Genomic DNA, 62,106 nt, shown 5'->3' with positions numbered 1-62,106 from the left:
GTCAGCCGGCTTGTTGGAACTCTTCTTTGCGGATGACTTCTTCCTTCCTTTTTTCTTCTGGGAGGCCTCGGCTTGAACCGCCTTCCCCTTAGGATCTTCTTGTTTCGAGCTTTCTCCAGTAGGAGCGGATGAACCTGTTCCTTTTGAGCACTTCGTTCTGGAGGACTTCGGCTTGGCCGCTTTGGCAGTCTTCTTGCTCATTGGCTCAGAGGTAAGAATGTTAGCGGGTGGGAGAGGTTCACCTTTACCAAGTTCCACATTAAGGAACTTAAGAATTTTTACAATCTGCATTGCGAAGGCCTGAACCCGGCCATCCTTCTTTATTACCATTTCACAGAGCTGTTCGAAGATAATGGCTCCCCAATCTATCTTGTCACCGCGGACAATCGCCATCATCATTTTCAATTTGAGTTTGGTCAGGTTATCAAAGTTACCTCCTCTTTCCTGAAGTGAACGAAAGATTATGTTCAACAACCATTTGAACTCCGGTTTGAGTTTGTTCTTCCGGCTTGAATGAGTCACCAGATCCTGGTCGTCAGCCGATATTACCAACTGGACCGCGTTGGATTCTGCATCGGTTAGGCTTGTCTTGAAGTCCAACCCGGTATTTGGCAAACCGAGTGCTTCAGAGAAAAGCTCCTCCGTGATGTTAACCTCTTTGCCGCTGACGGTGGCGGAGACTTTCCTCTTCGTTAGAGTCGCCGTCGCTAGAAACTCCATGACCTCCGTCGGGTGCACGACGAACGGACCAGAGAGAAACGTTTTCAATCCCGCATCCCTCAGCGATTGCAGCACGGCCTTGTTTTCCTCCCCGGCGTGTTCGTCGATGTCGTTGAAATCGACCTGCAACATCCATTGAAATGGTGCTTTACCTAGAGCCATGTTGATCTTGTGAATGAAAAAGATGAAGAACAACGATGAACGGAAGTTAGAGAGCTTTTTAAGATGTTGAGATTTTAGAGAGAGAAAGCTTGTGTAGAAAATGAACTGTTTTGAACTTATATAGGAGGCGGTTTCGAACGGTTGGAAGAAAAACCGTTACTTGGTTATGTTTTTGGCGCCAATTTTCCCTCCAAAAGTTACTGCAGTAACTTTCGGCGGTAAATGCGGAGAAAACAATGGGCAGTAAATTTTGTGCGGTAAAACTGTGGGCGGTAAGTTTTTCAAACTTTTCAGGTTTTGTTTGAGATTTTGATTTACCGGAAGCTTTGTTAACCGGAAGTTTCGTTTAACATGAAGTCTTATGTTTATTGAAGTCAAAACCGGAAAGAAAAATATTGTGAATAACCGGAGACTTTAAAAATTAGAAAATTTTATAAATAAGTCCGAAGCAAAGAGTAGTGAAGCGGTTTATGGTCGTACAACAAAATAACCAAAAACCGGAAAGAAAAACAGACAATCTAATCTAGATCGATCCAATCCCCCTCTAGCATTCTGACAAGCCACTTGGTCATGGTGTTGTCGGGTGTCCGTTCCTCAATCCTCGATATCCATCTATCTAGCATAGATAGAGTCAAAGTGTTGGCCGGTCCGACAGGAACACCGGGCCCGAGGTTGCGACGATGAGTCTCCAAAAATCAGGAGATTTGTGGAGCGAAACCGATCCTTCCTCTTGGAGCGGTTATGAGCTGCTTCAAGTTGCTGAAGAGGTAGGAGGACCAGTTGCTGGATGATTTGCGGATGATGGCTATCATGATGTCGAAAGCCTCCCGGTTATAGTTTTGGTTGGGCATTCGGCCCATGATAGACCACTGAACCAAATCATGAAAGACTTGGTAGTGAGGAGCGAGTTTTTCTTTCTTCCCGTGGTCGTCGACCGGTTCGATGGAAGAGGAGAAGATATAGCCGAAGTCTTCCTTAGCCGGAAAGATTGGCGTTGGGAAGTCAGAGAATCCTTCGGTTGGAAGGTTGAAGAAAGCAGCAAAATGCTCTTCGGTAAGCCGAAGAAATTTTCCGTCAATGATGGTCCTTATACTACCATCATCAAGAATGTGCCCATTATTGAAGAACTCGCACACCTCCTCGACGAGAATGGTGTCTGAGCCTTCAAGAAAGTGTTGAAGCCCTGATTCTATGATCGGTTGAAAGATAGTATCGTGAAATCGGCCATCTTTTATTTCTTCGAAGTTGACTACGATTGAGTTTCTTAGTTCAGTAGTCATTTTGGAGAAGTGTGGGAATGAGAATCGAAAGGAGTTCTTTGAGCTTTCAAGCTTTAGAGAGAGAAGAGTAATGGAAGCGTGTTTGAAGATGAAGGATTGAGCCCTTTTTATAGCTTGAATGGTTGGGTGCATTAAATGAGAATATTTTGAAAAATCAGACCATTTATGTCTGGTCATAAATGTTTTGTCAATTTTCAAGGGGATAAGAGTATGTCTAGGCAAATCGGATCAGGCATGCTTCTTCAAAGCGGATATTTCTGTTTCCAAGAGTGATTTGATTTGGTTTGATACGGCGCATTTAATATTGGTCATTTACTTTAGGATTTCTTTGATTTTTGACTGAAATGGAAAGAAATGATCTTCATTAATTCAAGGTATCAAACCGGTAGTACAACAAAATTACCGGTTTGGAAAAGATAAGAAGATGAGATATGATTTAAACATTAGATGACCCAGCCGCTTGATTCCTCTTTGCCTTAGCTACTTCCCACCGGTCGATCAGCTCTTGAACTCTCTCCTTAGTGAGCACGTGTTTCGGATGGAGAGTGACAAAGGGTCCGGAGTGGATATCCAGACTGGCACAAAAACCGATTAGCTGAGGAGCGTAGCCGGTTTTGTTTGAAAGAAGCATCTTCTTCAGGTTGCTGAAGATGATCCAGGACCAATTTACCGGTGTCCCAACCGTAATGGCGATCATCATCTCGAAAAGCCTTTGGGTGTAGTAATCGCCTTTCTCTCTACCCAGAACAGACTTTCCCAGAATCTCACAAAGAAGATGGTACTTGTGAGAGAGTTTTGGCTTTTAGCACCCTAGGGTCTAACCGGGATGTTAGAGTTGGTGAACCGATGACACATTTCTTCCATGGTCACCGGGGAGTAGGTTAAATCGGTTACCCCTTCAGTGGGCAATCCGTTTCGCTGAATAGAAAAGACTGACCGTAAACTCGTGCAACGATTATATCTCGATGCACCTCTTTTGTGGTCTGTAAGAATTCATCGACTACTAGGTAGTCGAGAATGAATCTGTTTTGCAGAAATCCTCTTAGCCCACTTCTTTCAACGACCAAGAACATTTCTTTTACATCGTGATCTTCGTATTGGTAGATCGAGTTGAAATCGGCCAATAGAATTTTCTTTGCTAGTGAGTTGGAGTTCATGTTCTTGAGAGAGTTTTTAAACTCAAGACAGTTTTTGTGAATAGTGAATTTTGTGAAGATTTGTGAGGATTTGAGGGTGATTTATATAGCCAGGAGTTCGGCTAGATCAATAGGTTAAGCATGCTCAATGATGTCATCAATTAGTTAATAGGCTTTAACTTGTTGAAGTGTATAATGTTTATTTCCAATGCAAAACTAATTATTACTTAAGATATTCATGATGACAAAAATCTATTGACAAAATGTGAGTCTCCCTCTCTTGATGATGGACACATGTCGTCATCTCGATTGCGGTAGACTGTTTTTATTTATTACAGGCTTCATTTCTCAAGGTATGCATGAAAACGCGGTTGGCTGTCCCAAGTTAACCGGAAAAGTTCAGTCCATCGAAACCAGAGTGTATTTGTACTAATCGGTTTTCCATGACCGGTTTTAGTTGGATATTTTGTTCCGATTGTGAAGAAATGTTGAGACACATCAACATTTGTTCAACTTTGGGTTAAGTATATCCACTTTCACCAAGTCATTTCGACCTTATAGTAAGTATACACGTGATTTGACATCATGAAGTGATTAGGCATAACCGAAGACTTCCTCCCGGTTAGCATTCTTGAATTTTCAATGGCCTATTTGAATATGGTTTGAGAAGCGAGAGCTTCTTCCTGAACACATATCCCAGTTTCTCATTATTATGTATGTAAGCAATATGCATGCACAATCATGATATAAGTTGCTTAACATCGGTAATTCCTAGAATATTTCTGAAATGACAAAACTTAGCTTCCTGTAGCGGTTTGGTAAAGATGCCAGCTACTTGTTGCTCAGTCGAGACGTATTCCAACCGGATGTATTTCTCCTGAACATGCTCCCGGATGAAATTATGTCTTATATAAATGTGCTTTGTTCTTGAGTGCAACACCGGATTGTATGTAATCGCTATCGCGCTGGTGTTGTCACAGAATATTGGTGATTCCTTGGCAACTACGCCAAAGTCCCTTAGTTGTTGTTAGATCCAAAGGAGTTGTGCACAGCAGCTTCCGGCTGCTATATACTCTGCCTCTGCGGTTGATGTTGCAACTGAGGTCTGTTTCTTGCTGCTCCAGGTAACTAGCCGGTCACCCAAAAACTGGCAGGTACCACTTGTACTCTTTCTATCGATCTTGCATCCTGCGTAATCAGCGTCTGAGTAGCTTATGAGGTTGAAACTTGAGTCTTTTGGATACCAAAGTCCCACTTCTTGAGTTCCCTTCAGATATTTTAATATTCTTTTGGCCGCAGTGTAATGTGATTGCTTTGGATTGTCTTGGAATCTCCCGCATACTCCAACCGCAAACAAAATGTCAGGTCGGCTGGCTGTTAAGTAAAGCAATGATCCAATCATTCCTCTATATGTTGTGATGTCAACGGCTTGACCATCCTCATCTTTGTCTAATTTTACGGAAGGGCTCATTGGTGTAGCCACCTCGGCGCATGTATCCATTCCAAACTTCTTCAATAGTTCGGCTATGTACTTTGGTTGGCTTATGAATGTTCCGGCTTCAATCTGCTTAACCTGAAGTCCTAGGAAGAAACTCATTTCTCCCATCATACTCATTTGAAATTTGTCAGTCATCATTTTTGAAAACTTATCACATAGTTTTGGATCGGTTGATCCGAAGATAATATCATCGACATAAATTTGAACAAGTAATATGTGTTCCTTTCTCTCAAATTTGAAAAGTGTTTTGTCAACTGAGCCTATTGTAAATTTGTGATCAAATAGGAATTGTGTTAATGTATCGTACCAGGCTCTTGGAGCCTGTTTCAAACCGTAAAGGGCTTTGTTCAGCCGGTAAACATGATTTTCGTGTTCTGGATTTTTGAAACCTGAAGGTTGATTAACATATACCTCTTCATTTACTTTACCGTTTAGAAAAGCACTTTTAACATCCATTTGAAAAACTTTGAAATTTTTGAAAGCTGCATATGCTAAAAATATTTTAATGGCCTCAAGTCTAGCTAATGGGGCAAATGATTCTTCAAAATCAACGTCTTCTTCCTACTTGTAGCCTTGAGCCACTAGCTGGGCCTTGGTCCTCGTAACTAATCCATCTTCATTGAGTTTATTTCTGAATACCCATCGTGTTCCTATAACCAGTTTATTTTTCAGTCTAGGGACTAGGTACCAGACTTTATTTCTCTTAAACTCGTTTAATTCCTCTTGTATTGCTAGGATCCAATCGAGATCTGACAATGCTTCATCCACCTTTTTCGGCTCAATTTGTGATATGAAAGCGGAGTTTTCATAGTGTTCCAAATTTTGTTGCCTTGTTCGGACGGGTGAGGATAGATTACCTATTACTAGTTCAAGAGGATGATTTTTATTCCTTTTGAGGTTTATCCGAGACGTGTCTATCAAGCTTTCGGTTGACTGATCAAGGTTAGACTGATCGGTAGGCTGAGCAGAGTCAGACCAACCGATTTCTTCAGTCGAAACTGAAGAATCAACTTTCTGCGGTAAGACAGCTTGAGCAGACTGAGGTTCAGCATCAACCGCTTGGTCATTGACAAATCGTCTAACAACCGAAACCTCGTCTTCATCATCAGAATAGATATTGAAATTTTCCATTCTGTTGTGAAGGTCGAAGGGTAATGTAGTGTTTCGTTCAACCGATTCATCAAAAACAACGTGGGCTGTTTCTTCAACTGTTAAAGTCCTAGTATTATATATCGTATAGGCTTTACTTACAGCTGAATATCCCAACATTATTCCCTCGTCAGATTTAGCATCAAAAGCGATCAAGTAATTCTTTCTATTGTTGTGAACAAAACATTTGCTACAAAAAATTCGAAAATACCGTATGTTTGGAATTTGATCATAGTATATTTCAAAAGGTGTTTTGGAAAATCGTTTAGTTACTAAAGACCGGTTATCAGTGTAACATGCGGTATTGATAGCTTCAGCCCAAAACTTTTAAGCAATACCCGAATCAGCTATCATTGACCTTGCGGCTTCCTTGAGAGTTCGACTTCTTCTCTCAGCCAGGCCGTTTTGTTGAGGAGTTCTGGCACTAGACAACTCGTGTCTAATACTGGAATCATCAAGAAAAGTGGTTAATCTGCTATTTATAAACTCAGTTCCTCTATCACTTCTGATTTTGTTTACTCGAATAGATTTCTCATTTTGTATTCTCAAAATCAATTTGATCAGGTTTGGAGTTGCTTGATTTTTAGAGGCTAGAAACGTTACCCAAGTAAATTTAGAATAGTCATCAATAACTACCATAGTATAATGCATGCCTCCTAGACTGGTTACTTTAACCGGACCAAACAAATCCATATGCAAGAGTTCTAAACACCGTTCAGATTGATAATTTCCTTTACTTTTGAAAGATGACTTTATCTGTTTACCCATTTGACATGCAACACATACTTTATCTTTTGAAAACCTAACATTTGGAAAACCGTGAACTAGTTCTTTAGAGCATATAAAGCTTATTATTTTGAAATTCAAGTGGTTTAGCCGTTTATGCCAAAGCCAGTTTGGATTACTTCCGGCTATCATGCACACAGGTTTTTCAAAATCAGTTTTCAAGTTGACTTTGTAAATATTTCCCATTCGGTTACCGGTTAAAAGGATATCATTTTGCTGATTCTTAACTCAACATGCATTTTTATGGAATTCAACTTTATAATCCACATCGCACATTTGACTTATACTTAATAGATTAAAATGCAGTTCTTCTACCAGTAATACATTATTTATGGATAGGTTACCATGGACAATCTTACCCTTGCCCACGGTTTTACCATTCGAGTTGTCACCGAATGTTATGACTGCTCCGGTTTCATATTTGATGTCAGTTAGTAGCTCATCGTTGCCGGTCATGTGTCTTGAGCATCCGCTGTCCATATACCATTCCGAGTTCTTTAGCCGGTTGCTTCTCCTAACCTGCAAAAGAAAATTATTTACACCTTTTTGATACCCACATTCAGTTGGTTCCATGGTTGATTAGTCCCTTTGGGATCCAAACTTGAATAAGTCAGATCACTTTCCCGGTATCTGTTCTTATAATGTTTGGCTTAACTTTTTGACCATTGCTCAAGAATGCCTTATGTTGTGGTGATGAGTGTCTTTGAGACCTAGATCTGCTCGTTTTGTTTTGTTTCTGGTTGGCTTTCCTTCTCTCAGGATGAAGCCGATTTTCTGATTCAGTCGGACTTACATATTTTAGTTCTTCTTCCGGTTTTAGATTATGTTTTTCCTCATTTTCGGTTGTTGAACTCTTGACAAATCTTATGAATGGAAGATTGTCTTTTGTGAGTTTCATCCCGTTAGGTTGTTTTGAGTCGTTTTGTTTGTTTTGTTCGTAACCGATACCAAATCTACATTTAGGGTGTCTTTTATAATTGCACATTTGTTCTACGGCTTGACGAGATCTCTCCCACGCAGCCGTAACATACAGTGCTCGTTCATCGGTTTCAGTTACCGGTTGAACTGTCTCTTCATTATCTAAGGATAGTTCATCCGGTTCATACATTGCAGTTTCGCATGTTTTAACAGTGATACTACTTGACTCTACGGTTTTAGGTTCTACCGGAGTCGATATGTATGCAGATATGTTTCTAAACTTAATGACCATTTCGTTGAGTGCAGAAATCAAATCTTCCTTAGTAAACTCATCAGAAGAGAAATCAAATACCTCTTCGTCGTTCGCCATGAAGCATGTTACCCTTTCTTCATTATCTTCGTTGTCGGAGTACGCCAATTCGCTTCCACCGTCGGATGCAATGAGTGCTTTCTGAATTTCCTTCCCTTCGTCGGCATGTTGATCGTCGTTTCTCTAGTAGTTGTTCCGTTGGTTGTCATTTCTCTGGTAGTTGTTCCCTTGGTAATTGTTACCCTAATACCGGTTGCCTTGATAGTTGTTGCCTTGATAGTTGCCTTCCGGTTTTCTATCGTCTCTCCTTGTTTTCTACATTTTGACCTGAAATGTCCAAAACCGTCACAGTTATAACATCTTTTATTTGATTTATCTACATAATTATAATTAAAGTTGTTGTTAGATGGAGGCTGATTCTTCTTCATCAATCTCCCAAATTTCTGAGCTAGCATCGCCATCACATCTTCACTGATCTGATCAACGTTTTTGACTGGAGCCGGAACGGTTGATACTTGGACCGCCGGTTCCACCGATGTAACCAAAGCTCTGGTTGCGGTTGACGTGGATGCTTCATCTTCGATCCGAGACTTAATCTCGAACTCGTAGGCTTTTAGATCCTCAAATACATCATGCAACTTCATCTGCCCGAGGTTGCTTAATTCCCTCATCACCATAGTCTTGATATCTCATGTGCTCGGCAGTGATCTTAAGACTTTGATGATTACTTCACGGTTGTCGTATTTCTTTTCGAGTGTTTGAAGCTCGTTGACCACACTGGTGAACCGGTTACTAAACTCCTTCATATTTTCCCCCGGTTTCATCCTGATATTTTCATATTTTTGTGTAGCCACCAAGATTTTGTTCTCCTTTGTTCTTTCATTTCCTTTATGGATCTGAATGATCGTTTCCCAGGCTTCCTTTGCATTATCGTAGGCTAATATTTTGTTCAAGGTATTATCATCTATAGCTTTATAGATGTGCCTCATACAATGGTTGTCCAGGTTACTCCGTCTTCGATCTTCAGTTGTCCATTCGTCTAACTCCTTGTTCATCTTGATATGCCCTTCTTTCAGGACTCGGCTCATCTCATCATCCAACGTGATCAGATGTAGATACATCTGTTTCTTCCAACTGCTAAACGCTTCACTGTTTAGCATTGGTGGCTTGTCGCTGTGGGTCATGCTTCCCATCTTCTTCGGTTGCTTGAGTTCTAAGAACCTGGCTCTGATACCACTTGTTAGAATCGGGGACGCCCTTGGAGGACCGGGGTGTTTCCGGTTTTAGGAAGGGTGGCCTCTTACAACACACACAACACTTTGGTGATAGTCCGGTTAGGGACTATAACCGTTCTCAACACTTCGCAAACTGTCACAGACTCTTGAACCGGGTTCAAGGGCGGAAATGTCTGTTTCAGTCTGAAGCAACGTATGCGACTTAGATGATGTTTAGGAGGAGTCGGTTTTAGAAATATTAGTGGACTGGTTTTTGATATAAGGAGTAAGATTGATTTTGGTTTGTGGTTAGGTTAGATGAGTAAGCATTAAATGAAGTAAATAACACGAGACAAGATTTTTTATGGATGTTCGGAGCAAACCCTCCTACATCACCCTTTCTACTCAGGTTATGAGAAGGATCCCCACTAACTTTCAAAGTTACAACAATAACACAGCCGGTCGAGCCCAACTCGCTACTCGCCGGTTATACCAATTCACTCTTGATGTAATACACAAACACACACAAACAAAGCTTCCGGTTAATGACACAACGGTTTTGGATCGCACGTAAGATTTCTTTATCTCTCTAAGATTTTCGTAACTTGTGACGCCATTAATGAGGTCTCTTCGTCTTCCTTTTATAGTAAGGATGATCCCAACGGTTACTTTCTTCTCTCACCATGGGATTGGTTAATCCAGTGTCACGCTGGTGCAGGAAGGTTGCTTGCGCGTTTCACCTTCCTCAACACTTGGCAAGCATGCAGACACTCCTTAGGTAAAGATGACGTTGCCGGTTTGCAGATTAGGACACGTGTCAGGCATGCACCTTCCGGCTGTCGAAGTCAGATCAGTAAATCATCATTGCTTTCCTCGCATGCTTCTGATCGGATCTTATCTTCGTTTATCCCTTCGAGACACGTCTATTTCGTCATATTACGTCATCTTTGCAGAGTGTAGTTTCCGGTTATTTCTTACACAGTATAGTCCGACTGGGATGTGGACTTGTCTTTGCTAGCCGGTCTCTCTGAGAAAGTTGAAACCGGTTCCTCTGATCTTGACTTGATCACTTGGAACTGGATTTCTTTGAAGTGTTATTCAGCCGGTTTATGAGGCTCCAGCCGGTTTGTGCAATTCGATCTGTTCCTGCACATAGAAGTTAATAGTTGTTTAGTTTTTCTGGCCGGTTCCAAAAATTAACTTTACTTAATTTTTCTATCAATTTCTCCCTTTTTGATTATTTAGAATAAATATTCAAAACTTGTAATGTATGGCCGGTTTGAAAATTAACTTACTTATTTTTTCTTTCCATTTCTCCCTTTTTGATTATTTAGAATAAATATTCAAAACTTGTAATGTATGGCCGGTTTGAAAATTAACTTACTTAATTTTTCATATCAACTATTAATAGATAATAAATAATAACTATTAATAGATAAGAAATAATATTTATTATACCTGACAAAAGATTTCCACACGATAATGATGAAGATTAGTGATGAGTTCCATTTTCCTCTTCGCCTACCATTGCTATCAATTATCATATGCTCATTCATATCAAGTATTGAGATCGAGTGTAATTGACAAAAACTGTTAACTTGGTCCAAAATATCATGCCATCCATCTTCTTTAAATTTTTGTAATTGATTTTTCGAACTCGCAAGAAATTTTGCAATCAATGAAATTGCTTGAACTATATTTTGATCTCCTCTTTGTAGGCAAAGTGATAACTCACTTGTAATTCCCAATAAATTTTTCATCAAATGCAACACAAAAACAAATTTATAAAAAACTAACTATATAAAAAATATGAAAATCTAATTTAATAGATTTCAGCCTAGTTTTATGAGAATATAAAAAAAATAAAAAATATAAAAAAGAACAAAAATACAAAAACGTGATAAACATATATTATCAAGTGAATAGACACTCGAGATTACGATTATAGAATATTAATGCATATAAAAATAATATATCAAATTCTTTATTTAAATACCGAACAAAACCAATGTAACTATTTTAACTTGTTTATTAATATTAATTTATATTTTCTTATAAATTTTTGAAATAGTTTAAAATTAAGAAATATAAAATACTATTATTATTTTAATCAAATTATATAATTATGAATTAGTTTATAGATAAATTATATTTTAAAATGTAATAGATAAAATTAAAGGTGAGGGCAAGATCACCTAACCTCATGTTTAACTTCCAGTTACAAAGCCAGCTGGACTAAGAGTTACTTGTCAAATATATATATATATATATATATATATATAAAAACAAATTATTTTAAGGTTGGGGAGGCCCGGGCCCCCCAAGGCCCCCCTTGTAGGTTCGCCACTGTTTGAAATATTATTTATTTTTCCTAACTTTGATGTATCTCATTCTTTTCAGGTACAATTGAGATCACGCCTTCATATACATGTATTCATCTCGATTTACCTATTTATTTTCTCATACCATGATGACAACCTAAACGCATGCCCTAGGAAAAGATTCATACAAACCTTTAGTCGCATAATTAGGGTTGGATTTATCTTTAGACGCATGTACTAGGGTGGATTAAATAAACGAAGTGTAAAAGAAATATTTTTTGTAAAATGGCCAAGAGCTTATAATAGAGACCTGGTCATAAGAGACATAATTGTTGTTCTTTCTCACGTGTAACCAAGCCCCGAACCTTAATCAGAATCTCTTTAATCCGCATTCGAGAACGCACAATATTTTATTTTCCTAACTTCTTAAAGATAAAATTGGGTGGAGACTTTAAAAAGTAAAAGCTAGTCTAATCGATATCATTAAATCCTATTTCGGTTCAAAGTAATTGAAATCATCTATATTATCATTTAGATGAATCAAAGTTGGATCCACGAGGAAAGAAAGCTTTTTTATGGGATTTACTACGGGAGTTAAAGAATATCGCCTTTGGTGTTTGGATGCAAAAAAAACCATTATCAATCGAGATGTTACTTTTGATGATTATTCAATGTTAAATAAGGTAACACCAGACAAGCACATCAATGCCGCCGGAGAAATTTTCTCTAGATATTTATTTTCTCACTTCGGGCACGACTGAGACATCAACGCCGCCAGAGCTTCCAATGTCGGAATGATCTCAAATTTTTCCAATAGGTGCGTCTATTTCCCCCTTACAATCTGTCTGAAGGAATTTCAATTTGACTAGAGGAATCGGGAGATATCTCGATTATAGTTTATGGATCGAATATTTGGGTCGCTGTCGGCACGATCGGCATGATCGGCACAATCGGCATGATTGACACGAACGACACAAACGACGTGGATTCTCGTTGTGAACGCACTCCTACATCGGAAGTCGGCTGCCATCCTCTAACGCCTTCGATCGGTTGTCGTGCGCCCTCTAGAACGTGTTCTATTGTGCAATGAACGGTTCTCCAACCGTCAACCGGAGCATTTCGTTAAATTTAGAGACGTTCATGAATATATAACCAGATATAACATAAAAAACGTTAAAGAATTTATGAATCTAAATTATTCGAAGTTAGAAATAATCTTATTTTTTAAATAATCTCTTCTAATTTAGACATGAATAAAAAAAATGTGAGAGAAATAGTGTTTCGATACACCATAATCGATTAATGATATAAAAATATTTATAAAAAAACTAATATGAACCTTGGAATGAACACTGTTTATAATTAAGATTTTTTCAATTTATGATAAAGAAATTTTGTATGAATAAAGTTTGTCCACGAAGATTGCAACATTGGCTTCGAAGAATAATAACTTTTTGGATTTCAGTTGATCTAAAATTTAATATTATCGAACATCATAAGACGTTTTCTGATATCTGAAGAGAAATAACTTTTTTATTACAAATAAAACACCAATTGCTCAAAATATGGAATTTGTCACAAGGGTTTCGATATAAGTAAGAAGCACTTAGTAGACGAAATTAAAAAATAGAGGCAAAAGCCTTAATATTTTTATTAGGATTTCTTTATTGATTGCACGAGTTCTTATTTATGGAGGAACCCATTTTACTGTTAAGATTATAAAATAATGAAAATATTATTAAATATATATTGTCATATAATACTTAATATTAAAACATTTTAAATCAAATTATGAAGTATGTTTGATTGTGTAGTTTTCTTTCTTACTTTCACAATTTTGAAAACTATTAATTATGTTCTTAGGATTTGTTAGATGATTTCCCTCTTAGACTAAATCATAAATAAACATAATTTTATTCAATCTCTCATCATCTAAATTATTCAATTCATTAATCAAAGCATTAAAATATTATTTATTTACAAAAACTAAAATTATTATTATAAATTAATATATTTTAAATATTTTAACCAAAAACTACTCATCTTTTCAAAATTATCACATTTAACATTTTTTAAATAAATTAATATTTATTAAAATAATCATAAAAAACTCTAAGAGAATTCTCAAAAACATTAAAATAATTTTTTTGGGTCTAATATTAATGAAATGTACATTTTAAATAGAAAGATGGCATTGTCATGCATCTACTTACAAAAAAAAATTAAAGAGAGGCCTTACTATCAGTTTGAAAACCTTTGTATTTATAAAAAAATTTATTATTTTTAATGATTTTTTCAATTTAAGAAGTTAGTACTACTCAATATCTCGATAAGGATTCGCACCATAATTGTCCCTTTAAATTATCCTAGTAGGTTATACTATACTCACAAAAAAAAAAATTTGTAAGCTTCTTGAGGTAATTTAAAGGAGTGTAGGTACCTTGATAGTTGGATTTGAACCTGTCCTTACATCCCAAAGTATGAGACATGAATCTCACCCACACTACAGAACTCTTGTCCACTTTAGTACATACAAAAAAAGAATTTACTTAAAAAATATCATAAACTGCATATAGATTGAAATATCAAGCATAAAGATCAATTTACAAATGTAATTTCTCTACCTTGAAGGGCAAAATTGTACATCCTCAACTGTATCTTGATGTCCTAGAGTAGTAATACTTTCAACAGAACTCCCACTAGCCTTGGAGTTTTTTATGGTTCTACCACTACATGATGGTGTCTTTAAGGCCAAGGTGGAGATATGATCTTCAATATTCCAAAGAACCACCAAGTTGTCCTTACCTAATATAAAAAAAAATGGATTTATTAAATATAAGAAAAACAATTTGTCCTAAAAACATTTCAAAGGTATAATGAGTTTCCAACCTCCAGAAAGCACAAAATGTTCAGTTTGGCCCATAGCAAGAGCAAATTCTGCATTTTCTTTATGCCCAATAAGTACCTGCATGTTAGGTAATGATTCTTTTATGCATTATAACTCTATTATAAACTACAACTCAAAATAAATAGCATTCAAAGATGTTTCTTAATATATGAAATAATTAAGTTAAAATTTGCAAATTTAAGTGTATAAGATATAACTGTAAATATTTGTAGAAATGATTGTATCATGACAACATTTTATTGTGTAACATCACGTACCAAATCTGGACAAGAATTTCGGGCTCCATACACAGCTTGTCGATTTGGCTGGCTCTCAACATTCCAAATTAGAACCTGAACAGGAACTGAATGCTTTAGATTGAGATAGAAAAAATTCAATGGATCTTAAGTGTCTCAATATAATTCAAATATAGAAGAACGCAACAAGATGCATACATTTGGACCGTCAGTGTGAGTGGCCACAATATTTCTATTTTAAGGAAGTTCTTTGATTCGATTCACCTATGATGATTCCATATACAATCAAGATTTGTGTTTAAAGAATGAAGATGAAATGATATATAATATTATGGATAATAGCGGCCTGGAATCTTTACAACACATATATACACTAGTGATCATATTTATAGAACAATCTATAAAACTGAAAGGCTATAATGTCAATCTAGAATAATTAATGCATATTGCAGATAAGGCTAACAAGATGTCAAGAATATCGGACCTCTAAATAATAATTTCAAATTAACATGTTTAATTTTAGAACATCCCTATATTCTAATTATGAAAATATATAAAACAACTAAAATAATTAATACCTCTCCAGGGTGAATGATTGTTTTGAATTTCTTCACAAATGGAGAACTAGACTTTTCATTGAACTGCAAAGATCATGCAACCAAAACATACATTAATCCATTGGTAGAACATTGAAAAAGAGAATGAATTATTATTTTTACAATGTCAGGATTGATACACTTAGCAGTGTGATATGTTGAGCTGAAGCAACCCTATGTTTAACAATATCACAATTTATGATAACAAGTGTGTTTGGCACACTACCATCAGTCTAGCAAACGAAACATAAACAAACAACAAAATATCAGAACTAGCTAGGAACCAATTTTTTAAAACAACAACATAGATATAAGATTAATAATGTGGAAATATGACAAGCAGATGCTTCATTCCCTAGCAAGCATTTATATATATAGTGATAAATATCAATTCCTACTTGCTAGAGTTCAATTCATAGGGATAGACATAATATGAAGAGAGACGGAGAGAGTTGAGAAGCCAAAGTTCCAATAAATTTATTTATTGGAATAATGCTATAATTTAATGTGTAACAAGTTATCCCCTATATATAACATATAAATTTTTTCTTTTAAAAGGTCAAATTTTTTAGAGTGATGTGTTCAAATTATAGCAAACTTGTATAGGAATAAATTTTGATCACCTTTTTAATTATATTGTTTATAAAAGGATGATCTTAAATTTGACTCTCATAATCGCCAAAGTCGAACTATCTAAATATCAGTAACGGTTCTTATGCTAACAATTATGTATTTTTATTTTTTGTATAAGGTGAAAAAAATCAATAGAAAATGCGTTGGTTAAGTAACACACAAAACTTTAAACATGGAAAGTTATTAACAAATTTTTAACTCTATTAATTAGAATTTTATTCATAAAATCTATAAATAAGATATTTCGAATTATCAAAATAAATTTTAGTTATCTTGGTTTGATTCTTCTAATGTCTAGGCAAGACTTTTTAGACTTGTCTTTTGGTTATCTTTTTTTTAAAAGGTCACTAAAGCTCGAACTCATGACCATAAAAAATGAGATTTGTGTTCTATTACCGAGTTATATAAACTTTCTTATAAGTCTTTTTCTTAAATAAAGTAATAAACATTTGTGTTCACGACCCTTGCTAATCATCTTCACAATATAAGGTTTGAAATCAAATAAAAGCAAATAAGTGAGAACAAGATAGAAATAAGAGACTTAAGTTATCAATAATTCAATTATATAATGATTAACCAACTTTATTTGAGATGATAGGGCTTAATTTTTTTTTACTTACTTTTTTTCCTTTGATTCTCTTTGCTCGTAACTTTTGAATGCCCTTCACATTCACGTCTTTTTGAAATAAAAGTTGATATGTTTTCCAAAAAATATGCTACATTTTGTTTTAGTTTCTCGTCTCATACATCTAGTCCTTACTCCGTAGTATTCTTATTTACCAATTGGTTATAACACATTTTGTAGTAGACTTTTGATTATAACAAACCAGATAGTCGGGTCAAACATTTATTGGATCTTTATTGGATGATTTGGAAATAATGCAATATAAAGCATGACATTTAAAGGAAAAAATTGTTCGAAATGAGAGGATCTCTATGCATGTTCATCTCGATAAAAAATGAAGGGGTTGTCATAGATGAGACTACTATGATTTCATAGGAATCTAACACATTTTTCTTTGTTAGTTTCTTTCTATTGATCACCCCTCGCGTTTATAAATTTATTTAATTAAATCATTTTAATACAACATGACCTTTAATTAAAAAAAGGCATATTAATTATTATAGGTTGATTTTACTTAATTGATTTATGTATGTTTTTTTTTTTTGCATTTAAAGCCATGATAGCCATCGACGATGGAAAACATTATTTTGTCCATTAAACCCAAATTTTCCCAATGATCATTTGATAGTTAAGGAAACTTTGAAGTAGAGTCAAAATATTAAAGCAAGGGTGAAGTGAAACATATCGTGTTTAATTGTCTTCTTCTTGTTGTTATCGCATAGGAAACATGTGGTAGTCAATGTGAAACACATCATTTTGAGTTTATAATGATATTCATACTAAAAGAATAAGAACTCTCAAGGGTCTTGGTATTCCAAACTCACTTTGAAGGAAGATGGATAAATAAAACTATTACGAAAAATAGAGTTGTGTTTTAAGAACTAGTCATAATGTGAACCGAAATTAATTGTTACGTAAGATAGTGCATCGATAAGCTAAAACTAGATTTCTTCGTCAAACAAAAGACAATAAGATAAAGTAACATTTAATCTCGTAAGATTATAACATATTTAGTTTGCTTACTAATTCTAAAGTGGAAACCATTAAATTTTGGGATGCCAACAAAAAAAAAAAGTCTCATTATAATTCTTGTCAACATTGGATTTTTTCACAAAAGTAATTAAAATAGAGTTTGTGTAAATATGCAATAGATGAAGAATTGAAGGACTTGTTGGAGCTACAAAATGGAGGAAATTTGTCTAATGTGTGCTTAAACAAACTATTATTTTTTTTTTAATTTGGAATGTTGCAACATTTAACTTAAATAACTATCTGGACAATCTATATAAATTTTAACCATCAAACCATCAAAGTTTCGAACTATCGGTTTTTTTGCATAGTCCTACTTCGAACTCTTGTTTCGAGTGTAAAAGATGATCATTTTAACCATCAAACCACTTATAATTATTGATATCTTTTATTTATAATTTTGTGTATGCAAAGTGATATATATATTTTATAACTTATAAAATATCGAATTTTTAATTTTCTTTTAGTGAAATTAAAAAAAAAAAAAAACATTACACCTTTCTTATATTAATAAGCTAAAATTATATTTTCAATATATAAATATTATTTATCATTTTGTGTTAAAATTAAAATGTAAATAAATAATCAAAAAAAAATAATTAATTTTTAACAATATTTTTAATAAAAAAATATTAGTTACCATCAAATATAAATTTTAGACAAATAATCATAAATAATAATTTATTTTTATTTAAATATATCGCAAATTAATTTTTAAATAGATTATTATTATTATTATTATATATAATATAATTTTAAAAAATAATTCATATATATATATATATATATAATAGAATAATATAAAAATAATTAATACAAATAGAATTAAATATATACATATAAATATTTATTAAAAAAATTATAGAAGAACATGTTAATATAATTAAATTAAATTTTTATTTTTAAAATTGATTAATTCTTAAATGGTTAATGTTTCATTTATTTTTTAAAGATAAAAATAAAAAAAGTTATATAATTTTTAAAAATGGATGATTATTATTCTTATATAACTAAATTATTATTTTTTTAAATTTATTAAATTGTTAAGGTTAATTATAAATTTTATTTATTAATTAGAGAGAGAAATGAAAAAGGAATATAAAAAGGTTTTGTCTGTTTTCTTATTCGAAACGATCCACGGTTTGAGACATCACGATCCTTTGTTACCGATCTTTTATACCTCAGCAAACTAGTCATAAAACTCAATAGAGATCACAATCCAATATTAACCGACTCTCTTGTCTTGAGTGTGGGTCTCTTATCCACAAATATAGTTTATTTAAATTTGTATTTGCAAGGATTTTAACTCTTGTCTTTAGTGTGAAAAATAATCACTTTAACCATTATAAGTAATTTATGTGTTTTATTTATAATTTTGTGTACGCATTGCTTGTTATTAAAAAAAAATAGATTTTTATTTTTTTTTTTGATAAAATTCACAGATAATATTACACCCTTTTTATTAATAAGCTAAAGTATATTTTCAGTATAAACTATATTATTTATTATTTTGAATTAAATATATAATGTAGATAAATAATTAAAAAGATTAATTTATTTTTGACTATATTTTCAGTATAAAAATATTATTTACCCGTCAAATATACAAATAATCAAAACTAATATTTTATTTTTATAAAAGTATATCGAGAATTAAGTTTTAAATAGATTCTTATATATATAATATATAATTTAAAAATATATATATATAATATAAAAATATAAAATTATAAATACAAATAGAATTATATATATATATATATATATATATATATATATATATATATATTACAAATTTTATAATATGTGTTAATATAATTAAATTAATTTTTTATTCTTAAAATTGATTAATTCTTGAAATTTTAATTATTTGTTTAATTTATTAGTTTAGAAAGAAATAAAAAAAATAATAATATATATATATATATATATAATTCTATAACATTTTTTTAAATTATATAATTAAATTATTTTTTATTCTTAAAATTTTTAAATTATTAATATTTGACAATTCATTTTATTTATTAATTAAAGAGAAATTAAAGAAGGAATATTAAAAGTCTTATTTGTTTTCTTATTCCAACCTACTCAGGACTCATACACAAAATGTACCCATTTACTTTCAAGCTAAGATCCAAACACCCATTTATTCTTAAGCTAAGATTCAAATGGCAAATCAATATTTAATTAATATATATAAAATATATTATTAATTAATAATAATTTAATCTATTACTTATTTATTCTAATATTATCCAATATAATCTATTATCTACTGTAATATTATCTCTTCTATCTAAGTCAAATATTATAAAATTTGGTTACTAATCTAGAAAGCATTTAAGTGTAGCCAATTATTGTATTCTTAAAATGTCCTACTAATTATAAGTTATTAAAAACATACAGAATAATTGCTATTTTAAAATTGAGATTCTATCATTTTTTTTTCAATCTCTCTAATTTAAGTTCATATGAGTCTATGACATGTCTTAGAGAGTATATGCATGCACCAGAAAATTATAATTTAGTATTACCAATTAAAGCAACATGTTTGCATGTAAATAAAATTCCATGAAACTTGATTTTGATATATATATAACATAGATAATTAAACCCCATCATACAATTTTGTAAACTTATTTTAACTATATATAATTTGTTTGATTTGGCGGCTAAGTCTCTTTCGTTGGTATATCGTGATGCTTAGGATTTGGTCCTCCTAGTGCCAACCTTTAAGTATGTATGTCTAATGACCAAAAATCGACATTATTTTGGTGATTCTTCTCCCATTCAGTTAGTTGGAACCCATATTTTCATGAAAGGATGTGGCTCTCTAGTGTCATAGACTGACCGAAGTTTACTGTGAATATCAAACTTATAACCATCACCATCAGAATGAGAGCTTTTGATAATATGAGATTTGTCATAGTGTTAGTTTGATGAGATTTTAAGGATTAACTTCAAACTATTTATATTGAAAAAAAAGTAAGAGCCGTTTTTGTTAGTAAAAAATATAAAATAAAAAGGATAAATAGATGTGGTTTACACATGGATGAAAAAGATTGTGTGAATCTATATTAAGTCTAGTTTGGTTGGAAAAATTATTCTAACAACATGAATAATTATATTAAATTTGAGTTATTTTTCTTTTCAGTAACATAAATTCTATTAAGATATTTTTTTTAAAATTTTTTTAAAGTGAATAATTTTTTTTTATTAATCCTAATATCTCAAATAACACATATACTTTACTTCATGAATCAAATCATGATAATTTATACATTCACTAATTAGAGACAGGAAATGAAACAAGAAATATAAAAAGTGTTATTTGTTTCTTATTTAAACTGATTCACGAATTGACTCATTACTCTTTCGCTAAAATCTAAATTAACTTGTCTCATCCCAATTATCCCATTTTTATTATTATTATTATTATTTATATATATATATCCAATGTTACCCGAGCTCTAATTATTCGCGAAGAGAAGTACCTTACTATATTCATGACCAATCCGATCTAACCAGTTCTCATTTGCAAGCAAGGATTCTAACTCAGGTTCTTATCCACAAATATAATCTATATATAATTATATATATATATATATATATTTATATATATATTTAATAATATCTAATCTAATATTTTAGAGATTTACTACACGCTGCATGTACAATCATTGATTATCTCTTCTAAACTAATAAATATTCTCTCTTAAAATAAATTTATCTTTCTTAATTAATTTTTTTATTATTTTTTATTTTCTTTCTCCTATAATATATTATAATAATATATTATTTTTATATTTTATCTCTCATTATTTATTTATTTATATATATATATAAACTTTAATTTTTCTTAAATATATTTTATCTCAAGATAATAAAAATGAATATCTATAATTTATATATAGTGTGAGAAAAAAATTAATGAAGGAACATTTAACTTGCCAAACTACATATTTGTTCATTAATTCCAAAACTAACCTATTTAACTATTCAAATTAAGTTATTTTTTTAAAATTTATTAATTTATTACATTTAAATTCATTATATATATATATATTTTAAAATTATTATTTTTATAAATTTAATATATTTAAATTATTATTTTTATAAATTTAATTAATTATATTTTGATATATATATTTTAAATTATTATTTTTATAAATTTGATTATTTATATTTTGATATATATTTTAAATTATTATTTTTTATAAATTTGAACTATTGTCTCGAGTGTGGCCTCTTATCCACAAATATAATTTACTTAAATTTTCATTTGTAAGGATTCGAATTAGGGTGTTCCATAGGTCAGTTAACTGGTTAAACAGTTCCGTTTAAGTTCAGTTTTACCTTTTATTTTACAAACCGGTTAACCAGTCAATATTGGTATCAGTTTTACTAGTTTTTGTTTACTTGTTTTGGTCGGTTATCCAACTTAATCGTTAACTTGATAATTCAATTTTATAAATTAAGTATTAAATTTATTAAATATATTTTTATAATGATATTTCCTAGATATATTTAAAAATATATTATAATATATTATATTATTGTAACAATATAATATATTTTCAAAGTCTCCATTTGTATACTAATAGCCATAAATTAATTTTTTTTAACAATTATACAAATTATAATTTAAAATTTAAAATAACTTATATATATTATTAAATATTATTTATAATATATGTAATATTTACAAAATAACTAATATAAATATATAATTAAATTATTACCGGTTTATCGGTTAAACCGTTATAAAATAGTTCAACCGAAAATCGAACCGTTTAACCAATAAAAAACCGGTTAACCGGAACCATTAAAATCGGTTAACCAATAAACCGATAATATAAAACCGGTAAGTTATCGATTTGGTAAGGTTATTGTTTTTTCGGTTTTTTTGCACAGTTCTACTTCAAACTCTTGTTTCGAGTGTGAAAGATGATCACTTTAACTATCGAACCACTTATAATTATTTATATCTTTTATTTATAATTTTGTGTATGCAAAGTGATATACATCTTTTATAACTAACAAAATTTCGAATTTTTGATTTGTTTTGGTGAAATTCAAAAAAAAAATATTACACCCTTTTTATATTAATAAGCTAAAATTATATTTTCAATATATAAATATTATTTATTATTTTGTGTTAAATTTAAAATGTAGATAAATAATATAAAAATAAATTAATTAATTATTAATTATTTTTTAAATAAAAAATATTAGTTACAGTCAAATATAAATTTTACACAAATAATCATAAACAATAATTTATTTTTATTTAAATATATAGCAAATTAATTTTTAAATAGATTATTATTATATATATATAATATAATGTTTAAAAATGGTTCATATATATATAATATAAAAATATAAAAATAATTAATACAAATAGAACTAAATATATACATATAAATATTTAGTAAGCAAATTATAGAAGAAATGTTAATATAATTAAATTAATTTTTTATTTTTAAAATAGATTAATTCTTAAATTGTTAATGTTTCATTTATTTTTTAAAGATAAAAATAAAAAAAAATTCTATAATTTTAAAAAAATGGATGCTTATTATTCTTTATAATTAATTTTCTTTTAGTTTATTAAATTGTTAATGTTGATTATACATTTTATTTATTAATTAGAGAGAGAAATGAAAAAGGATTTTAACTCTTGTCTACAGTGTGAAAGATTATCACTTTAACCATTATACCACTTATGGTTAATGTGTTTTATTAATAATTTTGTGTATGCATCGCATGTTATATATATTATAACTAAAAAATTGAATTTTTTGGTTTTTGATAAAATTCACAGATAATATTATTTTATTAATAAGCTAAACTATATTTTCAGTATAAACTCTATTATTTATTTTTTGTATTAAATATAAAATGTAGATAAATAATTAAAAAAAATTAATTTATTTTTTACTATATTTTCAGAATAAAAAATATTAGTTACCCGTGAAATATAGGTTAGTATACCAATAATGAAAAATAATATTTTATTTTTATAAAAATATATCGAGAATTAAGTTTTAAATAGATTGTTATATATATAATATATAATTTAAATATATATATATATAATATAAAATTATAAATACAAATAGAATTATATATATATATATATATATATTACAAATTTTATAATATGTGTTAATATAATTAAATTAATTATTTATTCCTTAAAATTGATTATATCTTAGATTTTAATTATTTGTTAAATTTATTAGTTTAAATAGAAATGAAAAAAGAATAAATTTTTTTTATATAATTTTAAAAAATGTTGTAGAATTATATATATATAATATATATATATATATATTAATATTAGTAAACATTTATTATTCTAATATAATTAAATTATTTTTTTATTCTTAAAATTTATTAAATTATTAATATTTGACAATTCATTTCATTTATTAATTAAAGAGAAATTAAAGAAGGACTATAAAAAATCTTATTCGTTTTTCTTATTCAAACCTAATCAAGGTTTGACTCATACAAACAGTGCCTATTTATCCAAACACCCATTTATTCTTAGGTTAAGATTCAAATGGCAAATCAATATTTAACTATTATTATATATATATATATAATTAAAATAATATATTAAAAATTATTCTTAATTAATAATAATCTAATCTATTATTTATCTACTCTAATATTATCCAATATAATCTATTATCTACTGTAATATTATCTCTTCTATCTAAGTCAAATATTATAAAATTTGGTTACTAATCTAGAAAGCATTTAATTGTAGCCAATTATTTTTATTCTGAAAATATCATGCTAATTATAAGTTATTAAAAACTTATAGAATAATTGCTATTTTAAAATTGAGATTCTATCATTTTTTTTAATCTCTCTAATTTAAGTTCATATGAGTCTATGACATGTCTTAGAGATATGACATGTCTTAGAGAGATATGATTTAGTATTACCAGTTAAAGCAACATGTTTGCATGTAAATAAAATTCCCTGAAACTTGATTTTGATCATATATAACATAGATAATTAAAACCCATCATACAATTTTGTGAACTTATTTTAACTATATATACTTGATTTGGCGGCTAAGTCTTTTGGGTGGTATATCGTGATGCTTAGGATCTGGTCCTTCTAGTGCCAACCTTTGAGTATGTATGTCTAATGACTGAAAATCGGCATTATTTTGGTGATTCTTCTCTCATTCAGTTAATTGAAACCCATATTTTCGTGAAAGGATGTGTCTCTCTAGTGTCATAGACTTATTGAATATCAAACTTATAACCATCACCATCAGAATGAGAGCTTTTGTTGATAATATGAGATTTGTGATAGTGTTTGTATAGATATGAAATAAGAGAAAAGTTTGATGAGATTTTAAGGATTAACTTCAATCTATTTATATTGAAAAAAAGTAAGAGCCACCTATTAATATTAATTAGTTTTTGTTAGTAAAAAATATAAAATAAAACGGATAAATAGATGTGGTCTACACATGGATGGATAAGATTGTGTGAATCTACAATAAGTTTGTTATTTGAGTTTTTTTTTCAGTAACATAAATCCTATTAAGATATTTCTTTTTATTTTTTTTAAAGTCAATATTTTTTTTTATTAATCCCAATAATTCAAATAACACATATACTTTAAATATGGGCATCGTTCTGATAGCAAATCATTTATACAGATACGACGAGAAATGGTAAGACTTATTTTTCAACTTTGTTTTCAAATTAATTGAAATTTAACTTACATTCTCAGGAAGTTCAAGAAGGATCGGTTCCATCCTATGAAGATTTGTTTTTGGCGACTAGGACCAAAAAAGATAAAACTGTTGATCCACACATTCTAGAGAAAGTGGTAAGTATATATATAAAGAGAAATGATTGGGAGAGGGAATTTGGTGAGAGAATAAGAGAAGGAATGACGTGGACGGCAATATGATTGACTGAAAAAATTAAATAATTTCTCTCTCTTCTCTCTTTCCTCCTACTTTACACTTTTTCCAACCAATAAGGTGATGTCAAATCATTCCCTCTCCTATTCCCTCCCTCAAATTCCCTCCCCTATCACTCCTCATATATAAAATATGTTTACTTTACATTTTTATATATTATTGGTATTAACATATTTTGTTATAGGATGGATTAAGAAAGTTGCGAGCTGAACGTCCCGACATTTTTTATGTCGATTTGGCTGAAGATGTTTTTGGTCCTCAAGAGAAGGGAAAAATTATAGGAATGGGATCGGTTTTAGCTTCTAGAGTTAGAGGGCCTGCAATGTCAAAAAAAACTTATGTCGAGAGAATGTGACAATGCAAAGAAAATTCGATGATATAGAAAGCAGAATGAAAGAGAGGATGAGGACGGAAATGGCTCAAATGAAAGCTGAAATGGAAGAGAGGTTGATGAGAGAGAGAGCTGAAAATGAAGAGAGGTCGAGGAAAGAGAGAGCTGAAAATGAAGAGAGGTTGAGGAAAGAGAGAGCTGAGATGATGCGTTTTATGTCACAGTTTATACCCGACGGTGCATCGATAGACCCTACATTGTTTGCTCAATTTACTAATTTTGGCAGTCAATCATCGGGTGAAGGGTCATCAACCGCAATTCTACCGGCGCAACAAGACGACGATAATTCTGGGGAAGACGCGAATTAAGTAAGAATTTGTGTTAGTTAATATTGGTGTAGTAATAGTACTTTGATTTTAAATGTTGGTGTTAAGAAACTTCTTTTGTTATGATTTTGGTAATATTATGATTTTGGTTGATATTGGTTATGATGATTTTGGTTAATATTGTTTATGATGATTTTGGTTAATATATTGGTTCAATTGTGTGGTACGGTTAGGTTAGTAGTTATATTTTTGATTTTACAGGTATTTGTATTATTAAATGTAAAATTATTATTTATATAGGATGTTGCGATTGGTCTTCTACCAATCTCCAGAAGGTAATGGATATCGCGATTGGTCTTCTACCAATCACCATAAGCTAATGGAGGTCGCGATTGGTCTTCTACCAATCACCAGAAGGATAATGGAGGTCGCGATTGGTCTTATACCAATCGCCAATGACTATACCTTAATTGCTAGTGGTTCACATCCAATCGCCATTAGATTATAGTGATTGGTATAATACCAATCGCCGCTACGAATTATGACATCAGCTAGGAAACCTCTACCGATTGATGGCGATTGTGTTATAACCAATTGCTTTATGTCTAAGGCGATTGGTTTCAAGGCTTATGGCGATTGAGAGACCACTAACTATAGAAACTTTTTTTTACTAGTGTTTACTTCATGAATCAAATCATGATAATTTATACATTTATTAATTAGAGACAAATGAAACAAGGAATATAAAAAGTGTTATATGTTTTCTTATTTAAACCTATCTACGAATTTACTCATTACTCTTTCGCTAAAATCTAAATTAACAACGTGTCTCAACCCAACTATCCCATTTTTATTATTATTATTATTATTATTATTATTTATATATATATATATATCCAATGTTACCCGAGCTCTAATTATTCGCGAACAAAAGTACCTTACGTCAGATCTAACTATGCATTTGCAAGGATTCTAATTCTGGTTCTTATCCACAAATATAATCTATATATAATTATATATATATATATATTTAATAATGTCTAATCTAATATTTTAGAGATTTACTAGCATGCACAATCATTGATTATCTCTTCTAAACTAATAAATATTCTCTCTTAAAATAAATTTATCTTTCTTAATTAAATTTTTATTATTTTTTATTTTCTTTCTCCTACAATATATATTATAATAATATATTACTTTTTATATTTTATCTATAATTATTTATATATATATATATATATATAAACTTTTATTTTTCTTAAATATATTTTATCTCTTAATAATAAAAATGAATATCTATAATTTATATATTAAATTATATAATGAGAGAAAAAAATTAATGAAGGGACATAAAGTTAAATATAATATATAAATATATATATAAAGAGAAATAAAATATTTAAATAAATTAAACAGAAAAATTAATTATTATTATTATTATTTTATTTTCTCTCTCTTACCATATATATAATAATAATAATATATTATTTTTTATATTTTTCTCTCATTATATATATATATATATATATATATATATATAAACTTTTATTTCTTCTTAAATATATTTTATCTCTAGATAATAAAAGGAAAATTTGAGTAATTGACCTCAAAGATCGACTTATTTGAAGTGGTAGCAAAATATAATTTTAAATGCCTTCGTGGTCTTTTATATTTTTTTGACGAAATTGTCCTTTTTGCGAAACGCGAAAGGCTTAACGTTTTGCGAAGTGGATTAGGTTTAGTATAAATACTGTAATTTTTTCATTTCCTTCATTTCTTTTCTCTCTTTTCTCTCTCTACTCTTGTTCTCTCTTTAAAGGCGACGACGACGGGGAACACATCATACAGATAAGAAAACTCTAACCCTAAATCGATTTATCTTCATTTCAAACTCTAACTCTAAATCGATTTATCTTCATTTGAAAACCCTAAATCAATTTATGTTTATCTTCAAAATTGATTTAAGCTGTTCTTATTGTTCATATTGGTTAATATTGATTTTACTATCGTTGTTCATATTGTCAATGATGAAATTTGCAGATAATCTCGTCGATATGAGTTCCGTTTCAGGAAAGATTCACTTATCGTTTCGCGTTTTGCGAAGTACTTTGCGTTTCGTTAAGTACTTCACGTTTCGCTAAGTGCTTCGCGTTACGCGAAGCGGCACGGTCGGCACGCGAAACGGCACGGATGACACGCGAAATGACACTCGAAGCGACACGATCGACACGCGAAACGGCACAGTCGGCACCCATAACTTCTTTTTTGTAACTTGTAATAATAATTTCTGACATTTTGTTCTTGTATTAACGTGATTCTGGTTGATATCACATCGATACCTATCACAAACCACCTTAACATGTTCCATTATATGTTTCCGATAATACTCAATATGTTCCGGCACTGCCTCAAAACGATTCTGCAAAGACACAAAATTTATTATTATTATTATGTATTAGAGAATGAAAGTTAATACAAGATATTAACACTTACCGTTACCGACTTCCAAAGATGATCTATGTTGGTGGAGATCAAGTATGACCAATGTAGGAGATGATGTGATATCACAGTCAGATCCTGAACCACGATCCAAATATGTCTAGACCATGTAGTGTTATTGTCGCAACACACTCTCCCATTTGGTGAGAATTTTATTGTTATTTTCTCACCCGCGCTCAACATAGTTCAAAATTTAGGCCGTAACTTTTAGCAACAAAATGAATTTGAACCCAACTGTATGCAGTCACAACAGGCCATTCATTGATAGGAAACTAACGCATGAGATTCAGAAGTTTCGAGAGGGTCGTGTTCCTATTTTTCCCCGTCCCTTTCTCTTTAATGTAGAACCTACAAAAAAAATTATATAACATTAGTAAATGAATTTTTATGTTTTCAAATATTATAATTTATACCTTCAGGTTGGGAGGATAATGTCGTCATCATCTCAACCTCGAGTAACGTCGGATCTACATGGTCGGGTGTGTCATCTGACTCATTAGAACCACCCTCCTCGAGAAGATCGGTGCTCCTCTGAAGATCGGATCTCCTTTGGAGATCATCGAGATGCCCAGACATGCCCCCTTTATGTTTCTGCTTTGGTGTCTTCTTTGTTAAAAAAAAAGATGTTACATAATTTTAACTAATTAAATTCAAATAAAATACAATGAAACCTTAATAGATGTTCGAATAACGTGGGTTTATTGTTGTCACAATTTTCCTACCAGGCCTTGATGCCATATATGGAACGTAGAACACTTGTTTCGCTTGATTTGCTAAGATAAACGGTTAATGATTATGATTTTTCAAAGTGCGGTTCACATCAACCCTTATAAAACCATATTTATCTATTTTTATTCTCCGATCTCCCGAATGACATCAAACCATTTGTATTTAAAAAGAATCACTCGTCTTCCGCTAAAGTATTCGACTTCTATAATGTCTGTCAACACTCCGTAGTAGGACAATGTTTCGGTATCATTGTTACCCAATACAGCACACCACTATTTTGAGTTGTTAAACCTTCATCGTGTATCTTAATGTTGAATTTGTATCCATTAATTCGACACGACACGAATCTCTTCGCATAACAAGTATGACCACTTCCTAATATTCCTAGATCCTCATAAATATTTTCTCCAAGTTGAGAAACCTAGTTTGAGATAATTAGATTAGTCTAAGTATAATGTAATACAATAAAATTATATATATAAGATTATTGTAACTCACTCTTATCTTGAAATAGGCTATGTAATGTCTATCACGTTCATCAATTGGTATGGAATGATTATCATATTCTCGGTTGAACTCACTACATATCAATTTAAATGATAATCGGTCAATTCACGCATGTAAATGGAAAGATAAATATACTAGTAATATTTTGAGAATTACTTGTAAATAGGTTCTACCTCCGGAAAGTTCTTTAATATGTATGAATGAGTTCTATCTCGATCATCCGGTTCGTACGTGTAACTAATTCTCTTTGATAACTCTTCTAAACATATAAATACAGATAGAGTTGAATCTCGCACTGAAGTACTCAAAGGATCTTGATCTTCCAAATATCTCGCACATAAACTAATACTTTCATTCACTAGATGAATCTTTGGGAAAATTTTTATTTTTAAGATAATTCTTCAATGTACTCATATACTGCTCAATAGGATACATTCATCGATAGTGTACGGGTCCTCCAAGAAAATCCTCGAATGCCAGATGTACGGGCAAATGAACCATTATGTAGAAAAAAGATGGCGAAAATATTTTTTCAAACTTGCATAGCGTTATACCAATATCAAGTTGAAGTTGATCCAAGTCATGTATATTCAACGACTTACAACATAATAACCGGAAAAACTTCGATAGATTCACAACTGCATCATAGACATCTTCCAAAAGTAAGCCACGTGTTGCTAAAGGAAGAAGATATTCTAATATGATATGACAATCGTGACTCTTTAAACCCCGAATCTTCTTTTTATCCAAGTCAACACATCCCCCAATGTTAGAACAAAATCCTTTCGGTATCTTTAATTTTTTCAAAAATTCATAGAATTTTTTCTTTTGATTAAGAGAAAATGCGTATGGGGCAGAGGGACATTGGAGAACTCCATTGACCTCAACGGGATGTAACGAGTGTTTTATGCCCATCAATTGTAAATCTTTCTGAGCCTTCAGTCCATCTTTCGTCTTCTCTTTCACATCTATCATTGTTCCGACAACGCTATCGCAAATATTTTTCTCAATATGCATGACATCTAGATTATGTCTCAACAATAGAATTTTCCAATATGGTAGAGTAAAGAATATAGATAATTTGTTCCAATTATCTCCTCGCACATCATGACGGATTCTCGATTTTTTTGAACTTAAAACAACGTCTTTTAAACTCTAAGCTTGCATGTAGCATTCCGTACCTGATAATAGTGAAGGGGCCATTCGATATTCTGTATTACCGTTAAAGGCTTCACGTTCTTTTCGGAATCTGTGGTTAGGGGGGAGGAAACGTTTATGACACATATAACACTATTTCTGATAATTGGTCAATCTCATTGAAGCGGTACCAATATTACAACATGGACACGAAATTTTCTCTTAGTACTCCAACCGGATAGATTTGCATATGCAAGGAAGTCGTTAATAGTCCATAACAATGCAACATGAATGTTAAAATACTCTGAAGTTGATGCATCAAAAGTTCGAGCACCTGTTTGCCATAAGGCCTGCAATTCCTCAATTAACGGTTGTAGAAAAATATCAATCGCATCGCCAGGACTCTTAGGACCGGGAATCAATATGGATAATATGAAATTACTTTAGTCCATGCATATCGTCAGTGGTACATTGTAAGGTATTAGAACAACTGGTCAAATGTTGTACAATTGTTTTCCATTAATAAATGGCTGAAACTTATCACTAGTCAAACATAGTCTTACGTTTCAGGGCTCTGAAGAGAAATCGGTGTAGTGTTCATCAAATGACTTCCAGGTCATAGAATCTGCGGGATACCTCAAGAATTTGTCGTCTACTTGACTATCTTTGTGCCATCTCATTAGTGTAGCCGTTTTTGAAGACATGTATAACCTTTGCAGCCTTGATGTCAATGGAAAATAACGTAGCACCTTAGCTGGGATGTGTTTTCCATTCTGTTTTTTCCGAACTACACCACTTGACTTATCAATCTTCCATCTCAAGGTGCCACACACCTTACAACGTTGCAGATCATTATCCTGCTTACAGTAAAACATACAATTATTATTACAGACGTTGATCTTTTCCCATGTAAGACTGATATCTGTAATAAAATTTTACACCCATAAAAAGAATTAAGTAAATGAGAATTTACTAGTAAAATCTCATTTTTGAGAAAATTTAGCAATAGGTCGAATGATGTATTTGTCCATTGAACAACATTCTTAATATGAAGCAACTTCAATAATGTGGAAGCCTTTAAAATTCGAGAACCTTCATACAAAGGCTGCTTTGAATCATCCAATAATTTGTAGAATGTTTTATCATTGTCAACCGGATCTTTGGAACTAGAGTGTTGAATGTTGGGATACAAATCATTGAGAATATCTTCCATATACTAGTCATCAACATCATTATGAACAATATCATCAACTATATTATCTTCTTTTATGATATTCTCGTTAACATCGTCTTCGTTATTTGATTCGTCATCAACATCATCAATTGTATTATCTTCTTCTATGATATTCTCGTTAACATTGTCTTCGTTATTTGATTCGTCATCAACATCATCAACACCATCATCAACAATATCAGTTGTGGAGCTCCTTTCACCGTGAAAACACCAAAAATCGTAGTCCAATCTTATACCATGTATAATTAGATGTGTCTTGACAACATTAACACTCTCATTGTTTCGATTTGCACATTTAACACAAGGACAAACAATATTTTCCATTCCAGTAGAGTATTGAGCAAAGTTTAGGAATTTCTCAACGCCTTTCATATATTGTGGATGATCTCGACGTAGGACCATCAAACTTTTATCCGGAATTTCCATTTTCCAACGTCGATCAGATTTCTTAACACCAAACTAGGTTTATATAGAAAATATTATTAGAAATTAATTAATCCCAATCATTTGAATTGTTTAGATATTAAGACTTATTAAAAAAATTAACATGTTAATTTACAAGAGGATTCATTACAATATCAAACAATAAACCTAAATTAATAAGACAATTTAACCTACATCTTATATATATAGTTCAAATATCACTTAAATAAATATCATCATATCAAATCTATAATAATGAAGGCATGCTAACATATGTAATGTAAATTCATAAATCAATATAAATCTAGTAGGTAGACAAACATATCTAATGAAGACACAATTAACATCAATATTCATAGTAAAAATTTATTAGCTGATGGAATAGAAAGAGTAAAACCTGGAATTGGCAAGAATGCAGCAACAAAATCAAACAGCAAAGATAGACCCAAGTGTTTGTCATTATAACATAGTTAAACAAGTAATCACAAAGATAGACCAACAAATGTGATTAAGAAGATGAAAGATCCAACTAACTTACAAATTGTTCTTCTTAATGTGAATAAATAGACAAAACTATAATAAGACTCTAATTATTTCAGCTGTAAATTACCAAATAGACAACAACATACAAGACTCTAATTCTTTCATTATGAGACATTAAGTATGCATTTAAATGTAACATTTCATGGTTGAGACCGACTGATAATGAATTTAACCCTGACCATATTCAAACCAGATACACCTAAAAAAGACACCAATGTTTGAATTGTTAGCCGTGTCAAGATCAAGTTCACTTCAGTTGCTTTGGTTTTTTTGCATGTTTGACATTTCAATTGTAAGATGCATAAGTTTACTTCAGTTTCTTTTTTAAATGGAGTATCTAGCCAAGTTCCTGTCACAATGTATCTTATAGAATACAGAAAAACACTATTACAGTTACTGAGAAACCGATATCCTTTTTATTTCAATTTGATGCTATGATTGCAAAATCACCTTTTTTTAATTCCAAATACTGATGTCTATTTTGCAGGAAATGAATGCCATTTTGGGTGAGAAGCTAACTGTTGAGGATGAAGAAGAGGTTCTAGCTAAAATAATCAAATACCATACATACATGAAACCAGACATAGCCTAGAGACATTCATAATTTATTCTAAAAGAATGAAAAATGCATAGAAAGTCAAATTGACAACATAATTTATTCTAAAAGAATGAAAAATGCATAGAAAGTCAAATTGACAGCAAATATAACAAATCTAGTCAAATTGAAAACCTAAAAGACTTCGTTATGCAAGATTTCTAGAAGGATTTTAATTGTTCCCAATACATATTTACAATACGGAGAAATCATTGCTGAAATCAAATTAAATCATAATAAGTCAATTTAGACCAAAAATCATTTAAAATTGTTTTTTAATTTCTCCAAAGTACTAAGACTATATAACCAAAGTTAATATATTTTTATCTAATAATTGCATTCTCAGTAACGACAATGAATTTTGGCAAATCAATAAGTTAAAATTGACATTATAAGTTAAATTAATAATGCATAATCTAAATTTTCATAAAAGAGCTCCTAATTCAATTTTAAATTATAAAGAAAGGTTCATTACATCTTAGTAGATAATATTATTGACTAATATAATACTGCATCTCATCAAACTTCCAGAGAGGATGTTACTAAAACTTTACTCACTTAATAGAGTATTATAAGAAGCAGTGGCGGACCCAGAAATTTTTTCTCGGGGGGGCCAAATACATAGTAACGTAGCTTTTTTTTTGTAACCAAATAAATGCATTTTCTAATTAAAATTTTACTTGGTAATTACATAAAAATACTAACAAACACAATTACAAAATACTAATAAGCACAATTACTAAATTATTCTTGTCCATGAGTCGGTACAAAAGAAGACAAATTTATTCTACGAGATTCCATTTGTTGAAAATATTGCAATATTAGCTCATTTTCAATTGTTGAGAAAATATATTTCTCAACATATACAACTAAACTATCATTCATCCATACATCTCCCATTCGATTACGCAAATCAGTCTTCACGATTTTCATTGCAGAAAATAATCTTTCAACGGATGCAGTTGCAACTGGTAAAACTAAAGTCAACTCTATCAATCGATAAACCAATGGAAAGACTATATGTTTTTTCTGTTGCAACCAATTTCTGAGCAAAAATTCTCAAATCTTCAATTGAAGAAAATTGAGGATCATCCCGCAAATTAAATAAGTAAGCCCGAAGTTGTTGTTTCAAAAATAAATAATCTCTGCCTGTTAAATCTTCGGAATAAAGTTTGGCAAGACGAATGAGTTTACAAATATCAAATTTGGAGAATGAATTTCTAGGATGAAGACATGATATGCAACCAAGTAATTATGTATTAACTTCTGAAAAACGATTATTCATTTCTTGCATAATCAAGTCAACAACCTAACATTAAATAATAAATAATAACTATTGTTAGGATCGGGGACGCCCTTGGAGGACCGGGGTGTTTCCGGTTTTAGGAAGGGTGGCCTCTTACAACACACACAACACTTTGGTGATAGTCCGGTTAGAGACTATAACCGTTCTCAGCACTTCGCAAACTGTCACAGACTCTTGAACCGGGTTCAAGGGCGGAAATATCTGTTTCAGTCTGAAACAACGTATGCGACTTAGATGATGTTTAGGAGGAGTCGGTTTTAGAAATATGAGTTGACCGGTTTTTGATATAAGGAGTAAGATTGCTTTTGGTTTGTGGTTAGGTTAGATGAGTATGTAGTAAATGAAGGAAATAACACGAGACAAGATTTTTTATGGATGTTCGGAGCAAACCCTCATACGTCACCGCTTCTTCTCAGGTTATGAGAAGGATCTCCACTAACTTTCAAAGTTACAACAATAACACAGCCGGTCGAGCCCAACTCGCTACTCACCGGTTACACCAATTCACTCTTGATGTAATACACAAATACAACACAAACACACACAAACAAAGTTTCCGGTTAATGACACAACGGTTTTGGATCGCGCGTAAGATTTCTTTATCTCTCTAAGATTTTCGTAACTTGTATCGCCATTAATGAGGTCGCTTCGTCTTCCTTTTATAGTAAGGATGATCCCAACGGTTACTTTCTTCTCTCACTGTGGGATTGGTTAATCCAGCGTCACGCCGGTGCAGGAAGGTTGCTTGCACATTTCACCTTCCTCAACACTTGGCAAGCATGCAGACACTCCTCAGGTAAAGATGACGTTGCCGGTTTGCAGATTAGGACACGTGTCAGGCATGCACCTTCCGGCTTTCGAAGTCGGATCAGTAAATCATCATTGCTTTCCTCGCATGCTTCTGATCGGATCTTATCTTCGTTTATCCCTTCGAGACACGTCTATTTCGTCATATTACGTCATCTTTGTAGATGGTAGTTTCCGGTTGTTTCTTACACAATATAGTCCGGTTGGGATGTGGACTTGTCTTTGCTAGCCGGTCTCTCTGAGAAAGTTGAAACCGGTTCCTCTGATCTTGACTTGATCACTTGGAACTGGATTTCTTTGAAGTGTTATTCAGCCGGTTTATGAGGCTCCAGCCGGTTTGTGCAATTCGATCTGTTCCTGCACATAGAAGTTAATAGTTGTTTAGTTTTTCTGGCCGGTTCCAAAAATTAACTTTACTTAATTTTTCTATCAATTTCTCCCTTTTTGATTATTTAGAATAAATATTCAAAACTTGTAATGTATGGCCGGTTTGAAAATTAACTTACTTAATTTTTCTATCAATTTCTCCCTTTTTGATTATTTAGAATAAATATTCAAAACTTGTAATGTATGGCCGGTTTGAAATCAACTTACTTAATTTTTCTTATCAATTTCTCCCTTTTTGATTATTTAAAATAAATATTCAAAACTTGTAATGTATGGCCGGTTTGAAAAATCTGTTTAACACTTTCTCCCTTTTTGATGTTTTTCTGTTTAAAAAAAATTTCAAAACATGTTTTGATTTTTCAAAGGATACTTAGAGAGTTAATTACTTCAAAGTATGATAAAAACTACTGAGTTCTGAAACAAAACATAACATATATAAATTGTTCTTAAGGAATAAAAGAAACTAAGGTTTGGATGGTCCCCCTTTTCAATTTCTTTTTCCTTCCGCCTCTTTTCTTCCGCTTCTCATGCCTGCCATTCTCTTTCTCTTCGTTCAGCATCGAATTGCCAGCCGGCCCATACACTGAAGATGTCGGGAGTTCGTTTGCCGAATCCAAAACCGCCACTAGCTGGTTTTGGTGGGCGAGACGTTTGAGCAACAATTGGTCTGGAGCTTGGGTTGCGGTTGAAATTTCGAATGCCTTCTTCTTACGCCGGTTGAGTTCTTCGAGGTCCTCTTCTTCTTCTTCGTCAAGAGGTTCTTCGTTTAGACCGACCGGTTCGATCACTCTTCGACTGTTTCGTTCTGCTCGCTTCATCACCTCTGCAACCGATTTTCGCTTGTTCTTATTCCTTGTCTTCATAGCGTGCGAGGGTTGAGCCGGTATGGGTTCTTGTAGAGCTGCCTGTTCTTCCTCATTACACTACTTGGCAAGAGCAAGGTCTTTCTCCTCAGTTTCCTTCCTTAACTGTTCCCTTTCCCTCTCTTCGTCTTGAAGTCTCTTTGCAGTTTTGGCATCAGAATTGATTTGCGCTTGAGTATTGTTGACTTGGAGTTTGGACAGCTCCCCAATCTGAGCGGCCATAACCTGCATCATGTCTACCAAAGGAGCGGTTGCGGTTTGGATGGATTCTGCGATCAATGACTTGACTGAAGTTTGCATGGTTTCAACTATCATCGACTTGATCGATGTTTGAGCAATGTTGGCAATCTAGGTTTGAACGGATCCCCGGATAATGTTTGTCAGATTAGTTTCAACGGTTGCAATCTTCTCATCGGTTGCAATGCTATATTTCCCAAGGCAAGAGATGATTGTATCGATCACCATTTGCTTTACCTGCTCAAGTTCCGGAGCCTTATCAGTCTGAGGAGGGTCGCTGCCCCGGTTTTCTGCTGTCATGGAGGTCTCTCCGGTAGCAAAGAAAGGCTTGCTTTGATATAGGTCAGCATGGGTTAAGTGATGTCTGCAATCGTTCCTCCATTCTGCTTCGAGTCGGTCAATATTTTTAATGAGTTTTTCCCGCACTAGGTGAAACCGCTCAAACATTCTCGCTTTGATTGGAGTTAAAGTTCCTCCTTCTGCCTCTCTTAGTGCATCTTCTACTGCATGTAACCGGGCACATTCTTGAATCACCGCGGTTTTGCTGAATGCGGCTTGAATAACATTGGTACCCGCAAGCTTGAGAGCCACTTCTTCAAGTTCCAACAGTTTTTCCCAATGTTTATTACCGCTCATTTCTGGGATCATGTGTGATAGCTTTGTCTCACAATGGAGCTTGACCCATAAGTGGTATGGTGATATCAACTCACCAGCATCTTTGTTCATATCCAGAAGGAGTTTCTCAAACATTTCCTCCTCTTCTTCTGCTGAAATGAGGACCTCGGCCTCGGTTATAATCTCAGGTTGGGAACCGGTTTGCATAAAACCTTTTCCCTTTACCGCAGAATCTTCAAGTAAAACTTCTTTGCCTTTGTTAACCTGAATTGGACCTTCAGGTGTTAAAATTGAATCAGCTGGCCAATCTTGGGCCGATTGGAGCGTTGTATCGATTGGAACGGACTTGTTCCCCGCCGAACCGGATGGTTCTTTTTGTTCAGTATTTCCCTCCTGAGCCGGAGGGGTGATGTTTTCAGTTTTGGCCGTCTCTTCGACCGAATGGATTTCACTTTGACCAGGTATCTCAACCTGATCAGCTGGCTTAAGACGACTTGACACATCGTCTTCGATTTCCTTAACAATATTTTGGACTACGTCCACAATGACTTCTGAGATATTTAAACCTACGTCGGCCATTACCTCATCGATTTTCTTGTTCGGAGACTTGGAGTTTTCAGAGTGAACACTAACCTCTACTGCTTCCTTTGATGTTGACTCGGTTTCTTGGCTCCCCGAGGGTTCGGCTTGCCTTGGTGATGGAGAGTCGACATGGATGGGATGAACGGTTTTGATGGGAATAGGCTGAAAGACGTCTCCGGTTCTCTTTGGCGAATGATACGAGGAAATAGTTTTCTTGGAGTCAGCCGGCTTGTTGGAGCTCTTCTTTGCGAATGACTTCTTCCTTCCCTTTTTCTTCTGGGAGGCCTCGACTTGAACCGCCTTCCCCTTAGGATCTTCTTGTTTCGAGCTTTCTCCAACAAGAGTGGATGAACCTGTTCCTTTTGAGGACTTCGTTCTGGAGGACTTCGGCTTGACCGCTTTGGCAGTCTTCTTGCTCATTGGCTCAAAGGTAAGAATGTTAGCGGGTGGGAGCGGTTCACCTTCACCAAGTTCCACATTAAGGAACTCAAGAATTTTTACAATCTGCATTGCGAAGGTCTGAACCCGGCCATCCTTATTTATTACCATTTCACAGAACTGTTCGAATATAACGGCTCCCCAATCTATCTTGTCACCGCGGACAATCGCCATCATCATTTTCAATTTGAGTTTGGTCAGGTTATCGAAGTTACCTCCTCTTCCCTGAAGTGAACGAGAGATTATGTTCAACAACCATTTGAACTCCGGTTTGAGTTTGTTCTTCCGGCTTGAATGAGTCACCAGATCCTAGTCGTCAGCCGATATTACCAACCGGACCGCGTTGGATTCTGCATCGGTTAGGCTTGTCTTGAAGTCCAACCCGGTATTTGGCCAACCGAGTGCTTCAGAGAAAAGCTTCGCAGTGATGTTAACCTCTTTGCCGCTGACGGTGGCGGAGACTTTCCTCTTTGTTAGAGTCGTCGTCGCTAGAAACTCCATGACCTCCGTCTGGTGCACGACGAACGGACCAGAGAGAAACGTTTCCAATCCCGCATCCCTCAGCGATTGCAGCACGACCTTGTTTTCCTCCCCGGCGTGTTCGTCGATGTCGTTGAAATCGACCTGCAATATCCATTGAAATGGTGCTTTACCTAGAGCCATGTTGATCTTGTGAATGAAAAAGATGAAGAACAGCGATGAACGGAAGTTAGAGAGATTTTTAAGATTTTGAGATTTTAGAGAGAGAAAGTTTGTGTAGAAAATGAAGTGTTTTGAACTTATATAGGAGGCAGTTTCGAACGGTTGGAAGACGAACCGTCACTTGGTTATGTTTTTGGCGCCAATTTTCCCACCAAAAGTTACTGCAGTAACTTTCGGCGGTAAATGCGGAGAAAACAATGGGCGGTAAATTTTGTGCGGTAAAACCGTGGGCGGTAAGTTTTTCAAACTTTTCAGGTTTTGTTTGAGATTTTGATTTACCGGAAACTTTGTTAACCGGAAGTTTCGTTTAACATGAAGTCTTATGTTTATTGAAGTCAAAACTGGAAAGAAAAATATTGTGAATAACCGGAGACTTTAAAAATTAGAAAATTTTATAAATAAGTCCGAAGCAAAGAGTAGTGAAGCGGTTTTTGGTCGTACAACAAAATGACCAAAAATCGGAAAGAAAACAGACAATCTAATCTAGATCGATCCAATCCCCCTCTAGCATTCTGAAAAGCCACTTGGTCACGGTGTTGTCGGGTGTCCGTTTCTCAATCCTCGATATCCATCTATCTAGCATGGATAGAGTCAGAGTGTTGGCCGGTCCAACAGGAACACCGGGCCCGAGGTTGCGGTGATGAGTCTCCAAAAATCGAGAGATTTGTGGAGCGAAACCGATCCTTCCTCTTGGAGTGGTTATGAGCTGCTTCAAGTTGTTGAAGAGGTATGAGGACCAGTTGATGTATGATTTGCGGATGATGGCTATCATGGTGTCGAAAGCCTCCCGGTTATAGTTTTGGTTGGGTATTCGGCCCATGATAGACCGCTGAACCAAATCATGAAAGACTTGGTAGTGAGGAGCGAGTTTTTTTTCTTCCCGTGGTCGTCGACCGATTCGATGGAACAGGAGAAGATATAGCCGAAGTCTTCCTTAGCCGGAAAGAATGGCGTTGGGAAGTTAGAGAATCCTTCGGTTGGAAGGTTGAAGAAAGCAACAAAATGCTCTTCGGTAAGCCGAAGAAATTTTCCGTCAATGATGGTCCTTATACTACCATCATCAAGAATGTGCCCATTATTGAAGAACTCGCACACCTCCTCGACGAGGATGGTGTCTGAGCCTTCAAGAATGTTTTGAAGCCCCGATTCTATGATCGGTTGAAAGATAGTATCGTGAAACCGGCCATCTTTTATTTCTTCGAAGTTGACTACGATTGAGTTTCTTAGTTCAACAGTCATTTTGGAGAAGTGTGGGAATGATAATCGAAAGGAGTTCTTTGAGCTTTCAAGCTTTAGAGAGAGAAGAGTAATGAAAGCGTGTTTGAAGATGAAGGATTGAGCCCTTTTTATAGCTTGAGCGGTTGGGTGCATTAAATGAGAATATTTTGAAAAATCAGACCGTTTATGTCTGGTTATAAATGTTTTATCAATTTTCAAGGGGATAAGAGTATGTCTAGTCAAATCGGATCAGGCATGCTTCTTGAAAGCAGATATTTCTGTTTCCAAGAGTGATTTGATTTGGTTTGATACGACGCATTTAATGTTGGTCATTTACTTTAGGATTTCTTTGATTTTTGACTGAATTGGAAAGAAATGATCTTCATTAATTCAAGGTACCAAACCGGTAGTACAGCAAAATTACCGGTTTGGGAAAAGATAAGGAGATGAGATATGATTTAAACATTAGATGACCCAGCCGCTTGATTCCTCTTTGCCTTAGCTGCTTCCCACCGGTCGATCAGCTCTTGGACTCTCTCCTTAGTGAGCACGTGCTTCGGATGGAGAGTGACAAAGGGTCCGGAGTGGATATCCAGACTGGCACAAAAACTGATTAGCTGAGAAGCGTAGCCGGTTTTGTTTGAAAGAAGCATCTTCTTCAGGTTGCTGAAGATGATCCAAGACCAATTTACCGGTGTCCCAACCGTAACAGCGATCATCATCTCGAAAAGCCTTTGGGTGTAGTAAGAACGTTTCTCTCTGCCCAGAATAGACTTTCCCATAATCTCACAAAGAAGCTGGTACTTGTGAGAGAGTTGGCTTTTAGCACCCCAGGGTCTAACCGGGATGTTAGAGTTGGAGAACCGATGACACATTTCTTCAATGGTCACCGGGGAGTAGGTTAAATCGGTTACCCTTTCAGTGGGCAAACCGCAGTATTCAGCGAAATCCGTTTCGCTGAATAGAAAGGACTGGCCGTAAACTCGTGCAACGATTATATCTCGATGCACTTCCTTTGCGGTCTAGAAGAATTCATCGACTACTAAGTAGTCGAGAATGAATCTGTTTTCCAGAAATCCTCTTAGCCCGCTTCTTTCAACGGCCAAGAACATTTCCTTTACATCGTGATCTTCGTATTGGTAGATCGAGTTGAAATCGGCCAATAGAAATTTCTTTGCTAGTGAATAGTGAATTTTGTGAAGATTTGTGAGGATTTGAGGGTGATTTATATAGCCATGGGTTCGGCTAGATCAATAGGTTAAGCATGCTCAATGATGTCATCAATTAGTTAATAGGCTTTAACTTGTTGAAGTGTATAATGTTTATTTCCAATGCAAAACTAATTATTACTTAAGATATTCATGATTACAAAAATCTATTGACAAGATGTGAGTCTCCCTCTCTTGATGATGGACACATGTCATCATCTCGATTGCGGTAGACTGTTTTTATTTATTACAGGCTTCATTTCTCAAGGTATGCATGAAAACGCGGTTGGCTGTCCCAAGTTAACCATTCAGTCCATCGAAACTAGAGTGTATTTGTACTAATCGGTTTTCCATGACCGGTTTTAGTTGGATATTTTGTTCCGATTGTGAAGAAATGTTGAGTCACATCAACATTTATTCAACTTTGGGTTAAGTATATCCACTTTCACCAAGTCATTTCCACCTTATAGTAAGTATACACGCGATTTGACATCATGAAGTGATCAGGCATAACCGGAGACTTCCTCCCGATTAGCATCCTTGAATTTTCAATGGCCTATTTGAATATGGTTTGAGAAGCGAGAGCTTCTCCCTGAACACATATCCCGGTTTCTCATTATTATGTATATAAGCAATATGCATACACAATCATGATATAAGTTACTTAACATCGGTAATTCCTAGAATATTTCTGAAATGAGAAAACTTAGCTTCCTGTAGCGGTTTGGTGAAGATGTCAGCTACTTGTTGCTCAGTCGAGACGTATTCCAACCGGATGTGTTTCTCCTGAACATGCTCCCGGATGAAATTGTGTCTTATATCAATGTGCTTTGTTCTTGAGTGCAACACCGGATTGTATGTAATTGCTATCGCGTTGGTGTTGTCACAGAATATTGGTGATTCTTTGGCAACTACGCCAAAGTCCCTTAGTTGTTGTTTGATCCAGAGGAGTTGTGCACAGCAGCTTCCGGCTACTATATACTCTGCCTCTACGGTTGATGTTGCAACTGAGGTCTGTTTCTTGCTACTCCAGGTAACTAGTCGGTCACCCAAAAACTGGCAGGTACCACTTGTACTCTTTCTATCGATCTTGCATCCTGCGTAATCAGCGTCTGAGTAGCTTATGAGGTTGAAACTTGAGTCTTTTGGATACCAAAGTCCCACTTCTTGAGTTCCCTTCAGATATTTTAATATTCTTTTGGCGCTGTGTAATATTATTGCTTTGGATTGGCTTCGAATCTCCCGCATACTCCAACCAAAAACAAAATGTCAGGTCGGCTGGCTGTTAAGTAAAGAAATGATCCAATCATTCCTCTATATGTTGTGATGTCAACGACTTGACCATCCTCATCTTTGTCTAATTTTACGGAAGGGCTCATTGGTGTAGCCGCCTCGCCGCATGTATCCATTCCAAACTTCTTCAATAGTTCGGCTATTTACTTTGGTTGGCTTATGAATGTTCCGGCTTCAATCTGCTTAACCTGAAGTCCTAGGAAGAAACTCATTTCTCCAATCATACTCATTTGAAATTTGTCAGTCATCATTTTTGAAAACTTATCACATAGTTTTGGATCGGTTGATCCGAAGATAATATCATCGACATAAATTTGAACAAGTAATATGTGTTCCTTTCTCTCAAATTTGAAAAGTATTTTGTCAACTGAGCCTATTGTAAATTTGTGATCAAATAGGAATTGTGTTAATGTATCGTACCAGGCTCTTGGAGCCTGTTTCAAACCGTAAAGGGCTTTGTTTAACCGGTAAACATATACCTCTTCATTTACTTTACCGTTTAGAAAATCACTTTTAACAACCATTTGAAAAACTTTGAAATTTTTGAAAGCTGCATATGCTAAAAATATTCTAATGGCCTCAAGTCTAGCTAATGGGGCAAATGATTCTTCAAAATCAACGCCTTCTTCCTATTTGTAGCCTTGAGCCACTAGCCGGGCCTTGTTCCTCGTAACTAATCCGTCTTCATTGAGTTTATTTCTGAATACTTATCGTGTTCCTATAACCGGTTTATTTTTCGGTCTAAGGACTATGTACCAGACTTTATTTCTCTCAAACTCTTTTAATTCCTCTTGCATTGCTAGGATCCAATCGAGATCTTACAATGCTTTATCCACCTTTTTCGGCTCAATTTGTGATATGAAAGCGGAGTTTTCATAGTGTTCCAAATTTTGTTGCCTAGTTCGGACGGGTGAGGATAGATTACCTATTACTAGTTCAAGAGGATGATTTTTATTCCTTCTGAGGTTTATCCGAGACGTGTCTATCAAGCTTTCGGTTGACTGATCAAGGTTAGACTGATCGGTAGGCTGAGCAGAGTCAGACCGACCGATTTCTTCAGTCGAAACTGAAGAGTCAACTTTCTACGGTAAGGCAGCTTGAGCAGGCTGAGGTTCAGCATCAACCGCTTGGTCATTGACAAATCGTCTAAAAACCGGATCCTCGTCTTCATCATCAGAATAGATATTGAAATTTTCCATTCTGTTGTGAAGGTCGAAGGGTAATGAATTGTTTCGTTCAACCGATTCATCAAAAACAACGTTGGTTGTTTCTTCAATTGTTAAAGTCCTAGTATTATATATCCTATAGGCTTTACTTACAACTGAATATCCCAACATTATTCCCTCATCGGATTTAGCATTGCTTTGGTCAAGTAATTCTTGCCGTTGTTGTGAATAAAACATTTGCTACCAAAAATTCGAAAATACCGTATGTTTGGAATTCGATCATAGTATATTTCAAAAGGGGTTTTGGAAAATCGTTTAGTTACTAAAGACCAATTTTGAGTGTAACATGCGGTATTGATAGCTTCAGCCCAAAACTTTTGAGCAATACCCGAATCAGCTATCATTGACCTTGCGGCTTCCTTGAGAGTTCGGCTTCTTCTCTCAGCCAGACAATTTTGTTGAGGAGTTCTGGCACTAGAAAACTCGTGTCTAATACCGGAATCATCAAGAAAAGTGGTTAATCTGCTATTTATAAACTCAGTTCCTCTATCACTTCTGATTTTGTTTACTCGAATAGATTTCTTATTTTGTATTCTCAAAATCAATTTGATCAGGTTTGGAGTTGCTTGATTTTTAGAGGCTAGAAACGTTACCCAAGTAAATTTAGAATAGTCATCAATAACTACCATAGTATAATGCATGCCTCCTAGACTGGTTACTTTAACCGGACCAAACAGATCCATATGCAAAAGTTCTAAACACCGTTCAGATTGATAATTTCCTTTACTTTTGAAAGATGACTTTATGTGTTTACCCATTTGACATGCATCACATACTTTATCTTTTGAAAACCTAACATTTGGAAAACCGTGAACTAGTTCTTTAGAGCATATAAAGCTTATTGTTTTGAAATTCAAGTGGTTTAGCCGTTTATGCCAAAGCTAGTTTGGATCACTTCCGGCTATCATGCACACAGGTTTTTAAAAATCAGTTTTCCAGTTGACTTTGTAAATATTTCCCATTCGGTTACCGGTTAAAAGGATATCATTTTGCTGATTCTTAACTAAACATGCATTTTTATGGAATTCAACTTTATAACCCACATCGCACATTTGACTTATACTTAATAGATTAAAATGCAGTTCTTCTACCAGTAATACATTATTTATGGATAGGTTACCATGGACAATCTTATCCTTGCCCACGGTTTTACCTTTCGAGTTGTCACCGAATGTTATGACTGCTCTGATTTCATATTTGATGTCGGTTAGTAGCTCATCGTTACCGGTTATGTGTCTTGAGCATCCGCTGTCCAGGTACCATTCCGAGTTCTTTAGTCGGTTGCTTCTCCTAACCTGCAAAAGAAAATTATTTACACCTTTTTAGTACCCACATTTAGTTGGGTCCATGGTTGATTAGTCCCTTTGGGATCCAGACTTGAATAAGTCGGATCACTTTCCCGGTATCTGTTCTTATAATGATTGGCTTAACTTTTTGACCATTGCTCAAAAATGCCTTATGTTGTGGTGATGAGTGTCTTTGAGACCTAGATCTGCTCGTTTTGTTTTGTTTCCGGTTGGCTTTCCTTCTCTCAAGATGAAGCCAGTTTTCTAATTCAGTCGGACTTACATATTTTAGTTCTTCTTCCGGTTTTAGATTATGTTTTTCCTCATTTTCGGTTGTTGAACTCTTGACAAATCTTATGAATGGAAGATTGTCTTTTATGAGTTTCATCCCATTAGGTTGTTTTGAGTCGTTTTGTTTGTTTTGTTCGTAACCGATACCAAATCTACATTTAGGGTGTCTTTTATAATTGCACATTTGTTTTACGGCTTGACGAGATCTCTCCCACGCAGCCATAACATACAGTGCTCGTTCATCGGTTTCAGTTACCGGTTGAACTGTCTCCTCATTATCTAAGGATAGTTCATCCGGTTCATACATTGCGGTTTCGCATGTCTTAACAGCGATACTACTTGACTCTACGGTTTTAAGTTCTACCGGAATCGGTATGTATGCAGATATATTTCTGAACTCAGTGACCATTTCGTTGAGTGCAGAAATCAAATCTTCCTTAGTAAACTCATCAGAAGAGAAATCAAATACCTCTTCGTCGTTCGCCATGAAGCATGTTACCCCTTCTTCATTATCTTCGTTGTCGGAGTACGCCCATTCGCTTCCACCGTCGGATGCAATGAGTGCTTTCTGAATTTCCTTCCCTTCGTCGGCATGCTGATCGTCGTTTCTCCGGTAGTCGTTCCGTTGGTTGTCATTTCTCTGGTAGTTGTTCCCTTGGTAATTGTTACCCTGATTCCGGTTGCCTTGATAGTTGTTGCCTTGATAGTTGCCTTCTGGTTTTCTATCGTCTCTCCATGGCTTTCTACATTCTGACCTGAAATGTCCAAAACCGTCACAGTTATAACATCTTTTATTTGATTTATCTACATAATTATAATTAAAGTTGTTGTTAGATGGATGCTGATTCTTCTTCATGAATCTCCCAAATTTCTGAGCTAGCATCGCCATCACATCTTCACTGATCTGATCAGCGTTTTTGACTAGAGCCGGAACGGTTGATACTTGGACCGCCGGTTCCACCGATGTAACCAAAGCTCTGGTTGCGGTTGACATGGATGCTTCATCTTCGATCCGAGACTTAATCTCGAACTCGTAGGCTTTTAGATCCTTAAATACATCATGCAATTTCATCTGCCCGAGGTTGCTTGATTCCCTCATCACCATGATCTTGATATCCCATGTGCTCGGCAGTGATCTTAAGGCTTTGATGATTACTTCATGGTTGTCGTATTTCTTTCTGAGTGTTTGAAGCTCGTTGACCACACTGGTGAACCGGTTACTAAACTCCTTCATATTTTCCCCCGGTTTCATCCTGATGTTTTCATATTTTTGTGTAGCCACCAAGATTTTGATCTCCTTTGTTCTTTCATTTCCTTCATGGATATGAATGATCGTTTCCCAGGCTTCCTTTGCATTATTGCAGGCTGATATTTTGTTCAAGGTATTATCATCTATAGCTTTATAGATGTGCCTCATGCAATGGTTGTCCAGGTTACTCCGTCTTCGATCTTCAGTAGTCCATTCGTCTAACTCCTTGTTGATCTTGATTGGCCCTTCTTTCAGGACTCGGCTCATCTCATCATCCAACGTGATCAGATGTAGATACATCTGTTTCTTCCAACTTCTAAACGATTCACTGTTTAGAATTGGTGGCTTGTCGATGTGGGTCATGCTTCCCATCTTCTTCGGTTGCTTGTGTGCTAAGAACCTGACTCTGATACAACTTGTTGGGATCGGGGACGCCCTTGGAGAACCGGGGTGTTTCCGGTTTTAGGAAGGGTGGCCTCTTACAACACACACAACACTTTGGTGATAGTCCGGTTAGAGACTATAACCGTTCTCAACACTTCGCAAACTGTCACAGACTCTTGAACCGGGTTCAAGGGCGGAAATGTCTGTTTCAGTCTGAAGCAACGTATGCGACTTAGATGATGTTTAGGAGGAGTCAGTTTTAGAAATATGAGTGGACCGGTTTTTGATATAAGGAGTAAGATTGATTTTGGTTTGTGGTTAGGTTAGATGAGTAAGCAGTAAATGAAGGAAATAACACGACACAAGATTTTTTATGGATGTTCGGAGCAAACCCTCCTACGTCACCCCTTCATCTTGTGTTATGAGAAGGATCTCCACTAACTTTCAAAGTTACAACAATAACACAGCCGGTCGAGCCCAACTCGCTACTCGCCAGTTACACCAATTCACTCTTGATGTAATACACAAATACAACACAAACACACACAAACAAAGCTTCCGGTTAATGACACAACGGTTTTGGATCGCGCGTAAGATTTCTTTATCTCTCTAAGATTTTCGTAACTTGTGTCGCCATTAATGAGGTCGCTTCGTCTTCCTTTTATAGTAAGGATGATCCCAACGGTTACTTTCTTCTCTCACCGTGGGATTGGTTAATCCAGCGTCACTCTAGTGCGGGAAGGTTGCTTGTACGTTTCACCTTCCTCAACACTTGTCAAGCATGCAAACACTCCTCAAGTAAAGATGACGTTGCCGGTTTGCAGATTAGGACACGTGTCAGGCATGCACCTTCCGGTTGTCGAAGTCGGATCAGTAAATCATCATTGCTTTCCTCGCATGCTTCTGGTCGGATCTTATCTCCCTTCGAGACACGTCTATTTCGTCATATCACGTCATCTTTGCAGAGTGTAGTTTCCGGTTGTTTCTTACAAAGTATAGTCCGCTGGGATGTGGACTTATCTTTGCTAGCCGGTCTCTCTGAGAAAGTTGAAATCGGTTCCTCTGATCTTGACTTGATCACTTGGAACTGGATTTCTTTGAAGATTTATTCAGCCGGTTTATGAGGCTCCAGCCGGTTTGTGCAATTCGATCTGTTCCTGCACATAGAAGTTAATAGTTGTTTAGTTTTTCTGGCCGGTTCCAAAAATTAACTTTACTTAATTTTTCTATCAATTTCTCCCTTTTTGATTATTTAGAATAAATATTCAAAATTGTAATGTATGGCCGGTTTGAAAATTAACTTACTTAATTTTTCTATTAATTTCTCCCTTTTTGATTATTTAGAATAAATATTCAAAACTTGTAATGTATGGCCGGTTTGAAAATTAACTTACTTAATTTTTCTTATCAACTATTAATAGATAATAAATAATAACTATTAATAGATAAGAAATAATATTTATTATACCTGACAAAAGATTTTCACACGATAATGATAAAGATTAATGATGAGTTCCATTTTCCACTTCGCCTACCATTGCTATCAATTATCATATGCTCATTCATATCAAGTATTGAGATCGAGTGTAATTGACAAAAACTGTTAACTTGGTCCAATATATCATGCCATCCATTTTCGTTAAATTTTTGTAATTGATTTTTCGAACTCGCAATCAATGACATTGCTTGAACTATATTTTGATCTCCTCTTTGTAGGCAAAGTGATAACTCACTTGTAATTCCCAATAAATTTTTCATCAAATGCAACACAAAAACAAATTCATAAAAAACTAACTATATAAAAAAATATGAAAATCTAATTTAATAGATTTCAGCCTAGTTTTATGAAAATATAAAAAAAATAAAAATATAAATAAGAACAAAAATACAAAAACGTGATAAACATATATTATCAAGTGAATAGACACTCGAGATTACGATTATAGAATATTAATGCATATAAAAATAATATAACAAATTATTTATTTAAATACCGAACAAAACCAATGTAACTATTTTAACTTGTTTATTAATATTAATTTATATTTTCTTATAAATTTTTGAAATAGTTTAAAATTAAGAAATAAAAAATACTATTATTATTTTAATCAAATTATATAATTATGAATTAGTTTATAGATAAATTATATTTTAAAATGTAATAGATAAAATTAAAGGTGAGGGCAAGATCACCTGACCTCATGTTTAACTTCCAGTTACAAAGCCAACTGGACTAAGAGTTACTTGTCAAATATATATATATATAAAAACAAATTATTTTAAGGTTGAGGAGGCCCGGGCCCCCCAAGGCCCCCTTGTAGGTCCGCCACTGTTTGTAATATTATTTATTTTTCCTAACTTTGATGTATCTCATTCTTTTCAGGTACCATTGAGATCACGCCTTCATATACATGTATTCATCTCGATTTACCTATTTATTTTCTCATACCATGATGACAACCTAAACGCATGCCCTAGGAAAAGATTCATACAAACCTTTAGTCGCATAATTAGGGTTGGATTTATCTTTAGACGCATGTACTATGGTGGATTAAATAAACGAAGTGTAAAAGAAATATTTTTTGTAAAATGGCCAAGAGCTTATAATAGAGACCTGGTCATAAGAGACATAATTGCTGTTCTTTCTCACGTGTAACCAAGCCCCGAACCTTAATCAGAATCTCTTTAATCCGCGTTCGAGAACGCACAATATTTTATTTTCCTAACTTCTTAAAGATAAAATTGGGTGGAGACTTTAAAAAGTAAAAGCTAGTCTAATCGATATCATTAAATCCTATTTCGGTTCAAAGTAAAATCATTGAAATCATCTATATTATCATTTAGATGAATCAAAGTTGGATCCACGAGGAAAGAAAGCTTTTTTTATGGGATTTACTACGGGAGTTAAAGAATATCGCCTTTGATGTTTGGATGCAAAAAAACCATTATCAATCGAGATGTTGAATAAGGTAACACCAGACAAGCACATCAATGCCGCCGGAGAAATTTTCTCTGGAGATTTATTTTCTCACTTCGGGCACGACTGACACATCAACGCCGCCAGAGCTTCCAACGTCGGAATGATCTCAAATTTCTCCAATAGGTGCGTCTCTTTCCCCCTTACAATCTGTCTGAAGGAATTTCAATTTGACTAGAGGAATCGGGAGATATCGCGATTATAGTTTATGGATCGAATATTTGGGTCATTGTCGGCATGATTGGCATGATCGGCACAATCGGCACGATTGACACAAACGACAAAAACGACACGGATTCTCGTTGTGAACGCGCTTCTATATCGGAAGTCGGCCGCCATCCTCCAACGCCTTCGGTCGGTTGTCGTGCGCCCTCTAGAACGTGTTCTATTGTGCAATGAACGGTTCTCCAACCGTCGACCGGAGCATTTCGTTAAATTTAGAGACGTCCATGAATATATAACCAGATATAACATAAAAAAACGTCAAAGAATTTATGAATCTAAATTATTCAAAGTTAGAAATAATCTTATTTTTTAAATAATCTCTTCTAATTTAGACATGAATAAAAAAAATGTGAGAGATATAGTGTTTCGATACACCATAATCGATTGATGATATAAAAATATTTATAAAAAAACTAATATGAACCTTGGAATGAACACTGTTTATACTTAAGATTTTTTCAATTGATGATAAAGAAATTTTGTATGAACAAAGTTTGTCCACGAAGATCTGCAACATTGGCTTCGAAGAATAATAACTTTTGGGATTTCAGTTGATCTAAAGTTTAATATTATCGAACATCACAAGAGTTTTCTGATATATGAAGAGAAATAACTTTCTTATTACAAATAAAACACCAATTGCTCAAAATATAGAATTTGTCACAAAGGTTTCGATGTAAGTAAGAAGCACTCAGCAGACGAAATTAAAAAATAGAGGCAAAAGCCTTAATATTTTTTATTAAGATTTCTTTATTGATTGCATGAGTTCTTATTTATGGAGGAACACATTTTACTGTTAAGATTATAAAATAATGAAAATATTATTAAATATATATTGACATATAATACTTAATATTAAAACATTTTAAATGAAATTATGAAGTATGTTTGATTGTGTAATTTTCTTTCTTACTCTCACAATTTTTTAAAATATTAATTACTGTTCTTAGGATTTGTTAGATGATTTCCCTCTTAGACTAAATCATAAATAAACATAATTTTATTCTCTCTCATCATCTAAATTATTCAATTCATTAATGAAAGCATTAAAATATTATTTATTTACAAAAACTAAAATTATTATTATAAATTAATATATTTTAACCAAAAACTACTAATCTTTTCAAAATTATCACATTTAACATTTTTTAAATAAATTAATATTTATTAAAATAATCATAAAAAACTCTAAGAGAATTCTCAAAAACAATAAAATAAATTTTTTTGTCTAATATTAATGAAATGTATATTTTAAATAGAAAAATGGCATTGTCATGCATCTACTTACAAAAAAAATTAAAGAGGTCTTACTATCCGTTTGAAAACCTTTGTATTTATAATTTTTTTTTTATTATTTTTAATGATTTTTTCAATTTAAGAAGTTAGTACTACTCAATATCTCGATAAGGATTCGCACCATAATTGTCCCTTTAAATTATCCTACTAGGTTATACTATACTCACAAAAAAATATTATGAAATATTTTTTATCAAAAAAATATTTTAAAAAAACTCAATAAAATTTCAAAATAACACAAACAACAAACAAGCTCACTTCATTGTGTATGGATTTAATATGCATTAGAGTGTTGAATCTTACATGTCTTATAGCTGGTACAAGCTTTTTGGGATCTTTGGTCTAGTTGTTTTGTTTAGATCAAAATTAAAACATTGTTTTCTTAGCAGTTTTCACTCTATTCTTGAAAACACTCCAACTTTCTTTATTATAGTAGGCTATAACACTAATGAAATAGGACAAGTAATTTAAAAAATATTTTGATACCATTGATTAAAATGACTACATAATAACGATCGAAGACATTAAAGTTTAGCCCATCATATCAGTGTTAAAAACAAAAGAAAATTAATAATGTATTAAGAGGTGTTAGTTTTGTGGATCAATTGAACAACTTTACATTTACTTCTTTCTAAATAATTATGAACCGCTATAGAAGCGAACAAATCGCGAACTAGAGTTTTTTCTTTGTTCGATTGCCTTTTATATATAGGGGGAAGTCTGCTGCTTACTGCTCACGGAAACATCCGACCTATACTATTTGAGCTTTACATTTCTCACCTTATTACCTAATGGAGAAAGAAAGTGCCACAGCTGAGTCTAGAACAGTGACAGCCTATGAATCTGAGGAGGAAGGATCTAAGTGATGCTATTCTTTTTTCCCCTAACATCACAAGGCAAGGCTTGACTACGTTAACCTCCTTCTACGATTCCGAACTCTGAAACCGGAGTACTTCATGCTTTCAGTCTTCAGTCTAAGATATTGCTTTATATAGAATAGAAAGGATACCATGCTTACTGAATGTATACATAAAGACAAGGAAAGCAAACAATTGGTATTCGGAAGCCAATGGTCGCTTAAAAACGCTTTTTTAATTCGCTATGTGCTGACTGGATGCGTACTCGCGTGATCAATCGATGGACGGGGGAATTGCGTGAATGACGAGACCGGCCGGCTCTGTACTCTATTGAGGGCGAATCTTGATTGACTGACAAAAGAAATTGATTATATCTTACTTATAATAAGAGGTGTAGAAATGATTGTATCATGACAACATTTTATTGTGCAACATCACGTACCAAATCTGGACAAGAATTTCGGGCTCCATACACAGCTTGTGGCTGGCTCTCAACATTCTAAATTAGAACCTGAACATGAACTGAATGCTTTAGATTGATATAGAAAAAACTCAATGGATCTTAAGTGTCTCAATATAATTCAAATATAGAAGAACGCAACAAGATGCATACATTTGGACCGTCAGTGTGAGTGGCCACAATATTTCTATTTTGAGGAAGTTCTTTGATTCGATTCACCTGTGATGATTCCATATACAATCAAGATTTGTGTTTAAAGAATGAAGATGAAATGATATATAATATTATGGATAATAGCGGCCTGGAATCTTTACAACACATATATACACTAGTGATCATATTTATAGAACAATCTATAAAACTGAAAGGCTATAATGTCAATCTAGAATAATTAATGCATATTGCAGATAAGGCTAACAAGATGTCAAGAATATCGGGCCTCTAAATAATAATTTCAAATTAACATGTTTAATTTTAGAACATCCCTATATTTTAATTATGAAAATATATAAAACAATTAAAATAATTAATACCTCTCTAGGATGAATTATTGTTTTGAATTTCTTCACAAATGGAGAACTAGACTTTTCATTGAACTGCAAAGATCATGCAACCAAAACATACATTAATTCATTGGTAGAACATTGAAAAAGAGAATGAATGATTATTTTTACAATGTCAGGATTGATACACTTACCAGTGTGATATGTTGAACTGAAGCAACCCTATGTTTAACAATATCACAATTTATGATAACAAGTGTGTTTGGCAGACTACCATCAGTCTAGTAAACAAAACATAAACAAACAACAAAATATCAGAACTAGCTAGGAACCAATTTTTTAAAACAACAACATAGATATAAGATTAATAATGTAGAAATATGACAAGCAAATGCTTCATTCCCTAGCAAGCATTTATATATATAGTGATATATATCAATTCATACTTCCTAGAGTTCAATTCATAGGGATAGACATAATATGAAGAGAGACGAAGAGAGTTGAGAAGCCAAAATTCCAATAAATTTATTTATTGGAATAATGCTATAATTTAATGTGTAACAAGTTATCCCCTATATATAATATATAAGTTTTTTCTTTTAAAAGGTCAAATTTTTTAGAGTGATGTGTTCAAATTATAGCAAACTTGTAGAGGAATAAATTTTGATCACCTTTTTAATTATATCGTTTATAAAAGGATGATCTTAAATTTGACTCTCATAATCGCCCAAGTCCAACTATGTAAATATCAGTAACGGTTCTTATGCTAACAATTATGTATTTTTACTTTTTGTATAAGGTAAAAAAAATCAATAGAAAATGCGTTGGTTAAGTAACACACAAAACTTTAAACATGGAAAGTTATTAACAAATTTTTAACTCTATTAATTAGTATTTTATTCATAAAATTTATAAATAAGATATTTCGAATTATCAAAATAAATTTTAGTTATCTTGGTTTGATTCTTCTAATGTCTAGGCAAGACTTTTTAGACTCGTCTTTTGGTTATCTTTTATTTAAAAGGTCACTAAAGCTCGAACTCATGACCATATAAAAATGAGATTTGTGTTCTATTACCGAGTTATATAAACTTTCTTATAAGTCTTTTTCTTAAATAAATTAATAAACATTTGTGTTAACGACCCTTGCTAATCATCTTCGCAATATAAGGTTTGAAATCAAACAGAAGCAAATAAGTGAGAACAAGATAGAAATAAGAGACTTAAGTTATCAATAATTCAATTATATAATGATTAACAACTTTATTTGAGATGATAGGGCTTAATTTTTTTTTTACTTATTTTTTTTCCTTTGATTCTCTTTGCTCGTAACTTTTGAATGCCTTTCACATTCACGTCTCTTTGAAATAAAAGTTGATATGTTTTCCAAAAAATATGCTACATTTTGTTTTAGTTTCTCATCTCATACATCTAGTCCTTACTCCGTAGTATTCTTATTTACCAATGGGTTATAACACATTTTGTAGTAGACTTTTAATTACAACAAACTAGATAGTCGGGTCAAACATTTATTGGATCTTAATTGGATGATTTGGAAATAATGCAATATAAAGCATGACATTTAAAGGAAAAAATTGTTGGAAATGAGAGGATCTCTATGCATGTTCATCTCGATAAAAAAATGAAGGGGTTGTCATAGATGAGACTACTATGATTTCATAGGAATCTAACACATTTTTCTTTGTTAGTTTCTTTCTATTGATCACCCCTCGCTTTTATAAATTAATTTAATTAAATCATTTTAATACAACATGACCTTTAATTAAAAAAAAAGGCATACTAATTATTATAGGTTGATTTTTCTTAATTTATTTATGTATGTTTTTTTTTTTTTGCATTTACAGCCATGATAGCCATGACGATGGAAAACATTATTTTGTCCATTAAACCCAAAATTTCCCAATTAATATTGAGATATGATCATTTGATAGTTAAGGAAACTTTGAAGTAGAGTTAAAATATTAAAGCAAGGGTGAAGTGAAACATATCGTGTTTAATTGTCTTCTTCTTGTTGTTATCGCATAGGAAACATGTGCTAGTCAATGTGAAACACATCATTTTGAGTTTATAATGATATTCATACTAAAAGAATAAGAACTCTCAAGGGTCTTGGTATTCCAAACTCACTTTGAAGGAAGATGGATAAATAAAACTATTACGAAAAATAGAGTTGTGTTTTAAGAACTAGTCATCATGTGAACCGAAATTAATTGTTACGTAAGATAGTGCATCGATAAGCTAAAACTAGATTTCTTCGTCAAACAAAAGACAATAAGATAAAGTAACATTTAATCTCTTAAGATTATAACATATTTAGTTTGCTTACTAATTCTAAAGTGGAGACCATTAAATTTTGGGATGCCAACAAAAAAAAAAGTTTCATTATAATTCTTGTCAACATTGGACTTTTTCACAAAAGTAATTAAAATAGAGTCCGTGTAAATATGCAATAGATGAAGAATTGAAGGACTTGTTGGAGCTACATAATAGAGGAAATTTGTCTAATGTGTGCTTAAACAAACTATTATTTTTTTTTTTTTGATTTATTTGGAATGTTGCAACATTTAACTTAAATAACTATCTGGACAATCTATATAAATTTTAATTTTGAATAGTGTGATTCTCAAATAAAATTCAAATCTTGACTGAACACGTTAGTGGTCAATAAAAGAATTTTAGACAACCAATAAAAGAATTTTAGACAAACTATCTCTTAAAGCTATCATTTAATTATGATCACTACTCTTTTTCAGTTTTACAATATTTTTTCATTATTATCTTCAATGCTAAAAGCATTGGAACAAATACAAAAACAAGCCATCTAATCCATTGTCTAGCATAAATTGGTGCACTACATTCAAGTTTGTTTCTACCAACCCTATTATAATTTAGGTTGTTAGAAAGTTTTAGGGTTTCTCAACCCAAGATTAAACAACATCTTCCTAGTTCAACTCAATAGTCTTAATCCTTTGGTGGCTCGCTCGGTCTCCAAATTTGAATTACCGTGCCTCCTCCAAATTCTTAATTGTAGTCAATTCTAGATTAACATTTGATCTCAAGTGGACAATCTAATAATCATCGAAACATAGTCTAGACTTCATAACTGCTTCGATGAACATCTAAGACTGATGGTGGCTCTTGTTGGTCAAATGGTGAAGACTTTGTTCCAAAGAAGATGAAGTCGAGCCAGTGTCTGGGCACGAGGTTTTTGATGCCTTAGACTAAAAAAGTAAATTCATCTAATGGCCTATGCTTCAAATCTTGTTAGTGTTTCTCTATTTTTGGTGGCTGTGGGAGGGGGCCTAGCTTATGCGCCTTAGGCCGCCTAACTAGCCTTACCCAAGAGGCTAGAGCGACCATGAGACATGCAAAGTAAAGTTAGCTAGCTAAGATGAGGCTATGTATATTTTATCAAATTAATTAAGCACATGGTTTAGATATAGCTAATTAATTATAAAAGGATGTACATAAATGAAAAAAACAAAGAGAAGTAGGAGATCCAATTAAGTTTAATTACCTGTTCGGAAATGTAAAGGCGCTGGCTGTTCTTGAAAGAACCCTTTTTTAACTGGGGACCCCATCTATTTATATGCAGGATAATAAAGCTAGATTAGATACAGATTAGATAGATAGATAGATACATTAGATATATATATGCGTACCTGCATGATAGAGAAGGCCAGAGAAGTGAGTGATGAGTTAGCCAATCGTAAATTATAGGGACAAGTGACTTCCATTGTTTATAACCCTGCTCTTTTTCTTTCTCTTTCTCTTTCTCTTTGCTTTCTTTCATTCATCAAAGGGCCCTGGTCGGTCAGTCACTTTTCTGGGCCGCCGCCGCCGCCTCCTCTCTTCTCCACATGCTTCTTCACCATTTCTCGCTCTTCTGACCTTGACCGTACAACGTTGTTTTTCTGTGTCGGTAAACAATTGATCAATAAGTAAATAAATTTGGTTTTTAAATACGCAAAATCAAACCTGCGCTCTATGTCAAATGACAGATAGATAAATGCATGCATATTTAGGGCCCATTTGTTACACATTTTAGTTTTTGTTAATTTGATAATTAAGACATAATCCTTCTTTATTTGAATTATGTGTCAAATAATTTATTATCCTCTCACCTGTCTAATAATTAATCAAATTAATAAATTTATTAAATTAAATACTAAAATACACTTTTATTTATTTTTGTAAATTTTTTGACATACAATTTTTTTTTATCTTTTTTTGTTTGTTTATTATGTTATTAAAATGTATAATTAATATCTTAAAAAATAATATTATATTATAAATTGTAGAGAATATATAGATATAATAAATTTATAATATGACTTTGTATATGTGTATAGAAAAAAAAATGATATATGTTTAAATTTATGTTTTATTATTATAATAATTTTATATAATATAAAAAATTAGAAAGAGAAATAAAAATAATAATAATAATAAATGAAAAAAAATAAAAGAGAATAAATAAAAAATATTAAAATATGATGAGTGAAATAAGTATTAAAAATATTAAAATATAATGAATTTAATTATAATTTTTAAAAATTAAATAGCTCAAAATATTTAAACATCATTTTATTTTATTTTCTTTTTTATCTATCACATACTTTAATTAATTAATCAAAATACTAAAATATTATATATTTTAAATTATTGTTATTATTAACTATTTTATTATTATTATTTATTATTACCAATAATGAGTAATAATATATAACAAAATATTTAATATTATATCTTATGAATATGAACAATTTATTTCATTTTAATTTGATATTATAAATATCACCACAAACACATCTAATAGTTTATATGTCATTAATTTTATATTATTAAAAAATATTTAGTAATTTATTTATTTTTATTTTTTATTATTATAAATAAAATTTTTAAATTATTAATATATTTTTAAGTTTTTAAATTATATATATTATTTTTACATATATATAAATTTATTAATATATATATATTAAGTTTTATTATTTATATTATATTTTTTTTTATAATTTAATAAGAATATTTATATATATATATAGTAAGTGAAAAAATATATATAACATTAATTTTACTTGTTATATTCAAAGTGTTTTGAATATATATTTTTTTAGCTAATTTAAAAACCGAATCAAATTCAAATAAATTCTTAAAACAAAATTTAAGTTACCTCTGAATTTGATCATGCGACCAAGCAAGCAAGCGAATATTTCAATAAGAAAGAAGGAATATAGATCTGAACTCAAGAGTTTTGAAATTTCAACAAGAAAGAAGAAATATAGATCCTGACTCAATAGTCTTAAAAAGAAGAAATAGAGATAACAAAAATAAGAAGGTAGATTGATTATCTGATAGTATAGAATAGAAATGAGAGGGAGGGAGGTGGGCTAGGGTTAAAGTATTAAAAAATGAGAATAAAAATAGAGATAAGAGAGGGAGATGATGTTTTCTGAGAAAAAAGAGTAGATATAAGAGATAAGAGTAGATATAAAAGAGGGAGATGTTGGCGGAGAAAATAAGAGTCGATATAAGAGAGTGAGAGATGAGAGTGATATAAGAGATAAGAGTAGATATAAAAGAGGGAGATGTTGGCGGAGAAAATAAGAGTCGATATAAGAGAATGAGAGATGTTGGCGGAGTAAATAAGAGTAGATATAAGAGGGTATAAGAGAGGGAGAGATACGCGTCAGAAATGGGATATAAGAGAGAGATGGGTGGCAGAAATGGGCGGAGGCTAGAGGAATTATTTGATTAGGGTTAGGGCATAAGATAAATGAGAATAAATAGGAGAGATATGCACCGGATGTATTTTGTTGTAGAAATAAAGATTATTATATTTAATTTAAATATATAATTATTTAATTATATGTAATAAATTATATAATATATAATAAAATAATTAATTAAAATAAATAATAATAAATGAATTCATTTTCAAATTAGGTATGTAGTTAAAATTTCAACGTGAAAATCCGTATCTAAATTCGAATAAGTTTAAAATTCAATTAAAAAATAGAAAATAAATTCAAATTGAATTTAAATTCGGTAGGTTTTGTTTCAGACCTATATAACACCCTAACTATAAATATTATAAATAAAATTGTTTAATAAAATAAAATTTTAATAATTTATCTTTTTATTCGATATAATTATTAAAAATAAATTATATTTCTTCTGTTTATTTAAAAATACAATAATAATCTAATTAAAATTAACTAAAATTACATTAAAACAAAAATAATATTTATATTAAATAAAATAAAAATACCGCATATATAATTTATCATAATTCATAAATTATTTAATATTCAATAAATAATATTATACCAAGTAAAAAAATAATTTTAATTTTGATAATTTTTAAATAAAATAATAGTTAGGATCCATAGTCAAAATCAAAATTTTACTTAAAATTATCAACTTTATACATTTTTAAAATTAAGAGTTTATTTAAAATAATGAGAATTTATTTTAAAATAATATTAGCTATATCTTATCGTATAATATAATTAATTAATAAATAATATTAAAGGAAATTAACATTAAAGGAAATCATATTTACAAAATTATTTCCATAATTTATTTATTTGAATAAATAATTAAAATAAATTTAATTTATAAATATACATTTATTTTCTAAAGAAGAATAAAATTATAAATAAAACAAAATTATTTATAAACTTATAAATAGTAAATATTATCGGTGTAAATTTCAAATTGTAAAAATTTAACTTATTTAAAAGTTTATCGAAATAGAATGGTTAGTCTATTCTACAATGGTATAATTTTAACAATCAACACGATATTTTAAAATTTTACGATTGTAGAATAGACTTACGATAGTAGAATGGACTAACGATTTTGATTTAGATAAATATATTACCGTCTTAAATAAAAATGTATATATCTTCAATGTTTTTTATGTTTATTCTGAAAATTATGTGTTTGAAGTCTACTTTATTTTATTCATAAAGTTTACTGCCACCAAGAAAAGAAAATTGATGGGAGAGGGGACGTAAAAGAACAATCAAGTGATTTATATCATGAAAATTAAGCTAGTACATTACAAATAACAAATCAATTTAGAGAAGGCCTTTTTAATTTAAATTTAATACAAAACTAATAATAATTTTATTTCAATAATAATGTATCAAAAAATAGAAGAAATAATAAAGACATGAAATTCTATAAAAAAATCTAAGGAAATAATACTACAATAATAATGACATGTCACATGCAGAACTATTTAATAAAGAAAAAACTAAACAAATAACACAAAAATAAATATATCACACTGTTTGTAATAATGTGCCTTCTGGTTTCAATATGTAATGTTAGCAGGACAATCAAGTGTTGTTTTGAAATTCACAAACTCAATATTGGAGTTGTACGTCGTGAGACCGAATAAGTTAGTCACAACTTTACTATTTTTCTTCTTGGTGGAAGGATGGATGGTACACCTCATTTCGTGCTTTTGTTATTATAGATGCAAAATAGAACCCATTCATCGCACTATACATTAAACAAATTAATATATATAAAAAACAAAATTAATGAAATCATAATAAATTAGAACACTTTAATTAATAAAGTTCTATCAAAGTGATTAGCCCTTTTCCCGCTCGAATGCTCCACATAAGGAAGATTATATATGTTCATGCATTATCTTCTTCTTTTGTTGTACACTACTTATAGATAGAAATTTAGTACAATTTAATCCATAATGGATGATTTTACTATTATAGTTGTTGATGGTAGTAGACTTTAGTGGTGATTCTAGTATCTACAAATGTAATTGCTTAGTTTTAAATTTTATATTTAAATTCAACTGAGACAATTAATATTTAAGATAATATTA

At 32.4% G+C, this 62,106-nt stretch overlaps 1 pseudogene; it reads right to left on the bottom strand.

Annotated features, from left to right (window-relative positions):
• Positions 1–13,886: 13,886 nt before the first annotated feature.
• LOC124921327 lies at positions 13,887–58,035 on the bottom strand (annotated as a pseudogene).
• Positions 58,036–62,106: the final 4,071 nt, after the last annotated feature.

The sequence above is a fragment of the Impatiens glandulifera genome, chromosome 1, assembly GCF_907164915.1.
Source record: "Impatiens glandulifera chromosome 1, dImpGla2.1, whole genome shotgun sequence".
Classification (NCBI taxonomy): domain Eukaryota; kingdom Viridiplantae; phylum Streptophyta; class Magnoliopsida; order Ericales; family Balsaminaceae; genus Impatiens; species Impatiens glandulifera.
Note: the sequence above shows the minus strand (reverse complement) of the source record. Positions and strands in the feature narration are given on the sequence as shown.